This window comes from Akebia trifoliata, chromosome 1 (assembly GCF_017979445.1).
Source record: "Akebia trifoliata isolate Shusen 1 chromosome 1, ASM1797944v1, whole genome shotgun sequence".
Lineage (NCBI taxonomy): Eukaryota > Viridiplantae > Streptophyta > Magnoliopsida > Ranunculales > Lardizabalaceae > Akebia > Akebia trifoliata.
Window position 1 is genome coordinate 6150820 of NC_141375.1, and position 72089 is coordinate 6222908.

General features: G+C 34.5%; 2 protein-coding genes across 3 annotated transcripts in view; both read left to right on the forward strand.

The window, feature by feature from the left end:
* Positions 1-26622: 26622 nt before the first annotated feature.
* LOC147410554 (DEAD-box ATP-dependent RNA helicase 20) lies at positions 26623-50138 on the forward strand. The gene is made up of 10 exons (XM_086436708.1): positions 26623-26801; positions 26898-27163; positions 37984-38163; positions 38270-38431; positions 38529-38683; positions 46372-46464; positions 46978-47063; positions 47506-47732; positions 48933-49169; positions 49837-50138. Exons 1-10 carry the CDS (start codon positions 26746-26748, stop codon positions 49890-49892), a joined length of 1518 nt encoding a protein of 505 aa, XP_086292834.1. The 5' UTR covers positions 26623-26745; the 3' UTR covers positions 49893-50138.
* A 14314-nt stretch (positions 50139-64452) lies between these two features.
* The window catches only part of LOC147410555 (Transducin family protein / WD-40 repeat family protein), a 16758-nt gene continuing 9121 nt past the window's right edge, over positions 64453-72089 (forward strand). The window contains exons 1-7 of one of the 2 annotated variants that reach the window (XM_086436721.1): positions 64453-64595; positions 64700-64927; positions 68576-68692; positions 69218-69381; positions 69488-69566; positions 69689-69871; positions 69966-70064. In XM_086436721.1, the coding sequence (XP_086292847.1) occupies positions 68645-68692; positions 69218-69381; positions 69488-69566; positions 69689-69871; positions 69966-70064 (573 nt within the window). In that variant the 5' untranslated portion in view covers positions 64453-64595; positions 64700-64927; positions 68576-68644. The remainder of the gene's footprint in view (positions 64596-64699; positions 64928-68575; positions 68693-69217; positions 69382-69487; positions 69567-69688; positions 69872-69965; positions 70065-72089) is intronic. The other variant, XM_086436729.1, reaches the window with a different exon arrangement.

Sequence of the window (72089 nt, forward strand, 5' to 3'; positions counted from 1 at the left end):
ATACTGCAATACTTGAGCCAAATTGGATTAGACGCTCAAAATTCTTCACAGTCACCACGCCGCGGTAAGGATGTGGTGCACCGCAATGGTCCCAAAGGAAAAATCCTTGAGATTTGCCCTAAAACTTTTTGGTCGCATTGATAAAGCTGTCATGCAGCAACTGGAGCGGATATGATCCAGAAACCCGAAAGAAAATTCTATAAATTGAGGGGTTGTCTCAAAGGAAAAGATCAATCTCCCTTCTTCCTAATTTTAGTCTTTCATTTTCTATTTTATCTTGTGAGAAAGAGAGTTCTTATAGAAAACGAGTTGAATAACTCTTTTTTTTCTTTTTGTAATCTACGTACAGTTCATAGCATGTTTATATGACTGTGTGATTGAAGGGATTCAAACTGACTTTTGGAATCAAATATCTACCAAGAAACTTCCATTCTCTTTTCCACTATACTTTTTTATTTTATTTTATTATAATTTATTTCTTGTGATGATGATGACTAGGCTCTCTATAGAGAAGTCAATGAAGCCGAAGTGAATTTATCTTAATTTTGTTTGATTGGTTCTATTACATTTGCAAACTTATGCTCTTTTGAAAATAAATAAGATTGGGATTATCGGACGACATATTTAGTGTTCTAAATCTGATGATTCATGTTTAGATGAGATCAAGCTTAGTCATACTTATTTTTGAACATTTGGTTAAAATCTGACAATCTCATCTTATTTAAGAATTCACATACATTTGATTCACACAAAGAAATTATAGATTTATCCTCCGATCCAAGAGCAATGATTTTGTTGCGTGGATTGAGATAGATATAGAACCATTAAGATATTGAGATAACTTGCAAGGGTGGATTTGATCTCTCTAATCTTTACACTGCATTTCATTTCTTGTTTTGATTTCACTCTTTCTTAGTTATAATCTCTCCTAAAATTGTTTTAATTTGGTTACTTAAATCTAAGTCGACTTTAAGTTGAAAGAAGTATCGAATTAGTCGTTATCCTTATGGATAGACATTTACTTACCAAAGTTTTACTTGTTTATTATTATATCTGTAATCTGTATCGAATATGGAGATATTTCGTTATCGTTTTATTAAAGATTAGCTTGTTTCGAGTGTTATTCATTTTATTTATTTATTTAAAAATTTGTATTATTTATAATATATTAGTTTGTTTATCTATTCATATTACGATTATTAACTTGAAATGTGAGTTTACCATTGAGTAACTTTCTTGTTACTCACTCTACTAACAAAACATTACAGATGTCTCCCCTATTGAGATGTTTATTCTTGATGAAGAACATTATATAGAGGGATTGTAAAATCATGATGATAAACATTATTTTTGTTATATGTGAGCTGAGATTTAAGTTTAATGAAACTATTTTGTGTAGTTTTGAACTTTCTTGTATATATTAGTATCATGTGTGTTATGTATTTTTGTATGTATATGTCCAGAGAGTAAGAATTAATATTTATGACATAAATAATTATTGATCGAAATGAGATATGTAGTGGATCTATGTACACTTTTGGGTTGTAATTATAATATATTTTTTGAGTGATGTATATTCGTTATGATATGATAGTTGGAATGTAGTAGATATATAGATTTTGATTATACATGCATATTTCTACAGGTGAAAATTTTTCATAAGTCCAATTTTTAGGGGAAACTCTGTCAAAATTATTTGGACGAAATCCATTACTTATTTAAGTTTTGAAGATCTTCATTTGGATTTTTTTTTAATTATTTTTCGCTCTACCCTCAAGATTTGAGAAAATCTAAATCCTAAATCAGGGGCGTGACAAATAATACTTTTATCACTTAATTTAAAATTGAATATTCTAACTTTACTTTATCTATATGAAATTAAAAATTATATAATTTTTTACTTATCTTAAATGGATTTTTTGTTAGAGAATAGACAATCAATGTGAAGAATTTGGTATTTTTTGCTTAGAGAATGAAAAATGAGGTTGTTTAGATAATTTAAAAAATCCCAAATCTCAAGTTGTTCAATACCAACAATCAACCTCAGAATTTTCATGTTATGATTGATAGTATGTCTGCATAACAAGAATTTGACTTACCTTTCTAAGTGAGTACAGAGAAAAAATCCTTAACTTCCTTAACTTCCAATACAACTAAGTTGTCATATTCTAAAATTCGAGTTTGATTTATGCTATTCATAAAATCCAAGATGCCTATATCAAAACTTTGGTTTTGTTTTTATTTTCATTATACTATAAAATATTGAAAGTAATTATCATCAAATTTTAGTTGATTGAATGTATTGTTTGAAAATGTCATGTTTTCCATCTTATTATGACAATGAGTTTATTATACCAATTTGAGATTTTCTTTTATTTATTTATTATTATGATTTTATCTTAGTTTTTCTTACAATGCATTTTTAATTCTGGAAACCCATTTTAATCCTTATTTTTTATGAAATTTTTTCTTATGGCCTAAAATTATGATTGAGATATGCTCGAAGTCTTAAAACTCCTCATAATAAAAATGAATGGTTTAATTCTCTTTTATTGACTTCTTATGGAATGGCGCCCAGTCTTTGATGCTATTGCATAATGTTACTACTTATGCATCTTCACTTTGATGTTTTCATTAAAAGCTAAAAATTAGGGTTAGCTTTGGGAATGTGTTATCTTCTTTTCATTCTATGTATTTAATTCTTTGATTTTTTTCTCGCAGTTGCATGGAGTAATTAGAATACACTTTGCTTGAATTTTTTGCATTAATGAGTGAAAAGTATGATCATTTGTTATTTGATTTAACATCTACTCAAATATTTTGTTTTATTATGTTCCATACATTTTTCATAGAAAAATATGAGTTTACTGGAAAACTATTATTTTATAATAAACTTACAACTTACATATAGTAATGTAGTCATTGATTTGATTGTCCAAATAAGATGATGCAATTTGTTACATTTTCAACAAGGTGAAATTTAATAACTTGGTGTTTCTCACACACCACACCCTCATTTTTCCAATGGTTTCAAATTTATATGTTGAATTGTATTTTGATTCTTTTATCTATTTTATGTCTTTGTGTTGCTATTCTATGTATCTTGTCTTCTTCTCCTCCTTGATATCTTATTTTGTTATTTTGACAGAACAACCTGGTTTAGACCACCATATCCGCAAACAACCTGTGAGGTGAAAGAGATTTATTCAAAACTCTAAAACCTATCGATATAGTGAAGAACAATTGATAGCCTTTAACCATTGTCATTTCTATGATTTCTTATGGGAAATATGTCATTTCATCACAAACAATGATGGTTGTCACATCAAATCGTTTCAAAGTAAACAACTGTTAAGTGAGATTTTTTGTGATTACAATAAGGATCTCTTAGCAAAATTTGTCATAGATATTGATATCCTAAATGCTAAAGTTTTTTATCTTTATATTGTGGAGGATCCAATTGCAAAGAAGGATAAGTTAATTTTGGAGAGCAAATCCAAAAAAGTGTTAGTTATGTCTATTTGAACTTAATAGAATGAATGCATAGGATTATAACAAGACTAAGCTTTATGAATTTTCAGGGAGTGAATTTTGAAGTTGCCTTATGGAAATGCAAGGTGCATTCAATGGAGGATACATACAAGTCAGAAATAATTAGTGGTCCACCTTATTTTCTTGTTAATCTATGATACTTGGTCCTGTAAAAAATCGTAGAACATATGTTTTACTGTAGAAAATTCTTATATTTAGAATAGATATTGTCATAAGCAGTCTTAACTCTTCTCTGCCTATGATATAAAAGTTTGATTAAGATATAAATATACATACATATGTTAGGATTGTATAGTTGGTTTACACATTTTGTGTGAGTATTGGTTAAATATGATCATGTTAATGGATTCTTCTCTATTTAATTTTATATTTCCATATAATTAGTTTATTCATTAACCATTATTATTTTTATATTCATTTGTAAAATGAGCTTGGTAATAGTGTTGTGTGTATTTCAATTTTTATCTCTTTCTGTGTTAGACACCATTTAAAATCTGATCATTGAATGTTAGTTTTTAGATGAAGATTGATCACGGCCCTATTCTTTCGAAGCGAGGTCGTGCGGTGCAAGGGGGTCAAATCCACTTGCAAGCCTGTAAAATGATTGTACACCACACACACGTAACTAGCAAACAAGTAAACGAGGCAACACGAGGCAAAGTTCGGAGGAAACTTTGTTGATATAATATTGATTACACGGTGCAACGCATTACAAAAGCAAATAGATGCGTTACAAGCAATAAATGATCCTATGACAGTTGGTATCAGAGCTACAGTTGTTTGAGCACAGTTGGTATTCCCCCTAGCTCTTCCCCCGAGATTCTATTAGTTCACGCGAACAATGGCAAGAAGAACTACTAGTACCGTGGATCAACCCGCTCCAAACATACCAGCACCATGTACAAACAAGGAACGCATTGAGGTATTAGAGGAGAAGGTAGGAAGGGTGTCAGTGCTATCCCAATCCCCGACCTACACCCACGTTGTTGAAGCCCTTGAAGCCCAACTCCATGGAAGTCCCGTGTGTCATAGAATCATCTATTGCTTGTAACGCATCTATTTGCTTTTGTAACGCGTTGCACCGTGTAATCAATATTATATCAACAAAGTTGCCTCCGGACTTTGTCTTGTGTTGCATCGTTTACTTGTTTGCTAGCTACGTATCTGTGGTGTACAATCATTTTACAGGCTTGCAAGTGGATTTGACCCCCCTTGCGCCGCACAACCTCGCTTCGAAAGAATAAGGCCGTGACAGTTTATGTTCAACTCTTTTTAGATTATACTATAGTTTTTAGGAAAAATTTGGAGTGACTTAAAAATTCACATCGTTTCACTTTAAGATATTTTTTTTCTACTATGTTAATAGTCTCTGGGGTACTTTATTGGTGATTTATGGCCACTAGAATTTGCCTTACGTAATCATATGAATAATATTGATTGTGGAAAACCTATTTGATTGGATTTTCATACATGCATAAAATTCCATTCTAGACCCCCCCCCCCCCCCGCGCTATTTTCTGCTTAAAAATAATGTTTTTTTATTAGAACCTTAGGGTTTGAGTAGTCATTTATGTTATATCTTTATTTTTGCAGAATTGTTAAATTACAATTTTATTATATTATGCTAATAATGATTTTATTTCCTAACATTCATAGATAATCCAACCAACAAATCTATTTTCACTAGAACCTCATATATATATATATATATATATATATATATATTCCCTATACATTAGCAAGTTATCTTCAAAATGATGGATAGACCTAAGGATGGTATCCATATTTAGTCCAAATATCAAAGTAATGATGGTTGACACTTTGTAGGAGACATACAACAGTAGGAAATAAGGTTTGTGGGGGCTTACATCATGCTTTCTAGATTCCATTACAACATTAACTTTGCCTCTGTGGGTATGATTTACAGTACATATATTGACTATTTAAACGTATAATTTACCAAGAAGTTGCAGAAAAATTGGTTTAAGGTTTGATTTAAAACTATAAGTTTTTCTTTAATTTTGTGTATTTAGTAATTGGTGTTAATTTTACTCCTTATATAGCTAACATGAGTATTATTCAATTTTTCGTTAACAGAAAAAATGCTAACCTTTTTATTACAAAATCTAAAAACACACTTTTTTAAATTAGTTTATTATCTTGATCTATTTTGCAGTTGGTTTCTTATCTTGTTTCATATTGTAGCTTGGTATATTCTTAATCTTTCTATAACAAATGAAAATGGGTTAGGGGGTGAGGTCATTCAAGCAGTCTTATGATGTCTCCATTCCAGGATAAAAACGTTGGTTTGCGAAAGAAAAATCTAGTGGACTTCTATCAGTTTAATTAATCTATTGCATAAAAATGTGCTCTTTAGGTTAAGTCTAAAGCACAGACGAGACAATTAGATCAGGTATTTTAGTTCAATTATCATAAACAAATAAATTTTCGATTGTACTCTGATTACTGTAGCAAATTGATATAACCATTATTAAAAGTAGATCCCATTTGACTGTGGACTACAATTTAATCTAGTATGGTCGTCCAATACATGAAATGGGATTGGGCCAATTGGCATAATTGAAAATATATGACCACACGGCTTGTACGTACAAAGCCCAATAGGTTATAAAAGCATCACTACCCAATAACAGTAAAATTCTTTCTTTATTTTTTAAGAAAAAAATGTTTAAAAAAAATAAATATTTATAAACATTTAAAGAGAAATAGGAAGGTGCTTCTCAATGAACATGAATCTAGAGAGAAATCAGGTTTTAGATCTAGAGAACGTGGGAAAGCGAGTTCTTCTACATGTTTATACTCCAACAAAGAGGTGCGAAATAAAAAGTGTCATGTTCCTATAGCAACAAACGGCGTGTCTATTTAACACATGTTTATTAAAAACAAACACATTTGGCTATGTGCAATATAGAAAAACAGCTTGGTTAAGAGTCCATTATGTCTTAAACTCCTATCAAAACACTTGGGATGCATGCAATATAGAAAAATGGCTTAGTTAAGGGTCCAATGTGTTTTAAACTCTTATCAAAACACGCCACGTAGATGCAGGAATGAGACACTATTATGGATCCTAACTCAATAAAAATTGCTTCTATTCTATAAAAAATCAACTTCCAAAGTTACTTAGTAAGATTTCAAATCTTACCAATGGTCGGGAACTCACATCTTTGCATCAAAAAACCTATTCTGATGCTATAGGATTGTAGATGATGAAATTCTAACAACTTCATAAAAAAAATAATAAAAAAACATTACTTTTCATCATTGAATCTTAATTTTAAGTTTTGGAGTACGTAGCCGTCCATTTTCAACACCTTGGATAAAACTCAAAAAATATTATTTTTATATCTTACTATTATTAATTTTTTTTACTATGAATTTTTACACAAAATCTAAAAGGTTATTATGTTGGATTGCTTACAAGCTTTAGTAAGATTTGAAAGCTTATTAGTTAAGATAGTAAGGCCAGAATTTTTTTCTATATAATCTATAGGAAGCGCCAAAGAGAGCAATGTGATCCTATGTAAACCGTTTTATTCTTGAGATAGTCTAGTTTGACTAACATAATAAGATCTCAAATCTTATGAAGGATCGTGAATTCACGTTTTCACATTCAACACAGACTTGAAGATGATGACATTTTAAGAATTTTAAAAAATAGATTTCAAAAAATATATTATTTTCCACATGTTGAATATTAATTTTAAGTTTTGGGAGTTCGGTAGCCGTGCCTTTTTTACACTTTGGATCAAGATCAAAAAATACTTTTTTTTAAAAATAAAAAAATTTGTATTTGAGTTTTTCCCTAACTTATAGAAGGCTACTATGCTAGAATGCCAATGTGATAATCCATGTGGAACCAACAACCCTTAGCAATATTTGAAATCTTACTAAGTTAGTAAGGCAAGTGTTTTTATCTAATTTTATTAGAACTTAAAAACACAAAAAGAAAGTGTGTTTCTCTGGAGTCTTGTTCCAATACCAACATAAGGTGTCTACGTAACAAGTTTTTGTTGGATTTAAACACATACAACTACATGCACAATTTGTTTAGTGGCCCAATGTGATTAAAACACCAACCAAATCTTGCCACATATACACCATCTTGAATCCCAACTTTTTTCTCTAAGAGTTACAATCCCATATCGTGTCTCATTCTTATACATAGGAATGATGTCTACATGACACACTTTGGTTGGAGAACAAACACATTGGACTGCATGAACGAATTAGTTAGGAATCCGAGGTAACTTAAACCCTAATTAAAACATGCCACATAGACATGGTTCCTATTTGATAGGAATGGGATACTATATTAAATCCTGAGTATTTCTCTATATAGGAACATGAAAAAGGAGATCGCGTCTATTAAAATAAAACATGTTTTATTAGTGTGGTTGGCCACCAACTATGCTGGCCACCAACTATGCTGGGCCCAACTATGTAATACTTTATTTAAAGCTTAATTAGGGCTAAGTAATGAATTATTAACAAAAAAACCTTTTTTTCTCTCTCTCTTTTTAACTTTGTATCAAAGCCTACCTCCATCGCCCCCCTCCAACCCTTTCCTCTTTGCTTCAAGTCCATTGTCCGCTTCCTCCTTAAAACTATCTTCAACACCTCTTGTCTTCAATAAAGACATCACCCTTTTGGGAGTTCTTTGCTTCACACCTTAATCTCACCATGCGAAAAGGTCTTGTAGCCACCCTACAGAATTGCAACAATAGTAGACTTGTTGTTTGAGGATTGTGACAACAACAAGCTATTGTTTGAGAATTTTTAGGGCACGTGACAATCAATGGACACCTATTTGAGACTTACAATACCCGTAAAATTGTTTTTTGGTGCCCTATGATTGAGTTGATGGTTGTTCGGGTCACCTACAATAGTGTTTGATCGTCTTCCACGTCTCTATGATCATGTCTTGCCACTTTTAGGGTGTTGCGATCAGTTTTTTTTGTGAGTCTTCCCCTCTTCTTATTTAAACTTTCTTTCACCCAAAGCATATCGATTTTTTGATGGCCTCCGAGATGTCACCTTCCTCGGTCACTGATCAAAGTGATGGATTGGGTGGTCTTCCCTCTCATTCGATTAACTTTTCGGGCATCCAAATTATCATATTGAAATTAGATGGTCCTAATTATCCAATTTGGGCATGATCGATTGAGATGTTTATTGGTGGAAAATGAAAGATCGATTAACTCATAAGGACGGATAAACAACATGTACTACTGACACTTCTTACCCCTAATAGTTTGCAAACAACCACATATTGCAATGATTTTATGTTCTCCAATACCACAAAATAAATTTGGGATTCCACAAAGAGTATTTACTTACTATGTCAAAACAATGTTCGGATCTTCAACTTAAAATGTGAGATTTCTTGTCTTTCGCAAGGTGACTCTTCAGTCATTACCTATATATCACAACTACATGCTCAATAGGGAATAGTTGACCTTCTATTCGTCTTTCTATGTGAAAGCGCCCTCGACCCGCGGGGTGCGCAGATCTACTTTTGACATTTGAGGTTTGGGAGTTGCCACCTAGTTATTACGGTCTAGGAACCGAACTTTGACTCTAAAAGGTAAATAAATTAATCTACGAAAGAAAAACTGAATCCGAGGATCACATTACGGGGTTGGAAGGTGTTAGGCATCAACCTCGCCCGGCCAATGCTGGTCTCTACTTATCCCAAATAAGACTACATTGCTAACAAAGAAACCTAGATAGAAAAAAAAATAAAAGAAATTTTACCTTCGAACGCAACGATTCTATTCCCTCAGATCTGATAAATCCACTCTTTGTACCGTACTCCTTGCTTCGTTCTATTTCCGAATCTGATTTCCGATCTCTGAGGTAAGGCATCTCTTTCTTAGATCTGGATTCTTTGAATTTTTTTTATGGATTTTAGAGTATTTTTTAAGGGTTTCTAGGTATCTTTCAAGCTAAAATCGAAGTATGGGTATTAGGTAAAGAGTTGGGACTTTAAAATTAGGGTTTATGGGAGGCTAGGGAAGATTTTTGACCTACTTCTCTTAGGATTTTTTATTTGATACGAAAATAGAGTCTGAGGACCCCTATTTATAGATTTTTTTAAGGGTTGATTTAGATAGAATTAGTGTTTAATTAGAATTATTTTAGTTAGAGTTGTATTTTAATTAGAATTATTTTAGGTAGAGTTGTATTTTAATTAGAATTATTTTAGGTAGAGTTATATTTTAGTTAGAATTCTATTAAATAGAGTTATTATTTAATTAGAATTCTATTAGGGTTTTGACTTTTAGTCTTATTTAATTGACTTTAAGATTTTGACTCTAGTCTTAATTGATTGACTTTAAGATTTTGACTTTAGTCTTAATTGATTGACTTTAATCTTAATTGATTGACTTTAATACCTTGACTTTAATTTTGCTTGATTAACTTTAATTCTTTGGAGAACCCCCCTCTATTATCTCTTTAATTCTTTGGATCTCCAAATGGAGGGGTCTTTGAAGAAATATCTTGGCAACCCTCAACATTTTTACCTTAGAGCCTGATTGATCGATTTCTTTGGTTCAAAATTTTAAATTAATTTCATTAATGTTTCACTTTAATTATTTAATATTTTATTTATTAATTTCAAAAATTTTAATTATAAAAATTGTGAAATTACCGTTTTACCCTCAAAGAGGACTTTTTACGTTTTAAGTCGATTTTTGATGTTCTAAGATGTTTTAGAATCGTTTTTTATAAGGAATTCAATGGAAATATTGGTTTGTGTCATTTATAAAGTTTTTTGTGTGAAATGATCGTGAACTTTATGAGGGGCATTTTCGTAATTTTATTGAATTCTGTGAAAGTTGGCGAAATAATTTATTTGATTTCAATTTATTATTTTATATGTTCGAAAGGATTTTCTTAAGCGTAATGTAGGCTTTAGGGTTGTTTTAAGGTTAGGGATATTTTGGTAATGTGATCATTTTTTAGTGATTTTTATCGTGAAAATTCTTTTTATCTACAAGATGATGATTTCTAAGCTTTTGGGGTTATATTTTCCTAGCGTAGCGTGGTTTCTACTGTTTTGTCAGTTCGAGATACCTCATCCGGATTTTTGAAACATATCTGGTAACAAAATAAAGCGTTGGAATAATCATCCATCATTAGGAATCGTTGCGATCGAGTTGACGAGTTGATTAATCAGGCGAGTACCAAAATGGGGTGTCTACAGATGCCCCTCTTTGGCAGAAGGTTGAAGCAAACTAGATAACAAATCTATTTTGGTAGATAGTGCGATATCTGAATGGCAAAAACTAGTGACAGTTCATTTTGTAGCCTGATTTAGTAATTCGTCGGGGTGTTTGGATCATTAAGCGTAAAACTCTCCTCGAAGTAAAAGGTTATCAGGTCCTTGAGCGAGAGCTCTCATTGATATTGTCAGATCCTTGAATTTTAGAAAATTCTCCTTGACTAATGTAACAACTGTGCAAGTGTGTGACTTAAAATCTGAGATAAATTTCAAAGAGTTTAAATTGGAACTGAATAAAATCTGAGCATAAAATGAATATAAATTGAGCATAAACCTCGCATAATTTGAGTATAGGCTGAACATAAATTGAGTATAATCTGCGCATAACTGAGCATAATCTGAGTATAATTTGAGCATAAACTGAGCATAATTTCGAGAAAACCCTCGGTGGTAACTGAGCAAAATCCAAGATAACCCTTGGCAGCAACTGAGCAAAATCCAAGATAACCATTGGCGGCATCTGAACAAAATCCAAGATAACCCTTGACGGCAAATGAGCAAAATCCAAGTTAGCCCTTGGCGGCATCTGAGCAAAATCCAAGATAACCCTTGGCGATAATTGAGTAAAATCCAAGTTAGCCTTTGGCGGCATCTGAGCAAAATCAAAGATTACCCTTGGCGGCAACTGAGTAAAATCCAAGTTAGCCCTTGGCGGCATCTAAGCAAAATCCAAGATAACCCTTGGCGGTAATTGAGCAAAATCCAAGATAACCCTTGGCGACATCTGAGCAAAACTCAAGATAACCCTTGGCGGCAACTGAGCAAAATCCAAGATAACCATTGGCGGTAACTGAGTAAAATCCAAGTTAGCCATTGGTGGCATCTGAGCAAAATCCAAGATAACCCTTGGTGGCAAATGAGCAAAATCCAAGATACCCTTGGCGGCATCTGAGCAAAATTCAAGTTAACCCTTGGCAGTAATTAAGCAAAACTGGCAGAGAAATGAATGAATTTTGGGAAAAAATGAATGAATTTGGAGAAGACTGATTAGAATGAATCGGGAAACGAATAAATTTGGAAGATAATGAATCTAGAAGAGAATGATCGAATCTAAGAATGAATGGATCTGGAAAAGAATCTGGGAACGAATGAATGCCATATATCCTAATGAGTTAATTTCTGGGTACAGTTGAATGTGAAATTTGAAGTGCTTTTGTTTGAACATCAAGGTTTTATCCAAAAGTTTTATGAATTTGAAACCTGAGTTTTTATTTCTTTTGAACCTCAAGGATTTTTCGAAAAATTGTTATCAAGAGGGTAATGTTAAGTTTGGGGTTTCCATTATCTTTTAGGAGTAACATTCCTCAAAAATAAAATACCCCTAGTTTGACAATGTATGTGGCATTGAAGATAATTGAACCCATCATGCAAAAATAAAAAAAATGCCCCTAGTATAAGGGAAAAAGTTTCATTAAAGAAAAAAGAAAATACCCCTTGTATGAAGGTTTGAAATATTTGATTACTACAAGCGCAATAAAGATTTAACTTTTAATTTTGATTAATTTTATTGAAGATTTTGAGTCAGGCTCAAGATAACAAAATTATTTCCTTTTGAAACTCATCATAGAATTCACCCTTATCTCCCTTGGTTCACTTGGGAAAGTAAAAAATTTCAGATTGATCGTAGACAAGATATTTGTGGCTTCCGAGTCTGTGTCTGATTTAAGCTAAGTATTGAACTTGATTATTCAGACTTTCGATGTTTCAGCTCGGATCGCTCTCAGCTTGAGATTTCTTCTGTTTTTCTTTGTTACTCTAATTTTTGCCTAGATCGCCTTTTCAGTTTTCAATCTAACAAGCTTGCTCTAGCTTTTGCCTAGATTACCTTTTCAGATTTTCGATTTAGCGAGCTTTTTTCTTTTTTCTTGACTCTGATTGTTGCCAAAGTTCCTTTCAGATTTTCAACCTTGCGAGCTTGCCTTAATTTTTGTCTAAGTCGCCCTTTTCGGATTTTCAACTTAGCAGGCTTTATCATTTTTTTTCTTTTTCTTCTCCTCTGAACTTCTAGAATTACTGTCTGATCATGCTTTGCTATCCTCATTGACTTTTTCACACGGTACTTAAGAGGACTTTTATAGGTAGACTTGGGACTAGGCATAAAAAGAAAGGGATTTTGAGGCTCAAAAACCTGAATACCCTTTGTGTGGCATTTCTTTTATTTTACCTTGAATTTTCTTCCCCATTTTGGATAATATTCCTTTTTCTTTTGAATTTTTTTCTTTTTTGAACTTTTTTCTAAATTTTTTCGAGAAATCTATTTTTTTTATGTGGTCAGGCCTAAAGTAACTTCTCAAGGTTGCCTACGTACCCCAAAATTTTGGGATCAGACCAAGACGTAGTTCGAATCCTCCCTCCCCTAGGTTAGGTGATCGTTCTGAGAAATAAAAAGGCAAAATTTTTCTTTTTAAAAAGGCTGCAAAGAGGTTGAGAAAGGATATGTTGAACTAGGTAACTGGGTAATATAAGGATTGATTTGGCCAAAGATGGCCTCCTTAAATGTAGTACCGTTTAATTTGGTCAAGGTTGGTGGTTCTGGTAATTCGATTCCATCATGATCTTGAAGCCTGACAGCTTTTCCTTGTAGTATTTCCTTGACGATGAACAGACCTCCCCAATTTGGTTTGAACTTCCCTGTGGGGTCAAAAATAGGTGCCCGATTCTCTTTGAGTAATAAATCCCCGACTTGTAAGTGATGGGCCTTGATCTTTTTGTCAAACACACGGACGACTCTTCTTTGATAAGCTTGCACGTGATACAAAACTCTTAGTCGTTTTTCTTCGATCAAACTTAATTCTTCGTACCGTTGACAAACCCAATCCGCTTCTAACAACTGACTTTCTAATAAGATCCTGAGAGACGGAATTTCCATTTCAATTGGCAAGACTGCTTCCATGCCATACACTAAGGAGTAGGGAGTAACTCCAGTAGAGGATCGAATTGAAGTTCGATATGCCCATAATGCAAATGGCAATTTTTTTGACCAATCTTGGTGCAATTGACACATTTTCACGATGATTATCTTGAGACTCTTATTGGCTACTTCAACTGCTTCATTAATTTGAGGACGGTAGGGGAATGATTTGTGATACCGAATCTTGAACTTTGAACACAGAGTAATGACTTAAGCTTTGAAGTACGACCCGCTATCAGAGATCTATTTCGCTTCAACCATTTCATTAGTTTGAGAATGTAATCTATTCTGGGAGCTCTACCATGTTGAGAAGTCCAGCATTGATACATTTTGTAACATTTTCTTTAATCTCATTGGTATTTCCATTCTATCGAGCGAATACGTATTCACCCAAGCTTACATCCTAACATATCCTCATAGGACCACACGAACCAGTCTTTTGAAATTTCTGAAGAAGACATGACCTTGATGGATTGATAAAAAGAATTAGACTCAAGCTAAACTACATGATTCATGAAAACTTAAGACACAACGGGCTTGATTACAGACGACGGACTCGAGATATTGCTTACAACTAGTTAAACTGAGGCACTATGATCTTTAAGGAACAACTGAGTGGTGTTGAGAAATTTTGAGGTCATTTCTGACTATTGACTTGATATTGACGTTTGGACTTATAACCCTAGCTAGACGATGGACGATGGAGCTTAGGTACAATGATAACCCTTAAACCTCATTGAAGGTGAATTTAATCAATTCTAGTATTACCCCCTTGATAACATTTTAAATGAACCCTGAAAATTCATGCAATGATTATTCAAAAGAAAAATAATTCTATTGCACTCTTAAAAATTATTGACAAATAATATTTGCATTGAATAAAACTTTTACAAATCTGATTATTTTATTTGCAAATCATTTTCTTTTTAGAAAAATACATATTAGTAATTTTTCAAAGTCCAAAGAAAATTTCCAAGGTTCATGCAAAAAAATATATTTTTTGTAAATCATTTTTCTTTCCTTCTCTTTTCTTTTGAAATTTTTTTTTTCTGGAAAATATTTTTCTTCTTTTAAAATGGGTCGGAACCCGAATTTAGAAAATAATTTTTCATTTTGATCTAAATGGCCTGACCTATTATGATTGTTAGATTGAGATGGATTGGATTCTTTATTGGGTCGGTGCACCCATTTTAATTTTCAAAAGCAATATTTTTTATCCTTAAGGACAATCATACACTCTGATCTCATCATTCACATACATTTATCAATCGAAAGGTTCCATTCAATAAACAACCTGGGAACACCCACGATAAGTTCGAGTCGTGACCTATAAGGGAAAGTTTCTAGACTCTAAGCTTATTACGTGCAATGCATTTTTATCTGGCCACTCTTGCCCAAGCACACCTATATTCCTTTCGATACGTGGTGACTTGGTTTGATATACCGTATAGGTGATAATCTAAAACCTTAACTCACTTCTCTGAAGCCAAAAACAGCCAGTTTGATCTCCAATTGAGAGGTGACGCACAATGCTGAGCAATGGCCCACTTAAATATCTCTCGTCTAGAATAGACGTATTCTATCCCCCTCGTACAGTAGGGTACAGCGGGACAAGATCTCGCTTAGGCACTGGTTTTGACCAATAAGTGCAATTGATATACTTAGATTATCTTTTACATACTTATGGGTACGAGTCAAGAGTTGTAGCTCTTATAAATGGTTTGGCATCCCACGAGGGGACCGACCACGTATTAGTACTACGTTGGCAATCGGGACATGTGACTGTGTGGCTCACAATAGGTAAAAGGCTCAAGTAGCTCCAGTTTGGGTGCATCAATATACCTCTCAGAATCACTTGATCAGACGGTATTGATACCCCAGTTTGATATACCCTAAGGTACGTGACTGGAGTTGTGGTTTTCATGAGTGACGTCGCATTTCCGAAGAGACCGGGCCACGCACTAGTGCCACGTTGGCTATATAGGACGTGTAAGTGTGCAAAACAGTAAACGTGCATGTGATGTGTGCAAAACAGGGTGGGGTGTGCCCAGGGCATTTTTTTTTTAAACAAATGGGCTGATGGACCCAATCAATCCAATCATTATAACATGAATTGCATGAATATTTAATCGAAATAAACACTGTCTCAATCACATGAATACTTAATCAAGATCAAAACCATTCAAATCATATGATTAAAAGGTAAGCGTATCAAGCATATATCCATGTTAGAAGCAAACATTTAATCCGAAATATTTATTCATGTATTTCAATCAAGGGTGATTTTGGACGATCCAAAATAATTCAGAATTTTAAGGCATAATGGATCGAAGATAAATGGATAATCGCTAGCATGGAGACTTTGAAATCAAATGACCCCCCCCCCCCCCTTTTTTTTTCTTTAAAAAAATAAATAAATAAAATCCTAATAAAAAATTAACCAACAAGTGGATCGTTGTTGACAAACCTTCTTTTACTAGTGTCACCCCAATTTCCATGTAAATCATTAAGGTGACATTAGAACAATTAGTGTGTCAATAAAGAGACACTTCTTTGGCCACGGAGACGACAGCAAACAGTCCTACCCTATTTTCTTTTTTTTTAAATGTTTCTGAGGGCAATTTTACAATACCAAGAGTAGTCAACAAGGGTGAAGTAACACATGTACGCATCAAAACCAACAAGAAAAATGGATAAAAACCGAATAAAGGTAAGTCGTAATATTTCAAACCCAAAGAGGCTCGGCCCAATTCCAGCAGTCACCCACACTGACACTGCCAAATCCTTCATGCCAGCCTTTCATCACAAGCAATACTGTAGGAGGAGACCCAATAAATTCAACAATAAATTACAAAATATCAAGAAAAATGCTCTTAACCTCCCTTATCTTCTCACAAGCTTTAATGGACGTGTGATAAAACACCTTGGAAACATCAGTATAGCCCTAGTCTAATTGGTTACAAAGTTAATGATTGACATGAAGCCTAGACCAATCGCAGCAACCGCGATCATTGCAACCTTTAAAATAGCCCATTCTCTGTTTTGAGATTTAGGTGCATTAACGTACGAATACAATAAAGGATGAGAAGGCTGAAAATAGAGGGTGAGGTACAGGCTAACATACTCTTTATTGGGGTCATATTATGTATTTGACTGATAAGAGAAGGAATTGAAACAATGGCGCTCCATAGGTGAACTATGAAAAACACTTTCGTGGTGTGTAGCCATCTCCATGATTTATGGAGAATGGGAGATAAGGTTTGATATAAATCGTCCAAACGAAACCAAACATCAAAGAAATCAGCAAGAGTCCAAGTCGAAACCCCAAACGTTTTGGGAAGAGGATTTTTTTTTTTTTGAAAATTTCTTTCGATTGAGGTTCCATCTCCCATATCGAATCACGGGTTTCCCAACAATCAGAACCAGCAACCTCTAGCATTTTCTTCGACAGACGAAGGTGAAAACAGCCTTTCGTGAAATCATTCAAGATCGAGTCGATTTTCAAAAAGAATCTATGTATCCTTACATCAGCAGGAAATTGAAATCTTATTTGAATGCCAATGGTCCTAAACCAATCGAACTGAGAGTTTAAACCGATAGATTTCTGGTGAACGATGGAATTGGGGATACTTGATTTACAAACGAGCTTCCTTTGTGACTGAGAAGAGAGAGAGAGAGGGATGCAGTATCTCTCTACTATTGTTTTCTTTCTTCGTCCATTAGAAAAGAAGATAGAAAGAAAAAACTGATTTTTACTCTTGGCACACCAACACGTCATTGCTGTTAATGGGTGTGAAAATAAAAATAATAAAAAACTCGGGGCACCCAAAACTCCAGCACCTTGTGCTGTTGATAGAACCTAGAAGAAACTATTTTTTTTGTTTTTTTTTTGAAAATTTTTTTATTCTTTCTTGCTGTCAATGGACAACACTATTTTTAGAAAAAAAAAATTATTTTACTTAAAAAAAAAAGGTAACTACATACTCTTTTTTCCTTTAAAAATTAAAAAAAAAAAAACTAAGAAAATAAAACGCTGTCCAATGATCAATTGCATACACCCTAAAAAAAAGAAAAAGAAAAAGAAAAAAGAAAATCTACACACATAAGAAAAATCAAGCGTCAAGATCCACCAATCATCATATTATCTTCAATAAAACCAACCATCCTAAAACCCTTCATTATTTTAGGGACACGTTCGATAACCCTTGATTGACTCACAAGAATAGTATGTCGAAGCCAAATATTTAAAATCAAAACACATGCTCAATAATCGAAAAAATAAAATAAAATAAAATAAAAAGTAACAAACAACAAAGATGCAAATAATGACTAAACAAATAAACAAAGAATAAATAAAAAGAAATCTAGGTTATTTTAGCGATACTCCCATACTTGGGATTTTTCAAGTTTGATCCTCAATGTCCCCAGTGGAGTCGCCACTAAAAACGCCCTCGACCCGCGGGGTGCGCGGATCTGCTTTTGACATTTGAGGTTTGGGAGTCGCCACCTAGTTATTACGGTCTAGGAACCGAACTTTGACTCTAAAAGGCAAATAAACTAACCTACGAAAGAAAAACTGAATCCGGGGATCACATTACGGGGTTGGAAGGTGTTAGACACCAACCCCACCCAGCCAATGCCGGTCTCTACTTATCCCAAATAAGACTACATTGCTAACAAAGAAACCTAGATAGAAAGAAAAAAAAAAATTTTACCTTCGAACGCAATGATTCTATTCCCTCAGATCTGATAAATCCGTTCCTTGTACCGTACTCCTTGCTTCGTTCTATCTCCGGATCTGATTTTCGATTTCTAAGGTAAGGTATCTCTTTCTTAGATTTGGATTCTTCGAATTTTTTTATGGATTTTGGAGTGTTTTTTAAGGGTTTCTAGGTGTTTTTCAAGCTAAAATCGAAGTATGGGTGTTAGGTAAGGAGTTGGGACTTCAAAATTAGGGTTTATGGGAGGCTAGGGAAGCTTTTTGACCTACTTCTCTTAGGATTTTTTATTTGATACGAAAATAGAGTCTGAGGACCCCTATTTATAGATTTTTTTTAAGGGTTGATTTAGATAGAATTGATGTTTAATTAGAATTATTTTAGTTAGAGTTGTATTTTAATTAGAATTATTTTAGGTAGAGTTGTATTTTAATTAGAATTATTTTAGGTAGAGTTATATTTTAGTTAGAATTCTATTAAATAGAGTTATTATTTAATTAGAATTCTATTAGGGTTTTGACTTTTGGTCTTATTTAATTGACTTTAAGATTTTGACTTTAGTCTTAATTGATTGACTTTAAGATTTTGACTTTAGTCTTAATTGATTGACTTTAATACCTTGACTTTAGTCTTGCTTGATTAACTTTAATTTTTTGGAGAACCCTCTTTTATTATCTCTTTAATTCTTTGGATCCCCAAATGGAGGGGTCCTTGAAGAAATATCTTGGCAACCCTCAACATTTTTGCCTGAGAGTCTGATTGATCGATTTCTTTGGTTCAAAATTTTAAATTAATTTAATTAATGTTTCACTTTAATTATTTAATATTTTATTTATTAATTTTAAAATTTTTAATTATGAAATTACCGTTTTGCCCTCGAAGAGGACTTTTCGCGTTTTAAGTCGATTTTTGATGTTCTAAGATGTGTTAGAATCATTTTTCATAAGGAATTCAATGGAAATATTGGTTTGTGTCATTTATGAAGTTTTTTGTGTGAAATGATCGTGAACTTTATGAGGGGCATTTTCGTAATTTTATTGAATTCTGTGAAAATTGGCGAAATGATTTATTTGATTTTGATTTGTTATTTTATGTGTTCAAAAGGATTTTCTTAAGCGTAATGTAGGCTCTAGGGTTGTTTTAAGGTTAGGGGTATTTTGGTAATTTGATCATTTTTTAGTGATTTTTATCATGAAAATTCTTTTTGTCTACAAGATGATTTTTAAGATTTTGGAGTTATATTTTCCTAGCGTAGCGTGGTTTCTATAATTTTGTCAATTCGAGATACCTCATCCGGATTTTTGAAACATATCTGGTAACAAAATAAAACGTTGGAATAATCATCCATCATTGGGAACCGTTGCGATCGAGTTGACGAGTTGATTAATCAGGCGAATGCCAAAATGGGGTATCTACACTATGCTTGGAAGGATCCTTTTTATGAGGTAATATATGCGTCAATTGTAGATAAGAATCAAAATTTTCAGTTTTTAGTTGATCCCCGAGATGAGTTTGACTATGCAAGAGTTCATTTATTGGGTATGAATCATTTTCCATCCCTACAGATCATGTATTCGTATGTCTTAGCAGATGAGAGTCGTCGCACAATTGTACTCCGTTACTCTTTAAGAAACCACTCTGTTATACTTTCTAGCATACCCTTTCCATAGCCTCCAATGGATATCTGCCTACACGTCAGTGACCTAAATGTGATCATTATGAAAAATTGGATCACGTGAAGGCTCAATGCTATGCGCTTCATGGTCGTCCTAATCAGTAACGTCAACAATTTCACCGATCTTTAGTTCACGTAGTCTCTTAGTTGACTACTAATTAGGCACCCCCTTTAGTTACTATCTCATCTTTAAATTTAGTATCTATGTCCCGGGCCGAGCTCAACAAGTTTTGATAATTCTTTAATCAGATAGAGACTTCATCTCAGTTAATCTTTATTTTCGTTAACTCGGGTACCTTTGCATCTGTATTCAGTGTTTCTACCACTTCCTTTTCATAGATTATTAATTCTAGTACTTCAGATAATATGAGTGGTATGTCATCCATGTTTAAAATCTATAGTGTTTCTTCCGATCATCGCAAGGTTCGACTTGTTGATGGTTCTTTGTCTTCTATAGATGGTCAAGGTCATTTTTCTGTTACCTCTTTTTTATCCTTAAATAATACATTGTATGTTCTTCAACTTATTGTTGCCAAGATGACCATCATTCGTGTTCTTTTTTCTATTGTTGTTATCTTAGGGTGGCCCCTATTTTAGTTAGATGTCAAGAATGCATTTCTTAATGATGATCTTCAGGAAGAAGTCTATATAGTCCAACCTCTCGGTTTTCTTGCATTTGCTTCCTTTGAACATGTCTGTCGCCTTCGATGTTCTCTCTATGGACTGAAGTAGTCTCCTCACGTATGGTTTAAGTGTTTTACTAAGGCAATGCATCGATTTGGGTTCCATTAGTATTGTATTGATCATATCATTTTCCTTCATCACTCCTAGGACAAAACTGTTATTCTGATTGTTTATGTGGGTGATATTGTCCTTACTAGATATGATTGTGATAGTATTACTATAATGAAGTCTTAGGACGTCAATTTAAGATTAAGGATCTTGGGCATGTTCGCTATTTTTTGGGCATTTAGGTTGTGCGGTCCCATTCTGGTATTTTTATCTCTCAGCTCAAGTATATCTTTGATTTACTAAATAACTCCGGTCAGCTTAGTTCTCGTCCCATTGATACTCCTATTGAACATAATCATATGTTGACTGCTTCTGAGGGGGAGTGTTTGTTTGATATTGGCCAGTATCAGTATCTTGTAGGAAAATTGATCTATTTTTCTATGACTCATCCTAACATTGCTTATGTTGTTAGTGTTGTAAGTCAGTTTATAAACTCTCCTAGCACATCTCACCTTACTATCGTCTATCGTATTCTTAGATATCTCAAGGGATATCTTGGTCGAGGTATTTTGTTCAGTAATCACAGTCATCTTCAAGTTGAGGTATAGACAAATGCAGATTATGTTAGTTCAGTGATTGATAAACGGTCAATTTCTGGATACTGTACTAAAGTTGGTGGCAACTTAGTAATTTGGCGTAATAAGAAGCATGATGTGGTTTCTTAGTCTTGTGTTGAGTCAGAGTACAAAGCTCTGACATTTGGAGTATGAGTTATTGTGGCTCAAGACCTTATTAATTGATTTATATCTTCTCGTGACAACGTTTTTTTCACTATATTGTGATAATAAATCAGATATTAATATAACAGTAAATTTGGTTCAACATGATAGAACAAAACATATCGAAGTTGATCGACATTTCATTAGAGAAAAGATTGTTTCTAGATAGATTTGTACTCTTTTTGTTCTTACATCTCAGCAATTTATTGATATTCTTACTGAAGGTATTAGCAAAATCACCTTTGAAGGAATCTTGTCCAAGTTGGGCGTTACCAATATCCACGTACCAACTTGAAGGGGATGTTGAAATAAAACACGTTTTATTAGTGTGGTTGAAAACCAACTATGGTGGGCAACCAACTGCGTAATATTCTATTTAAAGCATAATTAGGGCTAAGTAATGAATAATTAACAAAAAACCTTTTTTTCTCTATCTCTCTATTTAATCGTGTCTTTTAAGACCATCTAACTCCGTTAAATATCTTTAAGGGGGGTGTTCTATTTGGAGCCAATCCAAATACCTACTCAAACTCCAACTCTAACTATTGAATTCTACATCTAAATAGACCTTAAAAGGTGTAGATAACGCAAAACGACACTCATGTGGTTGGTTTGAGCCCATGTTTCCAAGTAGTCCTTCACGTGGATATATACTACATGTAGGATCTTCCCCTTTGACAAAATTACTGCATTTAGAAAGAAATTATAGGTTTGATGGGACAAGTATATATATTTATATTTATTTTTAACTTCATATATTCATTTACTTTTTAGGAATTTTAGTATAAAAATTATATAGGTATAATGTAGTTGCAAAAAAAAAGGTCATTTTTCTATATACTTAAAACAAGGTCATTTGTTACAATAACTCATGTTCTTGGACAAAAAATATCCCCACTTACAATTTTTTTATTAAAACATTAAGAAATATTCCTAAAAATTACAACTTCCTCCTTCCCAACCTTTTATAGGATAAAACAAGGGAATGATATCTCTATTATCTCTACCAAGACCCACCCAACAACCATTGTTTACCAACAAGTATCTAACTTTGAGGCCTTGTAGATTTTTCCTCTCTTGTGTTCGATCCACGATCCATTGGAGCTTTCCACCAATAATTCTCATCCTCTTCTTTATTTCTTTCTCAAATGTTTTAAAATTGTTTATGTCTTCTTGTAACATCGATATGTTTCTTCGCCAAAATAATACAACTGGAAAATGACAACCAAACTCCATGATTTTGTGAAATTTTTAATGTATAGTTCCTAAAATTTACCTAGTGTCAAAACTTGTCACTGAAATTTAAAATAGCATCGAGTGTGAGTGTTACCTATCATCGAACCTCGACGATTAGCTATAACAGAATATTTCTGTAAGTAAAAAAATGATCTGCAACATTGAATCCCAACGATTGAATATTAAGTACAAGTTCGACAATAGTACTGTAGAGGTTCAACTATCATTTGACAACTGTAACTTTTTGCAAGTAAAATATAGACTGCACAACATCAAACCTCAACATAAGTCATAGAGGGTCAGCGTTATTTTAATGTTGATGTTCGAATTGTAGTTAAACTTAGAAATTGTTGTTTTAACATGACCATTCTTATTACTTCCATTTTTTACCATGAACACGATGGATACAAAAAAGATGTTCATTGTTGGTTTTTGTAGTAAATGAGTTATTATATTGGTGATACAAGAAAGCTTATTCTAGTAGAAAGGCGTATACATTTTTTAGAGTTATATTGCAAATTTCGGAGTGCATTTCATATACCTGAAAGCATACTTTTAAGGTCATGTGTACATACCCCATAACTTCGACTAGATTTGTTAAATTTGATATAACAAATGATATTAAGTGTATTATTACTTGTTCCTCATTTATGAGGTTCATTAGAATTTTATATTTGACCAACATGTGTTACAACGTTATAAGCAGAGGTTCTTGAGAACTATATGTAATTATTTAGAGTTTTCATTGATATTTGATATAATTTCCAACATTTTTTTTTACTAATGTACAACAAAATTAATTGTGAAAGATATTCATAGGAAGTATACGGCGACACCAAAACAAAATATAAATGCCTTATGCACTAAACCTTAGTTTTTTTACCATACCTTAGAACGACAAATTCAGTACAATGTATATAATATTATCTACAATAAATAAATAGTATTCAAAGATGAAGAATAAATCTTGATACAAATATCTTAAAAAAATAAATCTTATTTTCTTTTATATCATAGAATGAAAAAGATAGAGTTTTAAAATGTTCATTGAACCTCTACAATACTATTTTCAAACTTTTACTTAATAAAAAATCATCAAAGTTCAATTTTTGGTCTATTTGGTACAAGCACTTCAAAGAGTTTAAATGGGTGTTTTTTGAAGACTTTTTTATGAGTTGGGAGTATGTTTGTAACAAATTAGCCCCTTAGTTTACTTTTTTATTGTGTTGTTGTTTTCACAATTTATGTTATTTATCTTTCTTGCTTTTGGGAGGATCAACTCGATATTTCCTTCGTTGCATTTTCCTCTTATCTATTAAAAAAAGTTCGATGTTGTAGATAATTTTTTAACTTACAGAAACATTCTAGTATAGCTAGTCATCGAGGTTCGATAATAAGTAACATTGAGACGCAATATTAATTTATATTGCAATGCTGAATCTTGACAAATGGTAAATTTTAAGAATTCTTCGGTAAAATTTTCACGAAATCATCGACTTTTAGTTATCATTTTTTGTTTATCTTACTTTGAAGGAGAAATCTATCAATGTTACAAGAAGATATAAACGATTTAAGAACATATGAGAAAGAAATACAAAAGATAGTGAGAATAATTGGTGGAAAGCACCAATGGATTGTATATCAAACAAATCTACAAGATTCTTGATCCTTCCTTAGAGCTAGAGGCCTGTTGGTAAACAATGATTGTTGGGTGGATTTTGATAGAGAAAATGGAGAGATTTCTCCCTTGTTCAACCGAATATGAGGTTGGGAGGGGAGAAGCTGTAATTTTTATTATTATTTCTTAAGGGTTTATTAAAGAAATTGTAAGTGATTGTAATTTTTTTTTTTTTTTTTTGGTTAAAAAGGGAAAAATTATAAAAAATAATAATAATTTATTAAAAAATAAAGATTTTTTATTTTTTATTTTTAAAAAAGGTAACAAACTTGTGATGTGTACATGAGCTAATTACAAAAACAGCCGATTGAATTACTTGTTTTCAAAAAAAAGTTAAATACCAAAAATGCCCTCCACACATTTCCAACGATCTACTAGAAGTGGATGTTTAAAAAAAAGTAAATCCTGAAAATACTCCTAAACCTACTTCAACAATGCACTAGAAGTGGATATCTTAAAAAAAGTAAAATCCCCAAAATACCCGCATATTAGTAGATGTTTAAAAAAAAGTGTTGTTAGTGACCGTTGGACATAAACTTACATTTTTTTTAAATAAAAAATTGAAAACATATTGTTTAAGGGCATGTTTTAGGCAACCCATACCCCTAAAAAAGCTGTTATTGACCGTTGGACCTAGATTTTAATAGTTTTTTAAATAAAAAAGAAAAAAAAATGTTGTTCAAGAGAATGTTTTGAGAGGGGTAAAATTGAGAATAAAATAAAAATTGAAAATATGCCCTTGAACTAGATGTGTTTATTGTAGTTACCGTATAAAGAAATTATTCTTGGGAGGGGTAAATTGACAACCTCAAACTATTAAAAAAAAGTCACCATTTTTTTCACTTACATTACACCTATGGAATTTTTATGCTAAAAGTCTCATTCTTTAATTTTATAATCTCAATTCTACCTAAAATACATATTTGTAAAACTTAGATTTTCTTACTTCTTTATTTTGTATTTTTAATTTTATAAAAAAAAATTGCAAAAATGGGCTTAAGTGGGCATGCTCCAAGCCTAGCAATATTTACCATTACATACCCTCCTTTAGTCTTGAGTGGCAAAAGGAGAAGATTGAAGAGAACCCAAACCTTGTTCGCAATTCGAAATACGGCAAAAATTCGATTTGTGAAAAATTCAAGTTCTATTTAATTTTGGATTGCAAAATCCTATCTAAAATTCAGCAAAAATTTTGATAAATAGAAAATATGCAGCATATGTTTCATGCGTGTATTATCCGTTTCATTTCAAAAATTCGATCATATGATAGTGATGTTAATGGTGATGGTATGATGAAATTGGTGATGGTAATAATGAGGATATTGGGGTTATTATTCCATTAATTTTTTTTAAAAAAGATCAAAGTTAAGGGATAAATCATTAATTTGAAAAATTAAGGTGTAATCTCAAATAAATGTAGAGAGTTGTGTCATTATCTTTTTAAATATATAAAATAGACATCTATCACTTAAAAATGTAGATTTCACCAAAATTTTGAAGTATAGTTGCTTTTAAAATCGATTTGTGTTACATTTCATAACTTACAAGTCTACACTTTGCAACATACAACAAGTTATAGAAGTATTTTTTTTTCATCGAATTTTATAAAAATTCATAAAAAATATGTTTTATTCTTTTCTAACTTAAAATCCATAAATAATTCACAATAGTTCAATAATCCAGGAAATAATACTTTCATTGGAAAAATTCGAAAAATAACACTTTCATTGGAAAAAAAATGAAAAATTCGTGAAATTTTTAAGAATTAAATGGGAGATTGCTAGCAAGGAACCTAAAAGCTTCGGTGGGTTTGGATTGTTAAGTTTGAAGAGAAAAATGGGGCAGTTGTTTGTTCCTCTCTTTTTCTCTCAAAATAGGAGAGAAATGGAGAGTAAAACAATGCTAACGATCAATAAACGCAATTAAAATTACAATTATACCCTCTCTCTTTTTTTTTTTTTCCTCTCCGAACTTACAAGTTTTTCGATGGTTAGGCCAAACAAATGGAAAGAGCTGGATTTTCTTCTTTCTCCTTTGTTTTCTTTAATGAGTTTCTTTCCTCTTCATTTCTCTCGACCCAAACAAAGCTCATCCTTCTTACGAGAGCTCATCTATTACTGCTACTGAAGAAAGAAGAAGAAGAGAAGAAGAACACATGAGCCGCTACGACAGTCGCTCAGCCGACCCCGGTTCATACCGAGACCGAAGAAGGTAACAGCCTCAATCCCTCCCCACCCAAAAAACCCAATTTCAAATTTCTTACAAAATCCACATTTCTTCTCATTCTCCTCTTCTTCTTTTTTTCAGTGATTCGGGTTTCAGTGGTGGATATGAAGGAGGAAGCAGGCTTAATTCGTCGTCCAGTAAGAGAGAATCCAATGGTTCTGGCTCGCCAAAGAAGCATGACTTGGATGGGTTAACTCACTTCGAGAAGAATTTCTATGTCGAGTCTCCTTCAGTGGCGGCCATGACCGAGAGTGAAGTCGAAGCTTATCGAACCCGGAAACAGATAACTGTGGAGGGAAAAGATATACCCAAGCCAGTCACAGAGTTTCATGATGTTGGGTTCCCGGGTATGTTGTTTGAGTGCTTAATAATGTCCACCTTTTTTTTATTGTTCATTTGATTTAATTTAATTTCTTTGGTTGTATTTGGGTCTTTAGAAAATTGGGTTTTGAAGAATGACTCTTTCGTGGCTGTGTCGTAGTTCAATTTTAAGTGAAATAGATCTTTTTTTATGTAAATTTGGGTGCTTTTAGGTATGAGCCTTTTTATTGGGTAGATTGTTGTACCCATTATCTTGCTTGACCAATGGAGCCATCTTGAAAAATTTATCATAGTGGCAATGCAATGCACCGTTCTTGCCATTTTTTCAAGGTCAATGTTATACATTAGCACCTATGGTACTAGAAGAGGAATTTATTTAGATGTTGCGGAAGAGCCAAATGGTTGCGATGCATTACATATAAGACTTGTATGGACTATTGACTTAACCAAGTTAGTTTATACACCATTGAACTTGATAATGAATTTTGATTAAATTTTTTTTTATTATTAATAGCAGGAAAAAGAAAAAGTGAACAAAGCAGTGAGGTCGAGTTGACCTACACCAAAAAGAGAAACAAAAGAAAAGAAACAAGAAGGAAAAAGAACACAAAACATCGAGCTAGGGCTCTGACAAATTACAAACAAACGCCCTCCAAATTAAAAAATCTTTGAAGAACACGCCTTTGAACTCCTTAAAGATTAAAGATCTTGCACCAAAAGAACAAAAGCCCCAGGATCGTCAAACATGTTCTTGAGAAGACTATTCTTTTCCTTCGAAGGTTCTAGCATTCCTTTCCTTCCAAATACCCCAAGCAATCGTGAACGGAATTAGACTCCAAATCAACGTTTTGGAAGAACAAAACCCATTTTCCAACTGAATCCATTCCCCAGAAATGTCTTTCACGGTTCCCGACATACAAGATTCCACTCTAAACAAAGAAAAGAAATGCACCCATACCTCTTTTGCCAAGGGCAATGTAGTAAGAGGTGCTTTACCTGTCCTTTCTCCATCAAGCACACACAACAACGGTTCGGGCCACAAAAATCTCTTTTTCGCAATTGATCGACTATTAGAATCTTCTCCTTTACTGTTGTCCAAACAAAGAAGGCCACCTTAGATGGCACCCTTGGGCCCCAAACAACCACATGGGGGAAGGATGGATCCCCACTCCTATTTAAGTCATTATAGAAGTCTTTCATCAAAAACAACACTTTACTATTAGTGTCCCAAACTCTCGAATCCTCTCCTGTCAAGTTACTTTGTACATTGTCCAAGCCCCAAGTTTCTTTGGACATTGTAGGAATTTTGTTCAAGTCCTAAGAGCAACAAGGCGATGTGGGCTACAATTGAGAACATAAAGTTCAATGGTTGAAGGTTCGTTGTAGCTATGCACTCAAAATGTACAAGAGAAAATAAAAATGAAATTCTTTTATTTAAACTTGTTGGATCAGAAGAACGACAGTACTTTAACAATTGACAAACTTCACATTGTAACTCTGATAATGATATAGACTGAAACAAAGAAGGAAACATTCGTTGTAAATATCGAAAAGAAACACGACCCAACCGAATGTGCCACTACATTGTTCTAGATTTACTGACTACCCTACTACTACTCTGAGAAACAGGAGCATGTGGAATGTACTGAGGTATTGGAATGTCGAGAAGGTACAAGCTATCTGCTTCACAACCACTGCTAATCACTATCTTTATTGTCAAATCCTGAAAGATACAATGAGAGGTAAAATATGTAACACTGCAATTTAAATTTTTTGTAACACTACTAATAGACACAAAATTAGTAGTGAAATTAGGAACATGTAAAACATTAGACAAAGAAAAACTATGAGGAATTTTTTACCTGCTATGGATGATGAGGAATCATTAGCTAGACGGACTTTGTCCTTGTTTAAATAGGGGCTATAAAACTAAAAGAAAGAAGACATACCTGTCATGTTATCTAAAGCTTCTGAATCAAGAATTCAGGAGTTGAATTGAGATGAGGAAACATGATGAGTAGTAGCAGGGGTACCTATGTGTGCAAGAGAAGAGGTAGTAGTGGAACCATCCAATAGAGTCATCAAACGAATAATATCCTCCTGGGAAAATGTGCATGTATCGCTAGAGCTGGTATCTCAGAACTCAAGGAATTATCTAGTATGTTCGCGTGATGAGCTGAGGTAGATCAGCCCTTAGGCTGAAATGAATTAGGACGACGTATCAAGCCCCAACACTTGATCGAATATGCCCAAATTTGCCACAGTGGCCACACTTAGCCCTCTTCTTACTATTGGGTGCCCGAGTGGATTTACCAAATTTCTTCACTCCTGAAGCTTGTCCTTCTCCATGTCTACTAGTTGTTGTGACAGATCTATCACCAACATGAATATCCAATTGTCCCATAGCCAAGTGTCGACTCTCCTCACTTTGAACATAAGAGTACATAGTGTTCAAAGGATGTAGAGGATCTCTGTTCAGAATCTGAACTCGAACCATCTCAATCTCGGGATTCAAACTGGCGGAAAATTGGAATATACGATGTGTCTCAATATGTTTGTTGAACTGTGCACACTCTTTAGAGCTTTCCCAATTGAAGTGTAAATAGTGATCGAGCTCTTCTCACATGCCACGCAATTCAGAAAAGTAGCATGACAAATGTCTTCTCCTTTTGTTTGAGATGTGATATATTATGTTTCAATTGATAGATTCTAGTATTGTTCTGAACCTAAGAATAAGTTTGAGTCATTGATTCCAAAATTTGTTATGCCATCGTCAAGAAAAGATATCATCTACTAATATGAGGTTGCATTGAATGCAACAATCAAGATATAACCAAGGCGTTCTTAGCATCCCTTATTCGTACTTAGAGAAGAATTGTAGAAAGATAATTGTCAAGTCTCTTTGTGAGAGCTTGGCAGGAATTTATGTTAGTAAAAAAGTAAAAAGACAAAAGTGCCCTTAGAAATCAGAAATAAATAGGAGCTAAATAAAAACTATATCTAAATAACAACTAGAGTTAAAATAATTAGATTATTTCCAATACTCCCCTTCAAGTTGGTGCAAATATATCAACTAAACCCTGCTTGACAAGATGAAAATTAGTGATAGACGGACCAATAGACTTCGTAAGGTTGTCGGCAAGCTAATTTGAAGAAGGTACAAAGATTGTTTGAAGATCACCAGATCAAATTTTCTCCTTGAGAAAGTGAATATCAACCTCAATATACTTAGTTCTTTCATGAAGGACTGAGTCAGAAACCAGCATAATAGCAGACTTATTGTCACAAAACAAAGTAGACGAACCTAAGACAAGAAATCCCAACTCTGCTAGCAAATAATGAAGCTAAGTTAGCTTACATGTGCCTAGAGGCATAGCACGATACTCAGTTTTAGTAAAAGATCAATAAATCACATTCTGTTTCTTATTTTTCCACGAGATAAGGTTGTCACCATAAAAAGTATAAAAACTAGAGGTAGATCTCCTATCTGTAAGAGAACCAGCATAATTAGCATCTGTAAAACAAGACAAATGCGACTGAGCAGTGGAAGAGTAGAAAAACCTAAGATTAGGACGCGACTTTAGGTAGCGAAAGATACGATAAACAACATCAAGGTGAGAAGTACACAGAGTATGCATGAACAACTGACCATACTAACCGCAAAGGACAAGTCCGGTCTAGTATTAGTCAGATAAATCAAACGATCCACAAGTCTCTGATAAGACGAAGGATCTAATAAAAGATCACCAGAGTCAGCATTAAGACGATGATTCTGATCCATAGGTGAGGAAGCAGGACGACAACTAAGCATCCCGGTATCCTGAAGAAGATCCAATGTGTATTTACGCTGAGAGAGCAAAATACCACGGCGAGAGCGGGCCACTTTTATCCTCAAGAAGTACTTAAGTAGACCCAAATCCTTAACCTAAAAAACATGACTCAATAGCACCTTAACTTTGTCAATCTACTATGCATCATCTCCAGTCACAATAATGTCATCCACATAGACCAAAACACTGATGCAACGACCATCCACTCCTTGACGAACAAAGCAAGTATGATCTGAGTGACATCTAGAAAATTCTATAGATAAAATAACCTCAGAAAACCATTGAAACCAGGCTCGCAGGGACTACTTCAGGCTATATAAAGATTTAAACAGACAACATACCTTCTTAGAATATTCCCTCTGAAGACGAAACCTTGGAGGAAGATCCATATAAATAATCTCAGTCAAATCACCATTCAGACAGACGTTCTTCACATCAAGTTGGTGAAATGGCCAAGAGTTACATGCAGCTAGAAAGACAAAAAGTCGAACAATAGATAGTTTGGTGACAGAAGCAAATGTGGTACCAAAATCTTTCCCTGGAGTCTGTGTAAATCCCTTAGCAACTAGGCCTGCCTTATATTGATCATCAGTACCATCGGCAAGGTATTTCACTGTGAAGACTCATTTACAACCAACAATCCATTCCCCAATTGGGAGAGTGACAAGCTCCCAGGTATTATTTTTCTACAAAGCATCCATCTCAGTTGTCATAGCTTTAGTCCACTAAGGGTCTTTCAAAGTCTTTAATATAGATCGAGGGACTTGAATAAAATCAATGATTACAAGGTAGGCATGATAAGAGGAAGAGAGACCCTGATGGGAAACAAACTGAGTAATAGGATGATCAGGAACACACCCTCGTTTACCTTTGTGAAGGGTAATAGGTAAGTGAGAATAAAAAATAGAAGGGATAAGAACATGTATATGTATGGAGGTAGGAGGTGCGATACCTAAATCCAAGGAGGAGGTTGGCAAGGGTGTAGGGGAGCGAGAGTAGACCTTAAGAGTCAGCGAAGATGAAGGAAAAATGGGAGATGGCAGCATTATAGGAGATGAATCCTGCAAAGTAGATGTGGCATGAAAGTATGGAACATTTTCAAAGAAAGTAACATCAAAAGAGTGTATGATACGGTGAGAAATTGAATCATAACACTGATACCCTTTGGACATAGAGGAGTAACTGAAGAAAATGCATTGAATGGATTTGTCATCCAATTTGGTATGATTGGGTGTCCTGTCTTGAACAAAACACGTGCACCCAAAAACCCGAAGTGTAATAGGAAAAAGTATACTATTAGGTTGAAGGACATAAAGAGGCACTTGTCCTTCTAAGGTATGACTAGGGACGCGGTTAATAAGATAAGCCGCAGTGAGGACTTCCATATTCCAATATGCCTTACGAACATGCATTCCTCGAAGAAGACATCAAACAACGTTCATGAGATGGCGTTTTTTACGTTCTACCACTCCGTTCTGCTCAGGAGTATAAGGACAAGTCAATTGGTAAAACATACCATGCTCATGAAGATGAGAGCGAATCCCATCAAATATATATTCCTCCCCATTATCAGATCGAAGAGATTTAACAGTAATATTGTACTGAGTTTGAATCATTTTTAAAAAATTGACAAAAATAGGAAGCACCTCAAAACGAAATCGCATCAGATAAACCTAAGTACAATGAGAATAGTTATCAATAAATGTAACATAATATCTATAACCATTAAAAGCAGTAATAGAGGAAGGCCTTCATACATCAGAATGAATTAGATCAAATATTTTATTAACTTGATGCACACGAGAAATATAAGAAGTACGTGTGTGTTTATAAAGTTCACACACATAGCACTGAAATTTTTGTCCACTACAAGCAGTTTTTAAAATAGGAAATAAATGATATCAGTGTTGAAAATTGGCATGTCCTAAGCGAGCATGCCATAAATTTAGAGTCTGAGATAAAACATATGATTCCAAGAGGAAGGAAGCACAGAAGCCGGAACACCAGTAGACTGAGATCCAAACAATTATATCCCATCCCTCTCATACCCTTTGCCAAAAATCCTCCTCGAAGTCAGATCTTGAAAAATGCAGTGAGTGGGAAAAAAAGTAACTAAGCAATTTAGTGATCTAGTAATATTACTCACAGACATAAGATTAAGAGATAGATAAGGGACATGAAGCACAGAGTCTAGTGAAATTTTAGAAGATAAGGGGATGGTACCCTTGTTATGGATAGGTATAAGAGATCCGTCAGCAAGACGAATCTCCTTTTGAGTGGTAGGAAAAGTAGAAGAGGTAAAATGACTAGACTTATCGGTCATGTGATCAAAGGCACCGGAATCAATAACCCATATCAGTGGAGTAAAACCAGTTTTTCCACAATGACTGCAAGTAAGGCTATTCCCTTTACCACGGCCACGGTTGCCACGACCACGACTCCCTGATCTCGGGATCCGAACGTCGGAGAAATTCGAATTGGCTGCTAAAGCCATCTGATCTGTAGTAGGAGCAGAGAGAATACCAGGTGCCTGAGTTTGAGAGGAAACAATACAACGACGACGCTCATCACTATCAGTGATCTCAAATATCTCAAATAAAGGAGGTAAAGGAGTGGTATTAAGGATCTGGGTCCAAAGTGCTTCAAACTTAGGACGTAAACCCATGAGAAACTAATATATCTGCTATTGCACAATCCTCTTAACCACAAATCCGGTTGCTTTTGCAGATAGCTCAACCATAGACTCATATAATGAGATAGCTCCTCCCAACGGGTTTGGAGGAACCCAAAATAATCAACTACACTATTTGCTCTTTGGGTAGCCTGGGCAATGTCTTGGTAAAGCTCATAAATCCTCAAGTCATTCGTAGAGTGAGCATATGTCTGAATGAGAGCAAACCACAAAGATGAAACAGTTTCGTGATACGTAAACCTTGTATAGATCCGCTGCTTCATTGAATTAAATAGCTATTCAAGAATAGTGCAGTTATCGATCTCCCACTGTTCAAATTTGGGATCAGTGAGAGGTGGTTTAGTAACAGTTCCCAAAAGCCATCCAGATTTACCTTTACTACCCAAATAAAGTCGTACAGATCGAGGCCAAGATTGAAAATTCTGGCCATCTAGTAGGGCATTAGTTATACGCTGGACTGAGGAATTTGTCCCACGAGTTGTATTGGAATCCTTGGTCTTGTGATTTGTCGTCATAACGCACTATCAACAATAAAACTTTTGATCGAAGGAAGATCTCACGTAGTATTAAAATAAGGTGGAAGAAATCATAGGTAGAAGGGGCAGCAGCACTGTCGCAAGTCTCTTAGCAGTCGAAATAGGAATCTATAGCAATTTTACTACTGTCACAGATCAACAAGTCTGTCGCAAAGTCTCGCATGCCCTCACAAGCAGTCCTACTGTTGTCGCAACCCTTCACAGGGTCCCATAGACCTATCGCAAGCACTTCACAGCAGTTATACTACAATCACAAGCAGTCCATAGCAGTTATATTGCAATCGTAAACACTCTACAACAGTTATATTGCAATCGCAGATCGTCACAAGGTCCAATAGACCTTTTGTAACTCTCAAACAACAGATATTCTGTTGACGCAGGTAATCAAAGAAGTCGAAAGCAATCCACAACAGTTATACTGCAATCGCAGAAAGTCACAAGGTCCAATAGACCTTTCGTAACTCTCAAATAACAGATATTCTGTTGTCGCAGGAAACCCTAGCCCACAGAAACTTATTGCAATTAAAAGGTAGTACTCCTACAGGCTATCCGCAGGCATAAACCCTAACGCGCGTAAAAAAAACCTCAACTCAATATACTGAAACATAGAAACCCTATCGTAGGGTAGAAGCATAACACAGAAAAAAAATTATCATAACATGTGAAAATTTTGATAGAATCCCTATCGCAACATGTGATTGAGGGAAGATGAGAGAAAAAGCCTCCGAAGGGGAGACCTTCTAACGAAGTTCCTATTAGGTTATTAGGTCTAAAAAATCTAGGGTTGTTGATGGAGGGAGGAAGAAGAAAAGAAAAAAGGGAGAGAGGAGACTTCAAGATCCCAAGAACCAAAGAAGGGAACCCAAAGGAGGTTAATGAGTCCTCTAGGCTCTGATACCAAGAAGAATTGTAGAAAGATAATTGTCAAGTCTCTTTGTGAAAGCTTGACAGGAATTTATATTAGTAAAAAAGTAAAAAGACAAAAATACCATTACAAACTAGAAATAAATAAGAGCTAAATAAAAACTATATCTAAATAACAACTAGAGCTAAAATAACTAGATTATTTCCAATACTTTGGATTTAAGATATTAGGTTCTTTCTCTTCCCATTCAAATGGCCCGCCATTCGTCTTCCATGGATGGCTAGTTTCGCAGACTGGGCCCACTTTAGGTAATTTGTGCCATCGAGTTTGATTATGGCGATCTGGAGGTTTGGATTTTCATCTCTAACTTATGAGGATCTAAACCCACTGTTGGTAGATTGTCCTAAAGTTACTTTTGACATGACTTCGAAGAAATAAAATACTCACAGAAAATCCAGATCACGTGGAGATTACTTGGAAATACTAATGAACTACTCAGAACATAAGAATGCTAAAAAAAAAAAAAAATGACTCACGTTGAAAGCTATTACAACCATGACATAGGCTATAATAGCCAATCAAGTATAAAGAATGACTCGACGGAGATCCACAAAACCCTAGAAGATTGGATGAAGAACTTGGAAAAGGTTTTGAAGGGAAGCAATGCACCTAGGATGGTCTGTAGGAGGTATGACAACCCTAGGTGGTTGACCACAGCCCTAGGAGGTGGCTAAAATGGTGCGACAACCCTTAGAGGGTGGCTATTGATGTGTGGCAGCCCTAGATGAATGGCTGAAGTGGTACGACTGTCCTAGATGGCTGTTGTGGCTGGCGACAACCCTAGGAAGGTGGGCGATAGCCCTAGGGCTGTAGAAAGGTGGAGATCGAACCTTGCTGAACTCTCTTTGATCTTCAGTCGTCACTAAAGCTCTGATACCATGTAAGAAGTGACCTAGGGTTTAGAGAAGATAAAGAAAGAAAGAAGAGAAAAAGAAATTTTAAAAAAAATTAATTTTTTGTTTGTTCTTCAATCCTATTTATATAAGTTACATGATAAATAGGAAATGACGAAAAAGAGCATGACATAAACATAAATACAAAAGAACTATATCTGATAACAATGAGTTGGTGTTTGTCAAGTGTGGGTTGGGCTTGAGTTGATTCCAACCCATCCGAGTTGTAGCCCTGATCTTAATAAAGTACTTTGATAATTTCTTTCATATAGAAAACTGTCTTGTAGTGTGAATCTTGTCCCACTTTTGTAGATTGAGGGCCTCTATTTGCCTCTTGTAGAGTACCATCTCAAAGGTTTGATTGTGCAAGTTGACCATGCCATCGACATTATTGACCTTTGCTTGATGAGGGGGTGTTTGACTCTTTGGGCTTAATTGCTAGAGATTCTATGGATGCATTGCCATATTAAGTCAGACGTATCCTAGACATTGGACACACCTGTATAACACGACTTTCAATGATCATGTGTAATAATCTACATGTAGTTGTTTCACTTATTTGCTGTTATGGTGCCCCAAGCAAGTGGCCTAGATGCCATTTGAAGCATGGTGGTACAACACCCATTGTAACGAATGAAAGGTTGGATTTCTCTTAATGTTGTGCTATGAGTGTCTAGTGGAAGGAATTGGTCCTCTATAGGATTCCTCGCCATGTACATGGTGTTGTCCTTTAATGATAATGAGGTTCTTTTGTTCTCCTTCAAATATGAGTTTTGGCATCAAAGTCACTAAGGCATCTGCATAGCAGTTGACTGTCAATATATATGTATGTATTTGAAGGTTGTGCTGGCAAAGTGTGTTAATAGGAGTTATACCTCATTGAAGAAGGATGCTAGGGTTAGTTCTTTTGGGCACACATGCCATTTGTCTGGTTGATCAACAATTGTGGGCCCCCTTTGATACGCAAGGATTGATTCTCTTTTTTGTGCGTTGTGAGAGTCATCCTCGGTCAGACAGTGAGTTTTCTTGCATCCTACTTTGCACATCTTGATGGTGCCCATGGTGACAACCCAAGGCCATACACATGGCACGCCTCCTGGACCCTTGGCCAGCTTTATACACAGTGGCTCTTGTCTTGGTGCCTTGATGCAATAGGATGCAACATGAAGTACAATGATGATTATTCTTGCTTTAGGACCCCATATTTATTGAGACAAGCAAACAAAAAGGATAAATTACCAGAATACCTTGCAATAGACAATATCGCCTTTGTAGGAAAAGGTTGACTAGGCTCCCTTAGCCATATCACTCCATTGGATGGGGTCATACTGACCCCTCGTGGCACTGGCCATGGTTTGACATACGCTGCCAGCTTTGTTGTCATTGCCTGCACTGTCATTTTGGTTGGTGGCTCAATGTTATAGCAGCCCAGTTGCTCCAATCTTATCACTGTATGTCTTTGTCAGATGCTTATCGGGGATGATGCCAAGCTCAGCAGTTCCTAACAGGGTGTCTCCTTATGGCCTCATCGAATCTCGATTGATCTGTCTTGGATAATAGAACAAAATTACGTTAGGGCACTTAAATGAGAGGGCACACATTGGGGAGCCAAGATAAGAATTGGAGTGTGCTGAGATTGCTAATTAGTGCCAAAAGGCCGCTAAGGTGTCGTCACTTGTTGCCAAGTGGGATTCCATAGAAATATCAACATGCACTACGAAGGGTGAAAGAAAGGCGCAATGTGGCTTGTTTTTCTTTTTTTTTTGTTGTAAATTTCTTATAAGCAAGCGGATTAGTGGTTCATATTTAGTAGGTGAAGGTGGGTTTTGAACCCAAGGTCGTGCTATCAACGGTCACAAACGTTTCATTCGCCTTTTTTACTTTTATTGTTTTGCATATAGATTTGGTCTCAACCTCTCTATATTTTTTTGAAGAGACCTGTTGTTACAACATAACTTTCTTGATTGCAGATTATGTCATGCAAGAAGTTCTGAAAGCTGGCTTTGTTGAGCCAACCCCTATTCAAGCTCAAGGATGGCCAATGGCTTTAAAGGGTCGTGATCTCATTGGTATCGCTGAAACAGGTTCAGGAAAGACAATTGCCTATCTACTTCCTGCAATCGTCCACGTTAATGCTCAGCCAATTTTAGGTATACAAGTTGATTCCTTGTAATTCATATATTTAGGAATCCTTGTTCTATGTCTTTCTGTTATCTTCTATGCCGATACATTTTGATGTCCCGTGTGTATTTCTAGCTCCTGGAGATGGTCCTATTGTTTTAGTGTTAGCCCCAACTCGTGAACTTGCTGTTCAGATACAACAAGAAGCCGCTAAGTTTGGGGCTTCATCAAGGATCAAGAATACATGTATATATGGTGGGGTTCCCAAGGGACCTCAAGTTCGTGATCTTCAGAAAGGTACGTGGGGTTTCTAATATATAGTGGAATTTTCATTAATTGGTTAGCTTATGATGCAAATTGATTGATTGATTTATTATTATTTTTTCTGGTTTAGGTGTTGAAATTGTTATTGCTACACCTGGAAGGCTGATTGATATGTTAGAATCCCATCATACCAACTTGCGTAGGGTTACTTACCTTGTTTTGGATGAGGCAGATCGAATGCTAGATATGGGTTTTGAACCTCAGATAAGTAAAATTGTTGCTCAGGTATGATTCTCTTACCCTATTGAATAGAAAATATGCCTTCATTGTACTTGCTTTGGTGGGATGTGTTTCAAGTGTAGGGGCTTGATATTATTGGTTTTTTTTTTTCCAAATGATATCAGTAATTCAATGAGAACTACAAATATATATTTTTTTTGATAGTTAAAATTAATTTATTAAAAGAAAGGGGAGGTCGAGATGACCATCCCAATAGAAAGTACCATATGATTAATTACTCACTTATAAACCTTGGTTCTGCAATGAACTTTAATAGTATTTGTATAACTAGGTCAAGTAACTAGTTTCTGAAGGGCTCCAAGAGGATCCTGAGATGTGATTCTCGTGGTAGTTTTATTTGTTATGTGTGACTAAGAATCTTTTAAGTCATGTATGTCCTCCCAAAAGGAAAATGTTTTCTGTAACCAGCAGTACACATGACTAAGAATCTTTCATAATTATCCAGCCGGCCCTTGAAGTCATAATTGGCATTTTAGGCCTCGCTTTTCTTTTAATGATTTTAGGGCCCTCTTTTTTTGAATATTTTACTCTTAGGTTGGAGCATGTTTCTATGAATCTCTTCTTTCTTTTTTGCTTTCTTCCTTTGCTAGATCTCCTCAACTTCCCGTGTCTCTCTTTTTGGTTTTGATACATATTACACAAAAGGGAATAACCCTTCACATTTATATTATGGAAGAATAAGATTAGGATGAGGATTTATATTATGGAGTATTCATGGTGAACTCTATTACTTTGACATGGATGCATTGGTATATACACTAATACAACCTGTTGGTTATTGCTTTTTCCCGAATTGAAGATATTGTGTTCATGAGGAGTTCATTGTCGTTTCGTACTAATTAATCAAGTGTAGGATTTTAGGTGTTCCAAAAGATAAAGATAGGAATATATGTTGTTTCATCCTATATAAACATGACAAGAAGTAAATTTGAATTGCATAATAAGTATTTCTTTCGATAAGTATAAAATTATATTACTCTTGGAGAAATAACCTAAAAGGAGGTTGAGGAGAACAACTTAGATAAACAACAAAAAGCTGCAAAAGGAAACAAAAAAACAGAAGTAAATGTCTTCCCGACACACAAGCTCCCACCTAAACATAAATCCCTTAAAAAATGACTTGAATTCATAAAAAAGACAACAAAATGAGGCCTAAAATGCTGAATGCTACCTCTCTAATCCGAAGAATCTACTTGCCAAAGACTTCCATGTTTTTCTTTCCAAAGACCCCAACAAACCATGAATGGGGTGAATCTCCATAAAATTCTCTTTGCGCGAAAGAAAAAGACCCGAACTGCCAACCGTTTGAGGAAAGATCTCATCAATACCAAAAAGACGAATAAAGTGGGATCAAATACTTTGAGTGAATGTGTGATGAATGAGAATATGATTAATTGATTCACTACTAGTTGATGCAGGACAGTGATGTCCAACCTAAAATTGTGTCTGAGACCAAGATTAAATCAAATAAACAATTCAAACATAAATCTCAGCTCATACAATCACATGATAAAGAAAGATTAATAGGTAATTTTAGTCCAATTCCTAAAAGCAATCACAATCCGACAAATAAAATCCCTTGAGTGTAGAATGAAGGGATGTCAAAGGAAGATTGAACTTCTGCTAGATCCAAGACTAGTTCAATGGAATTCTCTTGTTTTCCTTCAAGCATTTCAAGGAATGGATTGGACTCAAATTAGCTAATGTGTTTGAAAATGGTGAAATGTTAATTTAGATTTATAAAATAAAATTAAAAATGAGCAACCTTCTAAGAGAATAAATATTTATTTTAAAGGTTATAGGCTTGGTTTAAGGCTTAGGAAATGGGTAGGCTTAGGTTAGGGATTGATTGGTGATGCAGGACGATGAGGGGAGATAAGAAAATGAAATTTGATTTTGGAAAAATAGGGGGTTTAGGAAAATCTGGTTGGGGATTGGGTTAAGGATTAAGGATTTGGGAGACAATTGCAAAGCGTTTCCAATTATAATATTTTGAAATTACATGATTGAGGATGTTTGGATTAGGGGAGATAAGAAAATAGAATTTGATTTTTGAATTTTGGGTAAGTATGACCACAATCTCAATTCTCAATGTAAGAAAATGGTTTTGGTAAGGAAATTGGGGATTTAGGGTATTTGAGTATAGGGTAGATTTAGTTTAGGAGATTAACGAAGTAAGAGTTAAAGAAAGTGGAGAAGGATTAAGAGTAAAACAAAATGAGGTTTGTAGGTTTCAAGAATCAAGAAAGGGATTTCAAGAATCAATAATCAAGAAAATCAAGAACAAAGGATTAATAGAAAATCAAGAACATGATTCTTGATGGATTCAAGATTTCAAGAAAATTAAAAGAATGAAAAAAGAAAAATAGATATTTGAAGAAGAAAGAGATATTGGACTCACTCCAAAATGGTTTCACACCACACCATCAATGGGAATATCAAAGCTTCAATCTCAATTTTATTCATCATTTCTGAAAATTACAGCAAGAGGCAAGTACTTATAATGTTTTCTAAACTTTAAATCTAATCTCAACCATCCAATTAAAATAAAGAGATCCAATGATTGTAAATGAACTTAAAATAACTTAAATAAAACAAAAGTAAAAATACCATCTATGTCCCAATCCTGTAACTTTTTTTCCCTTGAATTTTTGGCTTATGAAACCTCATTAAAAATCAATATAAAGTTATTAAATTGCCCCTAAACACTTATACTAACATCATAGGCTAATAAAACATGAAAATAACCTCCATACTCATCCTCAACACTAAAATAAAGTCCTAAAACAGAAATCTAAATAAACATTAAAATCTACTCTTTAAGATTTGATGTCCCTATCAATTCTCCTTGACTTGGAAGATTTCGCCACTGGTGAAATAAAATTATAGTAATTTTTATTATCGGTTGCGTTCCACTTTAATTGTGTTATAGGGTAAGAAGGACGGGTCAAAATTAAGAAAAAATAGGGTTTAAAGTTGGGGCAGTAGGCATATATTGGTATGGGGTAACTGGATGATTGGAACGGTAGGTAAAGTTATATAGGGATTGCAGTTGGGACAACAAAGTCTAGGATAGGAAAATAGGGTAGTTGAGATGTTTTAATGGCTGAAATTTTGGACTGCAATGGGGTTTTGCGAATTTGAGATTTCTTCAACAGTAAACAAAATCAGATTGGGATGTTCAGTTATGGTAGAAACAACAAAGAAAAGGTTTGGCTGAAATGTTTGTGATTGGATTTTCTCCAAAATAGAAAATATAAAACAAAAGATGAAGATGAAGATGAGATAGAGATAGAGAAGAGACAGGTGATCTCTTAACTTGGAATCACAACGAAGGTTGTTGATTGAATTCTTGGCTTGACACCAAGGCAATCAGGCTTCACACCAAGGAGAGTTTCTCTAAGAGAAACCCGTAAATCTTTATTCAAAAGCTCATAATCGTTAAAATCTAGAGTAAGGCCTTTACAACTATTTATATAAAACTCAAAACCTTAATCTGAACCATTCAATTCATATAACAAGATCTAATGGTTAAGAATAAAACTTAAATGTAACAAAACCAAAATACCATCTATGTCCCAATCCTGTATCTCTATTCAATTTTCAGCCTATGAAAACTCATTAGAAAGAAATTATAAAGTTACCAAATTGCCCCCAAACATATATATTATGACCACAGCTAAGAAAATATAAAACTAAGTTTAAATACTAACCTTAATCACTAATAAAAGACCCTTCTAAACATACAAGTAAATAAAATATAAAATCTAACTCATGGCTCAATGGAAGCCCATGATATCAGATGCCCTCATCAACTCTCCCTGGATGAGAAAGTTCGCCTCTAGTGAATGCATGCTACCCATAGACGTATTTCCAATGGGGAGTCTTCATGATGTTATGCCCATGGGGTCTTCTATGCTCTAATAGCAACCCATATATATCTTCCCGATGTGGGGTCTTCCTAGTGTCATAAACATGGAGTATTCTAGCTCTGAATCATCCCAAGGTGGGGTCTTCAATGCAAGCCAAGTCCAAACATGCATCCTCGAACCATGAAAGTTATATCTCTAATATCCTCATGTCTGGTGTGAACCATGTGATCATCCAAGGTATTATCTATCTCTGTTTTGGTACATGAAAAGGATGGGATAAGAGGTATAGAACGGGAATGCTGCTCTGGTGGATACAAGGGATCATTGGTGAGGTTATGTATGGATTTGGTAAGACTAGGTAGGTCAAGGATTGTTTCCATAGGTGAATATCAGGATCATGATCCGTCATTAGTGACTCAAGGCTGTAGTCAGTTATAACTATGGGTGAATGTAATGGTCATGCTAGGGTCCATTGGGTATAGTTGTAGGACCTTGAGGAGAAACAGGATTCTCCACACTAAATAATGGAATGACTCCCCTATCTGACGAAAAGTCCAAAACATATGCATTGGGACCCCTTTTACTCAATGTCTCAGAAGGTTCTCTTTGTAGGGCTTGTTCAAGTTTTATAGGAATCAACAAGTAAAAATCCACTAGAAAATCTTTGCATTTATGGAATGAATCAACTAATTGCTCATGTTGATTCCATTCTTGATCTTAAAATGCAGGTCATGCAAATGGTGTGGAAGTGAATGTATGGACTTAGAATGCTTATGTTCACCTAATATGGGGATGAGGCCTATATGCTTTCTAGGTTCATGATCATTCATGAATTCATTCTTAATTTTTTCATCAGTCTCATCCTCAAGTTCTTTCACAATGGTAATGTGAAGAAATTGCGACTGCGGTGTTTCACTACCCTCAAGATGCCATGATGTTATCATAATGCAAGCTAGAGTGTTCTCTTGACCACATTCGCACTCGTCATCACTTGCTCCAATCTCATATTGTCTTCCTCAGTGCCCTCAATCGATAAATTTTTCATTGATCCCTTTGTGGGGCATTGGTAGCCATAGTGTCAAAATCCCTAACACTTCTAGCATTGGTCCTTGTTATTCCCTCGGGGACTCTTACCAAATATTGCTTTTCTTTTGTCATTTTTGACATTGGAAGTAGTGTTGGTTTGATCACTAGGTTGTTGACTCTCAAAGGAAGTAGTGTTGGTTTGATCACTAGGTTGTTGACTCTCAAAGGTAGATGTTGCGGAAGCAATGGGTCGTGAATCACGACTATGAGAGTCAAAACAGTTGGAAAGTTACGATTTTAGATATTGCTCTTACTCCTGAGCCATCTGGAAGGCATGATCTAAGTTGCTAATGACATGGGGAATGAGCTCTTTTTGGCGCTCAGAACAAAGGCCCATTCTAAACTTAGAAATGGTCAAACAGGGGTCCTCCCTTAGATTGCATCTCATCATGTACTCATTAAATTTAGCGTTGTAATCAGCAAGAGACATGGACTTTGTCGAATAGTTTGCCATTGGTCCAACATAAGTTCTTGTAGGATAGAGTTATTTCTCCTTCCATTTCTCTTTCATCTCGGTTCAATGGGTGATGGGATACCCCTCTAATTACTTAATCCTACTCTCAACATTGGTCCAATAAGAGTTGGGCTTGGCCTACCAATATTATCTTGGCAAACTTTATTCTACGACCTTCAAACATCTCATACCACTCAAAATAGTGGTCCATGTCCAATAACCAGTCAAAAAAGGCTTTTCGGTCCAACAGACCATCAAAGTTTGGTGCCTCAATATTAATAGTGCACATGACTCTTTCATCAAGGTCATAAGGATCTCGAAACTCACCATGCTGCGGTGGATGTAGTTACCTCGACCTAAACCTGGACCTCTAATAGGGAACTCAATGTCATTTAAGGCTCATGTTCATTCAATAAGGCACACTCTAAAGTGAGCATTGATCTCGGTGGTATTTTGAGCCATAGGGTTAGAAAGGGCTACTGCTGCTCGGGTAAGCTCAGTGAAATCCATCTCGAGGTGATCACTTTTAACACTACGAGTGGACATATGCAACCTAAAACTCAATGGTGTCCTAAAATCCGTGCAATGGACAAGATAATCTATATGATTCCTATAGTAAATGTGTGGCAATAAAAAATCCTATGTTAGACCTAAACTCTGATACAAAATCTGATGCATGAAGGTGATGCCTAACCTAAAATCATGTGTTTGAGACCAAGATTAATCAAATAAATAATTCAAACATAAATCTCAGCTCATGCAATCACATATGATAAAGAAAGACTAATGCGTAATTTTAGTCAAAATCCTAAAAGCAATCACAATCCCACAAATAAAATCCCTTGAATGTTAGAATGAAGGGATGCCAATGAAAGTTTGTGCTGATAAACCATTTACTCCAAAAGACCGATCTGATGGGGAAGGCACAACTATGAATGTAAGAGGGTCACGAGTCAAACTGGGGCACAATACGTGAGCCCATGACACCCTAGAGTGGAGGCAGATAATACAACACTCTGCCTCACCCGTAAGGGTGAAATTTCTTCGAGGAGACTCGAACCCTTGACTTATATGAACCTAGGGGTCTGATACCATGTTGATAAACCATTTACCCCAAAATACCAATCTGATGAAGAAGGCGCAACTATGAATATAAGAGGGTCATGGGTCGAACTAGAGCATGATACGTGACCACGTGACTCTCGGGAGCGGAGGCAGATAACTCAACAGTCAATAGATTGAACTTCCGTTAGCTTAAGTCTTCAATCCAATATTAGTTCACTAGGATTCTCCTGTTTTCCTTTCAAGCATTTTAAGGAATTGATTGGACTCAAATTGGCTAGAACAAAATTAAATGTATTAGAAACATGGTAGTCACAAGTAGATAATATTATATAACTTCATTATGAGGTCATTTATGGGTTAATGGTTAAGACCTTCCAGAAGCTGTTAGTATACCATCAATGGATCCGATTTGTGTTCATGTAAACTTGTCATGCAATCACTTTTCTATACCCTTCATGGAAAGATGACCATTTAGTTCCTGATGCTCAGTTCGAGGGAGAGTTGAAGAGAAAAGTGTATTTTCTTTAAATTTGTTTCCCTCTGTGTATGTTTTGTGCCCATGCCCATCAAAGTTTTTTCTTTTTTCGTTATCATTTTTATGTTTGGGACAAAAGGTCTTCGCTACTTAGTGTCTTTATTACCGGTTATTTGACCAATGTGAGGGAATGTTACATTTGGAAATTTTCTTTTCTCATTTCCTTTTATGTTCTTTAGAATACAAGATGTATTACAAGACTGAATCGAACCTTTCTAATTTCCCACATGTTATTTATATGTAGTATAGAAATATGAGCCTATTTTGGGGCATACATAGTACTTTGTATTATGGTTTTTTTTTTCTCAAAATTATTGTATGTTATGTCACTATAAGCCAAGTGGTTTGTCTTGTGCAAGAGAAGATTTGGAGAATTGCTCTGGTTCTGGAATGGTTTTAATAGTTTTCTTTTGAAAAATGAATTTTTATAGTCAATCAGAACCCAGAAAGCAAATTAAATTTTATGGAGGTTTACCGAGCCTAAATGTTGGATTCTCATTGGCTACTTTTTCTGCCTAGACAAAAAACATCAAAACAGGCACAAACCTCGTTATCTTTGACATATAAACCTGATTTTCAGTATTAGTTGTTAGCTTTTCTGCTTTGGAGGCTAGGTTCGGAATATTTTGGGTTGTTGTTCAACATCTTTTTTGCCATGCAGATTCGCCCAGACCGTCAAACCCTGTATTGGAGTGCTACCTGGCCCAAGGAGGTTGAAAAACTTGCGAGGCAGTTTCTATACAATCCATACAAGGTAAGCTGTTCTGTCAGCCTTGGAAGTAGGTTTGTCAATGGATCAGATCAGACCTGAAATCCGATCCATTCCGAAACTTTGGGTCTGGATCGATGTTTTGGATTCCAATAAGGATCTGATCCGATATCTTATTGCATCGGATATGGATCAACCATGACCCAACCCGATAAGGACCACGTACAATATTATGTTAGAAAGTGTATAAATTATATTAAATATTCATTGAGATATATAAAGTTAATTTAGATTTTGTATATAAATTCGGGATTGGCCCGATCCAATTGTTAATGGATCAGTTCTGGATCTTAAAATTGAGATCCGATACTTATCGGATCAGTTCCGGATCCCATCTGATCCTTATTGCATTGGTACCAAATTGACCCCGATCCAATCCAGACCTGATTCATTGACAGCCCTACTTAGAAGTATGTGGTGGACTCTTTCAGGCGTATTATGTCCTGAGTCCCTTTGCTATAAAATGAATTAATTAGCTTCTCTTTTCACTTGGTCTAGGTGGTCATTGGTTCCATAGACTTGAAAGCTAACCATGCAATTCGCCAACATGTGGATATTGTTTCGGAGAATCAGAAATATAACAAGTAAGGCTGAATGTAAATTTCTTTGATGATCATTATTATTATTTTTTGTTACATTTTGAGAGCTGCTATAGGCACCCCAACTTTTACTTAATACAACCCAATTTCTTAAATTATTTATCACACCCCAATTAAAGATAAAACACACCATTCAAACAATACAAAGGTTGGGCTCAAATTATTATCTTAACATTACAAAACATTATAACACTTGTTCAAACAATTTCAGTTGTTTGCAATTATGATTGGGCTCATGTAAAATCTTAAACCCAAAAAATAGAGAGCTTCTATTGGCACCCCAAGTTTTACTACTCTCAACTACTTACTTATTTTCTTTATTTTTTAATTGGGGTGTAATAAGTAAAAGTTGGGGTGCCAGTAGCAGCTCTCTCTGTTTTTCTGTGATAATTATTGGATTGGTTCTGATTTGTGTTTATAAATATAGATTGGTGAAGCTATTAGAAGATATCATGGATGGTAGTCGAATTCTGATATTTATGGACACCAAAAAGGGTTGCGACCAGATAACAAGGCAGCTTCGCATGGACGGTTGGCCTGCCCTCTCAATTCATGGTGATAAGAGTCAAGCTGAGAGGGATTGGGTCCTTTCGGAGTTCAAAGCTGGAAAGAGTCCAATAATGACTGCAACAGATGTTGCAGCACGTGGTTTGGGTACGTATACAGTGCATGCATGGTGTATGAAACTAGGATCCTTCAAAATCGTTCTATGATACATGTGTATTATGGGCATGAAACATCTTGTTGGACATGGTCGATCCATCTTCAATATTATATGTTCAGAAATATATTTATTAGTATAATTTTTGAGAAAGGGAAATGGTAATGTTATATTTTCATATTAAATAGAGACATTCTATTGCCACACCAACTTTTACTAAGAGCACCCCAATTCATATGATATCAAAGAAGATTTTTGTACAAATTTGGGATGCTCTTAGTAAAAATTGATGTGGCAATAGAAGCTCTCTTAAAATATTAAAGCAATACATGCAGTTGTGTCCCCATATTCCAGGACCTATGGGAGCAAGTTTGTCTCATACACAGTTGACAGTACCCATAAGGATCATAATGCATTGATAATATGTCCTCATACGACCTCATTCTGTTTCTCACTGAGACTTGTGCGACACTATCAGATATGGATATGTCCTAGACATAGACACATAACAAACCAACAGATGATCACATATGTAGTCTACTCTATTCCTTAATAATATGTATATTTTGAAATAGTTAATTAATTTAAGTATACGGTATAGAAAGAAGGCATTTGGAAGAGCTGATGACGTGACCATACTTCATAAGATATACCATCACACCATCCATTACATTCTTTAATTATACACAAATAAAATACTTTATTCTCAGTTATTTAAAATATAATGACGAGCCCATGAATCCTATTTGTTGGGTTTTCTTTTGAATAGGATGTATACTTCTATTTTCGAAATTCAAATTTCAAACATGATGTCAACATTTTTATTTGGAAGCACATCATTTAAAAAAAAAATTCATACTATTTGTGTGTCCCACACAGATAATGCCGTTGTGCTAGTGTTATGAAGGAATAATGCCTCACAGATGGACCATTACATGATCATAACAGTAAATTTCAAACCTTGCCATAAACAATGGACTAATTGTAGCTGAAAACAAGATAATAAATTAAGATTAGTTCGAAAGGAATTATTGGCATGTTTTACAATTTGGGAGTATGACACAAGTGTCCGACATTGCCAATTTTTCATACAATGGTGTCTCTTTTTTTTTTTTCCCTTTTTGGATAGATTTCTCAACGTCAGGGTAAAAAATGCATGGCTCATTCTTTTAATTTTGTGGTGGTGGTGACAGATGTGAAGGATGTGAAATATGTGATCAACTATGATTTTCCGGGATCTCTTGAAGATTACGTCCACCGCATTGGTCGAACAGGTAGGGCTGGGGCCAAAGGAACTGCATATACTTTCTTTACAGCTGCAAATGCCAGATTTGCAAAGGAACTTATTAGCATCCTTGAGGAAGCTGGACAGAAGGTCAGTCCTGAACTGGCAGCAATGGGGCGTGGTGCACCTCCTCCTCCCCTATCAGGTTAGTCGATCCTAGCAAAGTACATTCTGTGATCACCCCCCCCCCCTTTCCTCTCTCTCTCTCTCTCTCTCTCTCTCTCTCGATAATATATTTTATGCTTCTTGTAGGGGGCAGAAAATGGATCTGAATTTATCTGAAATCCAAGTGATCCAAAAACTGAATTTAGTGGGTTTGGATCCTTGGAGTAGATCCGAATAAAAAAATGGGTTGAATATGGTTTGATGTCCCATGGTCTGAGTTGGATACGGATCCAACCATATATCCGCCTAGATCTGAATTATATATTGCTTTGAAAATTATATATTTTTTAGGTTTTTTCAAAATATAATTTTCTACTATAATATAAAATAAAATGATTATAATGATAAAATAGAATAATATAGCAATTGACAAGCAAATATAGAAGAAAAAATGTTGAGCTGTCCAAAATTTACCCGAATCAAACAATTCGGTCAGGTCAGATCCAGATTAAATGAAGTCAAAATGATTTGGATATGGTTTATCTAGTAGGATCCAAGTCGGATCCAGATAAAGACATTTGGATCTGAATATGGATATACTCAGATCCAAAGCTGAATCTGACCCATTTTTTAAGCTCTGGCTGCTTGCCGTCATTTATTTATTTCTAATTGCCTATAATTAAATGGTTCTACTTATTGTCAAATAGGTCATGGGGGCTTTCGTGATCGTGGAAGGAGTTACAGTGGTGGTCGTCCTCGATAGCTAATAATAGATCAATATGAGGGGAACATAATGTCCCCTGTAAACAGAGAAAAAAAGAGTTTGATCCCTACAATTATAATCACTGGGGCTTGTATTTTTGGTATTGATTAGTTGAACTAATCGTGAAGCTGATCTTGTGAAGGATAATTTAATTGATTATCGTGTCGTTATGTTTGCTAACGCCACAACAGATGCTTTTCACAAGAAAACAGCAAATGCCATTGCAATTGTTCTGCAGGTTATGTACCCGAAAGACATATAATGAGGTGCACTTTAGATAGAATTAAATACACTAACTCGTTCTTTCAACCTAGATTTTTTAAACAAGGACTTGATAATGATTCCAATGACGATGATGATAATATTTGATGGGTGTTTGGATGGTTCTACAAATACCACTACTCCATTCAACTATGACTAAAGTTTGATCTTTTGTTAATTCAAGTTATTTTTATACCCAATCGTATTGCTCCAATTCACATTTTTTCTTTTGTTTTCCATTTTTATCTGCACATGACCAAATCATCTCAAGCAACTCTACTAAATCATTGATCACATCCCTATGGGGGTTATTAATTTAAGGAAGTTTCTATGATTACTGATTTAATTAAAAAAAATAGCATCAACATCCATATATTCATCATTTTGATCAGGATTCAGTCACAACTATTGATCATATAAGAAATTTATCCATTTCAATTGTATGTTAGAAGTTACTTGTGGCTAACCATAATTCTATGAAGCCTTAACCCTTTTAAGACAATTCTTGAGCCTTCCTGAACACCTAAACCATTTCTTGAAGAATCTCAAGTCATTTCCCCAACTTTTTGTAAAATCCTGGAACTTTCCGAGTTTTCCACCCTTTTATGAGAGTCCCGAGACCCAAAACCCAAGCCCAACCACTGCGAAGTATTGATTTGACCTAGGTGTTTCCAAGGTCGACCTGTATGGCTGATCTTGATAACATTGATGAAAAAGTTGATCGACAACTCCCGTAGCTCTGCACGATGGAGTGTGCAGTTGAACTTCAAGGTGAGGCCAGACCAAATTCTAAGGTTGGACTGGCCAGCACTATAAATAGGAGTGTCCACCACCCCATTCAACACATCTTGAGCTCTTCAATCTTCTCTACTTTCACCTATTCCTTTTCTTGCTTTACTATTGAAGTTTTGACGCTCACAAGCTTTCTCGAATTTTCTGTCAACCTTCCTAGATTTCCCAATCACTAACCTAATGATCTTCTCAACCTTCTGTGCTGTTGAAACTTTGTTCACAAAGCTTCTCGGAGACTCGACGTTGTAGAAGTGCTACCCGATCTTCGTCGAATTAATGGGTAGAGCTATAAATTTAAATAAAAATATTTATTTTATCTTTTACAAACCTAGTGGAGAAACCCGATCCCCCCCTTCCTCTCCCTCTCTAACAGAGTAATTTGGAGGACCTCCATGTGCATTTCGCACTCAAAAACACCAGAAGAAACGTCTAAAGACTGCCAATTCCAAAACCCCTAACTTAGAACCATCCATCAAAATCCTAACTTTCTTCCATTATTCTAGTAAGCCACTAACCCACTTTCCAGCCGAACCTAAACATTCATAACCTACTTTCACAACCTCAACTACTTTCAAGGCTTTGATCAACCAGTTAACATTTTCGCAAAACCTAGACATTTGAAAGTAGAACTACATGCGAAGCAGCTTTCCTTCTTTAGGATGGAGGGATTGAGGTGTCTAACACATTCCCCCTTTTCAGTCGAACCACTTACCTTAAACCTCTTATTCGTAGACCAAACGAAAGTAAATCCAATCTATGGGTGATTGTTCAAACCCTTGAACTTGAATATGGTCGACTCCTTCGAAACCATAGCTCAACTAACTCCAACCTTGTTCCTCGAAGAAAGATCAGACATCTCGATTGAACATTTGAGTAAGAAAAAGAGCACCATGGAGATGGAGCAATACAACTGGCGACTCTGCTAGGGACTTAGGGTTTGTTCTTTATAGAAGCTAGCTCCAGCTCTAGAAGCTGGCTTCTTGAAGAAGCAAAAGCCTAGAGCCTGAAAAGCCACATCCAACAAAAGTTTGCTCGTTATAGAAACACAGAAGTAAGAAATTGATGTTCGTTTAACAGTTTTTTATTACTGAAATCTGGTAAAATGACCAGAATACCTTAATTAATATATAATTACACTAAATATGTGTATATATATATATATAATAAATTTATATTAAAATTTTATAAAAATAATTTATATTAAAATTTTATAAAAATAATTATTTTCAATTTAAATAAATTTTATAATTCTATTTAATTTCAGCAACATCTCCTCTTAAAAATAGACATATGAAATTTTTTTGATAAAAAAATATCTGCATAATACACAATCTAACATCCACGTAGCATCCCATACACATTAACATTAAAAAAATACATAATACGTACATCAACATGTTTTAAACCATTATACTTTATCATCGTTGAAGGAGAAATGTTACTACTAACACTGTAATAAAAATGACTAGAATGCCTTAATATATATATTAAAAATAATTAATTAATTAATAAATTATAAAATTAATTATTTTACTTTAAATAAATTTTATTAAAATTTTGGCAGCATCTCTTCTTAAAAATAAACATATGAAATTTTCTGAAAAAAGAAAATACCTCCATAATATGCAATCTAATATCCACATAACATCTCATACACATTAGCATTCCATATACAATCCAGCATCCACATAATATCATCCCATACACAGTCCAACGTCCACATAACATCCCATACACAAATCATTATACTTCATCATCATTGAATGAGAAATGATACAACTAACATTGTAATCAAAATCAAATTGTTACATTATTTTCCTTCGCATGAGTAGTAAGTTGTTGCATCATTAGGCTACATGAATAACATGAAAGAAAATATTATGCCATAAATACTACAAGCACACTACATTTTATCAAATAAAAAGTGTTACACTATCATACAAAAAAAGAAATATAATTTTCATTAAGAACAAATCTAAAATAAATCAAAGCTCTTAGGTTCTATTATAAACATCATATAATGCATTAGTTATTCTAGTCCTTGTTCTCTCCATGGTAACACAAAATCGACAATTTACAGGTTCATCATTATTATCATGTTCAAGTGCACCCCTTCATCTTTCACAATTTATTCTTCCTTGAAACGTAAGATTTCTTCATCTGCAATTGCATGCTTCCTTATGAGATTATGAAGTATCATGCAAGTCAATGTAATATCTTATTGTGTTTGGAATTTGTAACATGGTATTTACTTCAAAATTGGTCATTTTACCTTTAAAACTTCAAAACATTGCTCGATGTCACTCCAAAGTGAAGAATGCATATAGTTAAACAATTCTTTATCTGTTCTTGACTTCGACTCTCTTATAAAATTTTGTATATGATATATTACACCCCGATAATGTGCAAAGTAGCCTTCCATCAATGGATATCCAGAGTCGACTAAATAATATTTGCCTTGAAAAAAAGAAAACAACTTATTAAAAATGACATTTTTAATATTACATTTTATCTTAACTTTAAAACAACTAACTTTGATGAGGATGTAAAAATTGTAATGATAACTTCGTAATAGTGTCGAAGAACACGCGATAATCATTAGTTGATCGCTCCCATCCAGCTTGACATATGTAAATGTCATATCAAAAACATAAGTAGCCATAACATTTTGTGTTATGCCTTTGTGTTTTCGAAATCTATTCTGATGCACGAAAGGGATATGTGCATTAATGTGTGTCCCATCGATCATCCCAACATAATCTTTATATTTACATATTTCAAATATAAATAATTATATTTTACATTATTAGAAATAATGATAAATGAAGAAAATCATTAAGAAAATACATTGAAATATGGCCAATATTTTTTATTGATTCGTATATGCATCGAGACTTTATTAAAATTTTAATTAAACCTCTTAGAACTACATAAAAATATTTGTTAATGGTATCCAATGAATGCCTAAAATTGGCCCTCAGTACCTTATGTCTTTCATTGTGACCTATGGTATAAACAAACATTGTAATTTGTTCTTGAATCAAGATCTTATTTTCGTCTTTTAACATACCCTTTTTATTCTAATATGTCACACCAATTTAGAAAAGTATGTCGTTCCATCTTAAATAAATCATTGCATGTGTTACCCTGTCCATCAATGATGCCACACACATAATCTCTTCTAGTATAAAAAAAATTCCTATGTGGTTTCCTATAGATAAAGGTGTCAACGTATTGTTTTATTACAACAATGGCACCTGTTATCAAAATATCTAACGATAGATCATCATCTACGGTATTCACGTTATGAACTTCATCGTTACTAGACATATCATTGTGAGTGGAAATATCATCATCGAAATCCATAAGTTTATATAAATACACAACTACAAATTATATAAATCCAAACCATAACATTCAAATAACATAGATAACAAAATAAACATGTTTAACATTCACCACATAACGGGCATTATTAATAACATTCACCACATAGCGGGCATATTACTCAATACATGCAAAGCATAAAAAATAAACAGGCATTGTCAATAACATACCACCATAGAAGTGAGATATAGTCATAGCCATCAAGAAAAGATGATTATAAACAAACATATCAAAACCACACACAAATACTACTTAGAACGATTAATTCGAGTATCCTCCATCTCGTCATCTAACCATTTAATACGGAACAAAATTTGCTTGTACTCCTTTATACTGAATAATTTCAGTGCAAATCGATACTGATTACTATTAGAGATGATTTATGTTGTTATATCCAACAAATTAATACACTCCTTAATGCTACCAGGTTGTGTAGGTGGTAGTGGAGGTGGTGCACTATTCGCGCTCCTCTTCGAAAAAATTGCTTCAATCAAACGATCAATTTGTTGTTACAATATAGTTGCATTCGTCATTTTCCCAATTCTCGACCTACACCCACGTTGATTGAAGCCCTCGAGTTAAGATACATGGATTCCTGTATGTCATAGGATCATCTATTACTTTGTAACGCATATTTATGCTTTTGTAACACGTTACGCCGTGTAATCAAAATATTATATCAACAAAGTTGTCTCTGGGCTTTGTCTCGTGTTGTCCCGTTATCTTGTTTGCTTTCTACGTTTGTGGTGTATGATCATTTTTACAGGCTTGCTTGTGGATTAGCACTGCTAGCGTCGCACAACCTCGCTTCAAAAGAACATGGTCGTGACAGTTCTAGGTAACCTCCAGATCTCCTACATGATAGTGCAGTAAATGTAGGAATACCATCACCATCGACATCAATATCAAGAAAAATATCAATAGGTGGTTGAGAACCTAATGGTTGGGACTCTGGTGGTTGCATTTCTTAAACAAATGCAAGATCATCATCATCACCACCATCTAGAAGCTTATGCTCAACTGCTCTAGATGCCCAGTGGATGGACTCGCATCAGGATTAGAAAAGTTTGCAACATACTCTCTAATAGCATAGGTCCCTCCAAATAGTATGTCCAACTCTTCAACATATTCCAGTCCCTTATAACACCATTGTGCATCAATTTTATTTTTCTACAAAATAAATAAACTTGTTCTATAAGTTTGAATAGGTAAACATAACTTTCTTATTTGATAATCTAATTGAAAATTACCTCCAACCAAGAGTTCCACCAGTCATCGCTCGCCAATACCTTATTATTAACAGCATCGCAACCCACACCACTACATGCTTTTAGCTTAATCCATCTAGTCTAAATAGCTTTACTTTTATTCCAATGATTCTTATCTTACTTCTTAATGTAATTAAGCATTTTCGTTGTTTGGAATTACTTCATTAGAGATGAATACCCTGATACATTCAATAAAGTACTGGGTCTTTTTTCCTTCTTATGAAAATAGGGTGTCCATCTTGCAGAATCAATTTTTAACTCTATTTCTTTTTTGTTACTTTTTTGTCTCTACATTTGACAACTTAAATATTCATTTAAAAAAAGTAATGGATAAGGAATAATCAATAAATCGTACCAAGTCAAAAAATTTGCTAAAACAAATTATCTCTAAAAATGTCAAGAAATCTAGTCCATAAATTCATAAAGCAAATAACTATATAAATTTGCATTTATCTATATAAATTTCGCATGTGGATGAGTTTAAACAAATAAAACGAAAAAACAAAAACAAAAAAGAGAGAAACAAATCAGCAATGGATTGATACACTTATCGACTGCAAGAACTACATCATCTTTAAACCCAATTACAATCGAACCCAACTTAAAAACACTAACAATGGTGAGTTTATACCCAATTAAAATAGAACTTCACTTCAAAAAATAAATCAGCAATGGTGAGTTTAAACTCAATTGCAGTCGAACCCAATTTCAAAAAAAAAAAAAAAAATTATTGTAAAAAGGGTCGAGACCTAGAAAGTTCAAAATCACATTATCTGCGTAAGAATTTTAAAATCAGCATAAATTAAATTGACAACAAATCCTCTTCCCAAAGATTTGGGGTTGACTAAAACTAGAACTATAATACAATTTGTTATGCATTCCTACCATGCAAAATAGAAAAACATCTGATTCCTCAATGCAGATCATACAACAACTATAGTTGTTCCAACTTTGTCTAAACTACGAAAACCAGAAATTTCTCAAAAAATCACAAATCATAACATCACATCTCATAAAATCCTAACAACAAGACCAATCTCACTTAGACCACTAAATAATATCATTAGGCATCTTCATCTCAAAATCTAACAAAATATAAAAATAAATTAGCATAATAATCTTAAAACACAAAGCATCCAAGTATTGAGAATAAACTCTCGATTTGCTTAAGAAAAATGAAAATATGAAACAAAAACAACACAAAAATGAGAACTTAGAATGATCAAAACAAAGAGAACTATAATCAGAATCATGAAAGATGACAAACTAGATCAGCAATAGTAACTAACATCAAATAGAGAAAGACAATAGACGATCATAGAAAATCACTTTATGATCATAGAAAACCAGAAAAATTACGTTTAATACCACTATGATTACCTTAAAACCGTTTTTCGATCAGAGGCAAGACAAGGGTTTCCTTAATGAGGTAAAAGGGCAGAGCGTCCTTTGGTAGAGTAGTTTTAGAGACTACTTTTACCTTATCAAGAACTCGACCATTAACGCAGACGAGAAGATCCATGATCGAATACTCGATTGAACGCGAGCTCTACACAATTAATTGATTCTCGATTTCTCCGAACCTTTTTCAATTGTCTTTTGCAATTTAGTCTTCATTTGAAGTAGAAAAAGAAGAGTTGACGATGATTCTAAAAACCTAGAAAATATTCTAAGGTTTTCGATTTTGGGGAAAAAGAAAAGACGACAAAGAGGAGTTGGCTGAGTAATTTTGGAGAAGAAGAAGAGATTACAGAAAGGAGTTGGTTGAAGTTAGGAATTGCAATGAGAGTGATGCCATTTGTGCTGAAAATCGATAAAACGAAATAATGTTTTAGGTTTACATTTTTGTTAGAAATTCAAATAAAGATGGAGGGTATTTCGATAATTTTACCTAAGCCATTTTCGATAATTGGCTTTGCGCAAAAGCCAAATAGAGAAGCTCCCTTTAGACAACTTTAGTTAAGAGCTGCTTTTGGGTTCTGTTGCAATTTGTGGGAGCCAAAAAAACCCAAACGAACATCGTTCATTAGGCGTTTTTGGCTAAAAAGCAAAAAGAGTTGGCTTCTGAAGTTCAAACGAACATCCTCTTAATAACTTGTAAATGCTTTTAGAATAAAATTGAAGTGAACTCAAACTGGAAGCATGGAACCTCATCGCACTTCTTGAAGTAAAAGTGGATAGGAACCGTAGATGTTTTCATCAGGATATGAGTAAAGAAGCATCTATGATTCCTATCCACTTTCACATCAAGAAGTGCGATGTGAGGTTGTAGCTTGAGGTCATTCCAACAAAACTCATGCTTTTAAATTCCTCATTCAAACTCTACATTGTGTCCTTTTTTTTTAAATATTTTAATGTTTTATTATCATCACTCTCGAAATTGTGCATTGATAAAAGTGTAACCTAGTACCCTAAGGTCATTACCTTTGGTAGCAGAGAAGAAAGTATACGGCCTAATCACCAACCTAAAATGATTTTACTTCGGTACTTATGGAGGTTTAAAGATTGGGTAACCTTAAACAAGTCACCCAAAGTTGAACTCATACCCTTCAACATTTCATCAACAAAGTAGTCACCCTCATTGTGATTAGTTGCGACTCACCAAAAAAAATTCAAAATTCAGAAAGTGAGAACTTACCATGTAGGGTTCAAGTTAACCGCAATAATTCTATTAAGACCCTATAAACTTACAAATTTAATCAAAACTCAACTCAAAAGTATCTCGTTACCATGTGTAACTATGACACATGGTAAATAAATGTACTTCAATAAAAAAAAATTGGGCAATTGGACAAAGGGAACACTAACACATGTATAAAACCATGCATACATACATTACAACATGTCTTCCAATCCCACCCACGAAGTCTTCTCATACAACCTCCAACATATGAAAATCTACTTGGTCGCCTTCGGAACCTTAAGGAGATAGAAAGTAACAAGATAAGTAGATACATGCCTCCTTAAGATAAGTAGAGGCACACCCCTCAAGCTCCTGCAACATGTTGTCCAGAACCTTGTGGAGCAGGGGAAGCTCACCTTTGAACACGTCATCGCAAGTAAGCGGCAAGGAGAAAGACTCTTGAAGGGAACCCAACATACACTCCTACAACTCTTTAGGGCAACTCGACATACACCCTTGCAACCCCAACACGGGATGAGAAGTTGTGGAAGAAGGAAAGCTCCTGAAGATCAATTGGGCAACCCCAGATATTGCCTACCTGATCTTCACAGGTTAAGAATGATAACTTTAGAGAATAAAGAAAAACAAAAAAGTTTTATTCAAAGATAATTCTGGAAATTTACAGAATGATGAAAAACAAGAGAGTAATAAATAATAACAACCAAAAGACTAAAATACCCATAACCCTAATAACCTAATTGTATGAACCAAACCCTAATATGGTCCAAAACCAAAACACACTGTATTTAATACTCCCCATCAAACTCATGATGATACAGTCTGAAGCATTGAGAGTTTGTCAAGTAGAAAACGAAACCATCATATAGTGTGAGACTCGGTAAAAAAGTTCGCCAATTGTAAAGTAGAAGGAAGATAAATAGTGCTTCGCTGAAGATGATACCGAGTGAAGTGACATTCTATTTCAATGTGCTTGGAACACTCATGAAAAACTAAGTTGTGGGCAATTTGAATAGTATTCTTATTGTCACAATGCATTGGAATGGGACCAGAAATAGAAACACCCATATATTCAGTAAGCCACCTAAGCCAAACAATCTCAACTGCGGTGGAAACCATAACATGGTATTCCTCTTCAAGAGAGGACCAAGGCAAAATGGGTTGCTCCTTCTTGTTTTTTCCAAGAAATAAGAGAATATCTTAGAAATATATAGAATCTAGTAATGGAGACCCAATCTGTAGGATCACCTACCCAATCAGCAAAGTTCCAAGCTAAAGAAAGAAATAAGCAATAAACTTTGATAAATAGTACCCCGAAGATAATGAAGAATACGAGTTACAACAACCTAATGAAGAGTGGTGGGGGAGAAGACAAACAGATTAACTATATGAACTGCATATGTGAGATCTGGTTGGGTGATGGTAAGATAAACCAAACTGCCAACTATGTCCTGTTTAAAGTTGGATCAGGCAAAGGTGTTCCATTTGAATGTGTATATCGAACATTGAGCTCTAGAGGGGTCTCTACAATCCTAGTATCAGTAAGGCGGGCCCGATGAATAACATATGTGGCATACTTTCATTGAGAAAGAAGATAACCTCAAGAAGAATATGCTACCTCAATCCCAAAGAAATAACGTAATAAACCAAGATCTTTCATCTCAAACTTCTGACATAATTGAGACTTCAGACAATCAATTCCAACAACATCACCCCCTGTGATGATCATTTCATCCACATAAAGTAACAAAAGGATTCGACCAGCTAGAGTAGTTTGAGCAAAGAGAACAGAATAATGATTATTAGGATGAAAACCAAGAGTACCAACAACTGTGAAAAACTTGTCAAACTAGGCTCGGGGAGCCTGTTTGAGACCATATAGGGCATTTCGTAATATGCATACTTCACTAGGGCTATGAAGAACACTAAGATGAGGATTCATATAAACTTCCTCTGTCAAGTTACCATTTAAGAATGCATTCTTAACGTCCATCTGTGATAGACTCCATTGATGAACAGATGCAACAACAATAAGAACACAGACGGTAGTCATTTTGGCTACATGGGCAAATGTCTCCTCGTAATTTACCATACTCCTGAGTAAATCTCCTAGCCACCAATCTAGTTTTGTACCTTTCTATAGACCCATCTACATCCAACTGCATGTTTCCCAATAGGAAGTGGAACCATATCCCATGCACTCGTCTGAAACAGTGCATAAAGTTCTTCATTCATAGCCTACCTCCTTATATAAGGTAAGCTCAGAAAAATTATGAATAAATGTCAAAAATGCAACAAAATTAGTAGAATAACATGACTGGTCAACAAGCTTTTGAGGAGGCTTAAGAGAGCATTGAGGCTAATGTGGAGGTGCAAGATCAACGTTGTTAGAAGTCTGATGGGAGTCTTCCAGTAGAGGTGGAAGACCAATATCTGTAGAAGAAGATGAGGGCTCGTTCCTGCCTAGAGAATGAGATACATGACATGTAGATACTGAAACAAGAGTAGATACATCATGGATATCATCAGGAAAATGATCAATATAGATAAGTTCATTTGTAGTGATATGGAATATGTTTAAGAAAAACAACATGACGGGACACATATAACTTTTATACACTAGGATCATAGCACTTGTAACTTTTGCCCCTCACCATACCCCAAAAAACCACACATAACAGATTTAGCTGACAATTTATTATGATCGGCGTGATGTTCTACGACAAAACAAGTACATCCAAATACTCTCAAAGAAAAATAATCAGGAGGAACACTACATAGTTTTTCAAAGGGAGACAATCCAAATGTAATAGTAGAGGTTATTCGATTAATTAAATGGACAACAATTAAAACTGCTTCCCCCCAAAATAAACTGGGAATATTGGCAGAGAGTAATAGAGAATAGATAGTTTTAATAATATGTCTATTTTTCGTTCTGCAACACCATTTTGTTTAAGAGTATCAGTACAAGAAATTTGATGAATGGTTTCGTCAGAGGCTAATAGATTAGAAAAGTCCCTAGAAGTATATTTCTTATCAAATCACATCTAAAACATATAACAATAGTATAAAATTGTGTATGAATTAGTGCACGAAAAGTTTGAAAGATGCTAAAAAATTCTAAACGACGTTTCATCAAGTAAATCCAACAAAAATAGGTGTGATCATCAATAAAAGAGACATAGTAGTGGGATCCCCTTTTAGTAGCAATAGGGGCAGGTTCCCACACATTAGAATGAACTAAGTCAAAAGGTGTAGAGGAAACAAATAATGATCTTGGCAGGGGTGAAGCCAAGATTTTCTTGTAGTAGGGGCAAACTATGGTTAATTGTATAGTTGAATTACTTGAAGTAGAATGGTTTTAGGGAGAAATTCAGAGGTTTTTGGCTAGAAGTTGAAGAAAAAGATATTTAGGTCATTTCCAATTAGCATATGAGAAGGTTCGGTTAAGAGGCAATGTCATTAACAAAAAATTGAAAGGGGGGGGGGGGGGGGGGCGATGGGGAGAGAGATGAGGGAGTGGGGACAAATAGGACAAGTAATTAGTTGAAAATAGGGGTGTCTCAAAGTTCTGTGGGGGGCAATTGCCACTACTAGCTCCTTATTAGCTCCACCCCTCGATCTTGGAATTATTCATTTGCAAAGTCTCCAATAACTTTAGATAATTGTCTGAGGTGGTGTTAGTTGGAATGATGAAGTCTCTAGACACATATCCCCATTGCTTTTTGCCCATAAGAAAATTATTTATCACTTATGCCCCATATGCGTAGTTCAAACCATTCAACTGAACACTGATGGCCTGCAGAGAGTCATCTCGTTCACCAATCATATTCAAAAGGAGGATAAAGAGAAGAAATCAGAATTGATGGGATAAAAAATAAGGAAGAGATGCAAACAATGATACAAATAAAATAAGTCAAAGAACGATTGAATCTTAATCAGAATCGAAATGCAAATATCAAACTGAATCGATTACTAAATGAGAAGAGATTTGAATCAATAGAAAAGGAAGACTACAAACTGAATCGAGATGCAATCTAAGATGTCATTGTGATCGAGAGCTCAATATAAATTGATGGAAGGATTGCTATTGCACTTGATTAGAGAAGCCCTAGAATTGATTAAGTTTGCTCTGATACTATGATAACTTTAGAGAATATAGAGAAACAAAGAAGTCTTATTCAAAGATAATTATGAAAAATTACAGAATGATAAAAAAAACAAGAGAATAATAAATAATAGCAACCAAAAGACTAAACTACCCATAACCCTAATCGTATGAGCCAAACCCTCATATGGCCCAAAGTACCCAACACATACTTGATTTAACAAAGAAGAAGGAAACCCCCTCTCTTTTTTTAATAAGGGTTGTGTGATTTAAGCAATCCCATTCCCCCTATTATCATTGTTTTAATGAAATGTTTTTCATTCCAATTAGGTGCATCTCATTCAAAACTAATATAAATACCACTCCTTTGCTTAAAATCAATCCTTCTATAAGGCAATCCTAATCAAAATCAGACATTTTTTCAAAATCATTTTCAAATCTTCTTCAAACCACATCAAAATCCACTTTTAGTCGAGTATTCGAATACTCGCACTACCAAAGACATAATTGGGCGAGGTCAAATCTATAAAGATCCAATTTTAAGTCAAATCCTCACACTTCAAAAGACAATACTGAGCAAAGGTCAAGTCTATCAAATTCCAATTTTAGTCAAGTATTCGAATATTCGCATTTCCAAAGAAAAGACCAAACAAATGTCAAGTCTTTTAAAATCCAGTTTTAGTCGAGTATTCAAATACTCGTACTTCCAAAGACAAGACTGGGTGGAGATCAAGTGTTTCAAAATCTAGTTTTAGTTGAGTATTCAAATACTCACATTTCCAAGGACAAGGTTGAGTGAAAGTTAAGTTTATCAAAATCCGATTTTAGTTGAGTATTCGAATACTTGCACTTCCAAAGACAAGACCAGGTGAAGGTCACAGCCATCACACCTAACTGAGTATTTGAATACTTATGCCTTCCAAAGACAAAATTGGGCAAATGCTACGTCTATTTAATCCAATTGAGTATTCTCGCAAGATCAAATCCATCGTTAGAGTAGGCCCAAAAGCTCATGCTTCAGAGGACAGAGCAAGCTAATAGAACCTAATTCTCGATTCTGATTATGGATTGCCAAAATCAAATTATAGAAACTAATAACTAGAATCCAAAATCTCGTTTAGCTAAAATTGTTTCTGAAAATTGATTTTGTGATTTTTTTTTACTACATTACATCTTGAGATTGAAAATGAGAATAAAACTAATTATTCAAAAATTGAAAACAATGAATATTTGAGGGAAAAAAATCAAAGATTTTTAGAAAGAGGGCATATACTATTAGTTTTCAAGTAAATTTTATATTAAAAAGCATGTGAAACTCACCTAAAAAATTATAAATTATTATGATGATTGTTGTTATCATCATCATTATTATTAATTATAATTATATTTGTATTAGTTATTATTGTATTAATTTATATAATTATATTTACATTAATATTAGTTATTATTATTATTATTTGATAGGTATTGTTATTATCATCATCATCGTCGTTAATTTATTTATGATTGGTGTTGTCGTCATTATTACTATTATTATTATTAATTATAATTATTATTTTAACATCGCCATAGATGGATAGAGTAGGAGAATAAGTAGAAACGATCTGAGAACTGTTTATGATTTTCTATGATTATGATTTATGATTGTGTAAAAATCAGGTCAATAACCCGAACCAAATGTTGTATTAGATTCTAGAATCCAATTATGAGTCAGAACCAGATTCTTGAACCCAAACGAAACGCCCCTAAATATCAAGTAACAACTAGATCGGTTTTAAAAGTCGGTCTGGGTATTTTTTGAGTTGACTCGGTTAGTTGGTTCAAATGAGTTGTAATGTTGAGTCAAGTATAAGTTCAACACATTCGATTTGACTCTCCCCAATTTTGAGTCAACACGTCGATCCTTAACACTGTGTTTGGATTGAGGGAAGGGAAGAGAAAATATGCTATTTTCTCTTCTTTTCTCCTGTTTGGATTGTTAAGTGAGGAGGGAAGAGAGGCAAAATGGAGGGAAGAGAAGGGAAAAACTCAAAATTTTTGTTCCCCCCAAAAATGGAGAGACGAGGAGGGAAGGGAAGAGATCATATTTTCTATTTCAAAATTGTCCTCACTCTTTTGTAAAATTTCCAAAAGAAATAGCTATTGACAGGCCGTTATTACTACTTACACTCCAAGTAATAAAAGAGATTTCAGAAACCCTAGAGGTGTCCAGATTATAAAACGAAGGAGGCCGAACTCGAACTCGAGTAGGAGACGACCTCTCTCTCTCATTCTTCTGATTTTCTTCTAGAGATTTTGAAGTTCTGATTCTTTACTTTATTGGATATATGGGTTTTGTTTATATTTTCAGGGGACTGCAGATGCTGTCAGAAGATGCTTATGGGTGTTGGAAGAGCATCCCGTAATTGAGTTTCTAGTCCTTCCTGGTCACCATCTCTATAGTGGAGCAGATATCACGGTTGCTGCTGTTTCTGCTACAGAGAATCGAGATCCATATTTCAGGTTTCTAAAAGTAAATTCTGAAAATCAAGTTCTTGAATTCAGAGAGAAGCCAGAGGAGGAACCACTGAATCCTACTGTAAGTTCCCCACTTTGTTCTCTGATTTAATGTGTCCAATTTTATGTTTAGTCTCCTATTCTCTTTTTAGCTTTTGTTTCTGTTAATTGGAGTGTTGATAAAGCGAAGGAGGAGTACGTACATAACACATAATTGGGACTTTTAATTTGTTGACAAAAGACAGAGGAAATTTAAAAAAAAAAAAACTGTGATAGTTACGAGTTTATAGCCATTTACTTAGTAGACTTGAAGGAAAGTTACTGCCTCAAGCTTTCCACAATGTACGAAGCGTAGAGATCCCTGCAACACAAAACAGTTCAAATAAGATAAGTACCCAGAAATCACATGGAAACTATCACGAACATAGTATCAGGAAATTAACCAACATGCTCTTAAGTGGTATTGTTCACTAATGGACGATCAATCATTAAGGAGTTTTGGAGCTGGGCCAAAAGTTATAAGATAGTGGGCTGAACTAACTTGCATTCGGAGTACCTTTAGGAGCATTACTTTCAAAGTACCGATAATTAAAATGTAATGTTGGTGCTCGGATGCAAAACCTGAAAATTCACCATTTATAATGATTGAGGCAACCGGATTCTCCTTGAGATGTATTTTCAAATAGAATTCCTTTTGAGTGTCATGGATTGATCCAATGCTGTGTTTTTACAGTTTTCATTAAGTTGTAGCAGAAGGATTTTTTCATTCTCTCTTGAGTTTTAAGATATTTTCTCCATGCCCCATAGCTTTCATTTGTGTACTATCTATGTTTGTAACTGAGTATCCTTTACTCAATAAAATAAGATGAAGTTTAGTAGACTTTATCGATGTAGAATGATTCAGGATTCCTTATATTGGATCCTTAACTGGTAGCCGGAACCGTAATTTTGTTAAATTCAATACTAGGATACGTTCACTAAAATTTGAAATGATGCAACTTCACTTTATTGAGATGATTCTTAATATTGAAAGATTTAGATTCAATTTCATTGATAAAATGGTGAGGTAACATAAAGTTTTGGGTCTCAGATTTAGTCATGAAAGTCACTATAGTTTATATTTATATACCTCTCTTGTCACATATAGATTCCTAAAACCAAATCAATCCAAAAAAAATAATAATAATAGACCAAAGTTAATTATTTCAAAAGTAAGGGTGGGGTGTTGCTTACACACCCTATTTGTTTGTTGGGAAATATAGTGGAGACCACTGTATCTAATGGTTAATAACATAATCTAATTAAGCATACTGTGCTTTTCCTCCCTCTTGTAAAAATTCCCTATGGTAGCTAATATCTTGATTTCTGAAAGTAGGATGGAATCTCATATTGTGTCTCTTTTATTGCTTGGGAGAGTATTGTGGCTATCTTACTACTCATTAAAATACTATAAAGAGGTGGTAAGTGGTGACATTGTGATGCTTCAATTGTCCTATATTAGAATAGTTTATATATATTAACAAGAAGATACTTTCTTTTCCTTATGTGGACACAAGTTCCATTTGGCTCAGTTTCACTTCTATACCACCATGTGTTTTGTAGGAGCCGATGATCCAAAATTGTGAATACTTCTAAAAATAATTTTTTTTTTCCTTTTAACTATGTTGCATGATTGAGTTTGTTTTTATCTTGAGGAAACTAATGTGATTTCTTCAATTTGTTTCAGCCCCGAACATTAAAACCCGAAGAAAAGAGTTTTTCTAGTTACAATTCTCAATTAAAAATATAGCACCCCTTGTGTTGGCCAAACCATTTAATGCACTTTTTTTTTTTTCAGTTGCATAGTTCAATAATTTTTATAAAGGATTCGAGTGAATCTTCTGAACTTCAAACATCTTCCTCGCCTTTTTGAAGTAAATGGAATCAAAACACTTCTTCAGATGAGCCATCAAGAACATGACATCATTGTCTCCATTTAAGAACAATCGAAGTGTACTAAGAAGAGGTTCGAAGAAGTAATCGTAGTAAACAACATCAGAACCTAAGATAACATCAAACACTTCTCCAATTGATCCCACATCTTTCACCTCTCCCCATACAAGGGATTTGACATTGACAATCACACCCTTCAATCCAACTGCATTGGCATTTACGGTTGCATTGAATTGAAGGTTGTAGAGGACGTGAGGGAGATCGGTGAGAGTGACATTGGCATCGAGGATTGCTACAACAACAATGCCATAGTTGACTTTTTATTGCTTTCTTCTCCTCAAGAGGTAAATTAGGGCTGGTTTGGTTCTTTAGTCGAAAAAACTCGAAAATTGGAAATGGGTGGGTTTTATCAATGTCAAGTTCACAACTTTTTATTTGAAAAAAATGATGAACTTGATAGTAATTAAAAAAGCATCGAGTTCGCCAGTAAACAAAAAGTGAACTTGTCAATAAATAGTAGTGAGTTCGACATTAAAAAAAATCCTTCTGCGAGGGTCACTTAAGTAATTTTTCCTAAATAAAGAAGTTTACTATTAATTTTAAGTGCAATGGTTATTTGTAGACTATGAAGGGTATAATTGTCATTTGGACTAAAAATAATTTCTTAGTATGATATTTGGTTGAAAGATAAATATTTATCATATTCTTTATAAATGAGTTTAGGTGTTTATATTTTGTATTATTGTACAAATAGAACTTTGTTCTTTAGACTATGAAGGGTATAATAGTCATTTAACAAGAATAATTTCTCTTCTCTTCTCTTATGAATCCTAACCAAACAGGAGAAACTTGATTGTTTCTCTTCTCTTCTCTTTCAATCCAAACAGGGTGAAGAGAAACTAGTCTTCTCTTTCCTTCCCTTCCCTCAATCCAAACACAGCGTAAAATGTTTCTCTTTTGTTTAGGGTTTATAGTTAGGGTTTATACTCACTTGTTATTCATTGCCTCCCCTCAGTCTCAGGTACACTCTCTCTCTCTGCTGGTAGGGTTTGTCTGGTGATTAATTCATTTGAAGTTCTAGATTTTTTTCGTTTCTGCAAATTTTGTGGTTTAATTTGATATCTATGAAGTTAGATTTCTTCTTTGCCTTCAAAGTTGTTTGATTTTGATGGTGTTCCTCTTGCCAAAACCCCAAACCTCTAATGTTGGTCCTCTCTCTCTCTCTCTCAACTAAAAATAATAATAAGTCATTGTTGTTAATTCGGATAAGTATTGTATAAAATTCGACAAAATTTCAGAGATTATACAATGTTTTTTAGATTTCTTCCTAAAACCCCTCATCTTCAACCTCCCTAAAACCCCTATCTTGGACCTGAAATTTGAAGGTTTAAAAAGATAAAATTTCGATGTTGAAGGGTAAAAATGTTATCATATTAAATGATTTATCGATAATCTTCAATTAATTTTTTGATTTGTTGTTTTGTTGTCTGCTCCCTTATTGGGAGAATTTTATAAATTTTTGGATAAATTTGGAGAATTTTGTGACTATGGTAGGGGGGTATGCCCCTGAAACATTGTAATCTAATACACATCTTGCTTGCTCAGCAAAAATCAATATATATATTTTTTAATTCCATGAATGTAGCCTTAAAAATTTTAGCTGAGCGCCTCAACTCACTCTTTATTGTATGAAAACAAGATTATGATCCATGCATTCCATTAAACATCCATATGTGATCTTTATAGCTCAGTAAAGGCAAACTGTCATACTTTCTCTTACGAAGAAAATAACTTGCAGGGTAGAAGATTTACTAAACAAATCCTTAATTATCAGTCTTCATTCTTGTTAGTGTCGTGCAACACCAAAATGGTTCGTAGTATCAAGAACCGTAAGAAAGTCAAGAGAAAAAATAAGGTACTCTCTGTCTCTGTCTCTACATATATATATATATATATATATATATATATATATATATATATATATATATATATTACTTTTTGCATGGGTTGCGATTGGGGAACAACTATTTGTGTCGACTTTTTTTACATAGCCTAGATGTCATCCATTTTCCATGGGTTGGGATCAAGAGCATCCAGCGGTGTGCTGAAAAACAATGAAAAGTGGACGACATCTGAAACTTCACAGCCCATCTTTTATTTTTCTTGTTTTGTTTATGTTTTTACACGAAGGTAGTTATTGAAGATTGTTATTGAAGGTTTTAGTCATGGATGAGACATTCCAATTTTGACTGAGACCGGAACAAAACATTGACCTTGAAACATTCAATGTTTTGGGAATTTTTCAGATTGTCTCAAAATGTTTTGGGCTCGTTCGGCTGAGATTGTCTTAATTTTTCTCCTAATCTAAACATTGATTTAAAACAAGATTTATTTATTTAATTATTTATCTGATGTTAGTTATTATCATTTTGTTCTTTAGAGCTCAAAGGAAAATGGACAGTCTTCTTCTTCTTCGATACCGTCCGTGCCTGCCAAGGTATGGCAACCTGGTGTGGATAAATTAGAAGAAGGAGAAGAGCTACAGTGTGATCCATCGGCATACAATTCGCTACATGCCTTTAATGTTGGATGGCCTTGTTTAAGGTGCGCAAGATATCAAAATCAATTCTTTTCTATTTATTACCATCATCATCGTTTTTTGTCAAGTCTCCAAGCTTTTAATCACTCTTAATTAAATTCATTTTCGCAGCTTCGATATAGTTCATGATTCGCTTGGTTTGGTCCGGACTGAGTTTCCTCACACGGTATTTTGTGTTGCAGGAACTCAGGTAACTATGTTGTTTCTTATTGATTTGATTTTATGAATTGATAATCAATCTCAGTTTTGGATCATATGTTGGAAGTGCTTATCAAGGAAAGTATATTGAGGTCACATGTTCTTGTTTTTTAGGCGGAGAAAGCTTCATGGAATTCTATAGAAATATTTAAGTTATCCAAAATATCTGGAAAAAGGCGCGAACTGGTGCCCACTCGATCTGATGATAATGATTCTGAAATGGATAGTGATGGTAGCAGTAGTGATGAAGATGACGACAATGAGGGAAATGGTAGCTATAAGCCACCTGTTTTGCAGGTAATGCTTTTTATGCGGTTGTGATTGTTGTTCACAATTTATGATTCTCATCTTCTTTGTTTTATTTGTTATTTATATTTTTTATATGTAACAGATACGCAAGGTGGCACATGGTGGATGTGTAAATCGTATACGTGCAATGAAAAATACCCCCCATATATGTGCATCGTGGTCAGATACCGGTCATGTTCAGGTCAGACTTATTATGTTCTTAGGTAGTTTTTTTTTCAAAGTATGTGGAACCTCCATTTGTGTTGAATACATCATAGAAGGGTAAAAAAGTATAATGTTTGTTTCGTGAATTTGTTTATAATTTATCTAAGTGTATTTTTATGGGATTTTAATGTTTAAATATCTGAAGAAATTCACTTATTAGGAAAATGGAATAAACACAAGAGGACGAGGTTATCTGGTTAGGAACACACTTTGGTTCCTTTTAAATTGATTCAGCTTACAAAGCATTCAGTTTTAGCAGGCCTCTCATGCCATGTAGTTAATTCATTTGGGTAAAATTTCAAATACCACTAATGGTCCAATAAATTTTAAGCTCAATATCTTCAGGAGTTTTAGAAATCTTTGATAGGTCCCCAACAAATGGAAAAAATGATGATAGTCCAAAATGGTAAGATTTTTTGTTGGTTAAGTAAGATTCATAAAATTATTGAAATTTTGGAGAAGCTGAATTGGTTAAGATGTTGAATGTAGTTTGGATTTGTTTAGAATTGGGTTGTTCTATTCAAATGAGGAGGAGACATAGGTGGAGTTACTCAAATCTATGGTAGTAAAAGTGATTATGAACATTTATCATTAAAAAAAGTGGTTATGAAACCTGATGGAATTCACGCAAACCACACATATTAAAGGAAGTGGATTTTAAGGATAAGTTCTTTCAAGGGGAATGAGGGTGGGGAAAAAGATCCAACCAATAGGTTAGAGAGTGAGGAAGAAGAGAGGTCATATGCTCATGAGGAGGGTGAGCGAACTTAAAAAGCATGATTTCAAGTCTAGCTTAGTGAGGAAAATAGAAAGTCCAAAGGCCGATTTCTAGTATAAACCTTGTTGAGATGTCGGTAGGTAGACAAAGAGGGAAAGAATGCAATTCATGTAGTGAAGATGAAATTGTTATCACAAACTATAAAAAGCTTAGTATCAAGGACGGAATAGAAGTGGTAAACTCATTGATTACTTTTTGTAGTCCAACAACTGTGTGTTTGCAAAAAATTAAGATGAGCATGAATGATTGAGGAACAAGAATGTGGGGTTTACTTTCCAACCTTCGATAGCTAGGGGGTTCTTTATCATGTGGAGTAAGAGATTTGAAATTGTGGATGATATTTTAGTAGGAACATATTTTTATAACAATATCATTCAATGTTCATCATTCAAGGAGTTTTCTTTGGTTTTTTTATGGGTGTGTAAGCCCTTAGGTAGGAAGTATAGATCTCAATTTTTTAATGGAAACACAGGATTGTGGGATGACTTTGATTGTTATGGACCGGTACCAAGATCTAGTCCTAGGCAAGTGGACCTAATTTTAATAGCCGATACAGTAACAATGAAAATGGCTCCTTTAGTGAGATTATATGAGTGAATGCCTGAACCAAAATATGCCATTGCTATGGGAGCTTGTACTATTACTGGAGGGATGTTTAGTACCAATTCGTATAGTACTGTTTGGGGGCCCGATTTACCATGTTGTTTAGGGGCAATTTTAACATTATACGATTTTTCTTTGAGAAGAAAAGAAGGAATCATCTGAGAAGTATGGAGTTTATTATCAAAAATAGGCTTTATTGCCTTTCTGTTAAAGGGGCTAATGCACCTAGTCTAACAATCTAGAAAGGCCATTGTAGACACCCCATTTTTGCACTCGCTTAATTAATAACTTGCCAACCCGATTGGAGTAGTTCTCGATGATGATCAAATGTTCTACGAGATATTATTGGTCTTTGGTTATGTTTCATGGTTTGGATGAAGATATTCTACATCGAAGAAGCTTTAAAAATCACGCTACGCTAAGAAAATATGACTTGAGAAATAAAAAGCATCATTTCACTACCAAAAGAAACTTTTCACAAAATTTGTCAAATTATCAAAGTACCCCTGACACTACAACGCCCTTAGAGACTATATCACACTTAGGAAAACCTCTCAAACACATGAAATGACAACTCGAAACCAAAATAATTCATTCCGAAAGTCACAAAATTTGACAAAA

What these genes read in the sequence shown, in the direction of transcription:
- LOC147410554 (XM_086436708.1), top strand. Translation starts at nt 26,746, where the DNA reads ATGAGCCGCTACGACAGTCGCTCAGCCGACCCCGGTTCATACCGAGAC. An exon ending in TAATGCTCAGCCAATTTTAG is followed by an intron (nt 38,164 to 38,269) that starts GTATACAAGTTG and finishes GTGTATTTCTAG; the next exon opens with CTCCTGGAGATGGTCCTATT. An exon ending in TTCTATACAATCCATACAAG is followed by an intron (nt 46,465 to 46,977) that starts GTAAGCTGTTCT and finishes CACTTGGTCTAG; the next exon opens with GTGGTCATTGGTTCCATAGA.